The 72,089-nt window shown below is 45.0% G+C and overlaps 3 protein-coding genes across 3 annotated transcripts in view; 1 reads left to right on the top strand and 2 right to left on the bottom strand.

Annotated features, from left to right (window-relative positions):
* Positions 1 to 15,000: 15,000 nt before the first annotated feature.
* Positions 15,001 to 26,931, top strand: LOC131478660 (cancer/testis antigen 55-like). Its single transcript, XM_058659175.1, has 6 exons — positions 15,001 to 15,118; positions 17,060 to 17,119; positions 22,275 to 22,456; positions 23,484 to 23,628; positions 25,961 to 26,073; positions 26,737 to 26,931. Exons 1-6 carry the CDS (start codon positions 15,079 to 15,081, stop codon positions 26,929 to 26,931), a joined length of 735 nt encoding a protein of 244 aa, XP_058515158.1. The 5' UTR covers positions 15,001 to 15,078.
* Positions 26,932 to 34,124: 7,193 nt separating this feature from the next.
* On the bottom strand, positions 34,125 to 47,636 carry LOC101524879 (cancer/testis antigen 55-like). The gene is made up of 6 exons (XM_058659172.1): positions 47,429 to 47,636; positions 45,428 to 45,487; positions 40,091 to 40,272; positions 38,950 to 39,094; positions 34,983 to 35,095; positions 34,125 to 34,319 (listed from the first exon to the last, which is right to left on the bottom strand). Exons 1-6 carry the CDS (start codon positions 47,466 to 47,468, stop codon positions 34,125 to 34,127), a joined length of 735 nt encoding a protein of 244 aa, XP_058515155.1. The 5' UTR covers positions 47,469 to 47,636.
* Positions 47,637 to 69,504: 21,868 nt separating this feature from the next.
* Positions 69,505 to 72,089, bottom strand: part of LOC131478659 (cancer/testis antigen 55-like) — a 3,020-nt gene continuing 435 nt past the window's right edge. The window contains exons 2-4 of the mRNA XM_058659171.1: positions 71,377 to 71,555; positions 70,288 to 70,432; positions 69,505 to 69,620 (exon numbers count right to left, since the gene is read on the bottom strand). Coding sequence (XP_058515154.1) covers positions 69,505 to 69,620; positions 70,288 to 70,432; positions 71,377 to 71,555 — 440 coding nt within the window. The remainder of the gene's footprint in view (positions 69,621 to 70,287; positions 70,433 to 71,376; positions 71,556 to 72,089) is intronic.

Raw genomic sequence — 72,089 nt, 5'->3', positions numbered from 1 at the left:
TTGATATGCAGATGGTGGCCTATTTCTATGGGCTGTGATTAAAAAATTATTTGTTTGTTTTTGAAGATTCATTTCTTTGAAAAGCAGAGTTTAGAAAGACAGGGAGAGACAAAGAGAGATATTCCATCTACTGGTTCACTCCCCAAATGGCTGCAATGACTACAGCTGGGCACTTGAAAGCTAGGAGCTTCTTCTAGTTCTCCCAAATGGGTGCAGGAGCAGAATTAATTGGGTCATCCACCGCTGCATTCCCAGGCACATTTTTGGGAATCTGGACTGGAAGTGGAGCAGCTGTGATTGAATTGCACCCATATGAGCAGTCAGTTTTGCAGGGGCCTGGTAATTTTTAATAGCAGAGATCTTTAATAGCAGTCTAATTTTAGGATATTATGTGGTGGTATATATATATATTTTGCTTCATTTACTGAGTATTTTGCTACTGCTGCTGTTTGAGGAGCTGGAAGATCCTGTCCCAGATTTGGATACATTAAGGTTCTAGGTGGGAGAACAAATGCTGCTTTCTTATGTAGCTATATTTTCAGCGTTTGGAGCTTCTGGCAGCAGGATTTATCAGTAGGGGATAGAACACATACCCGAGGTTTGGCATTGTGCCGATACCTTCCAGTAGCAAGGTATTTTTGTTGGAGGAACCTGGTCTTTTGCCCAGTGGTGAAGAAGATTCTAGAGCAGGTGATTTGCTTTGGGGTTCATGGGGTGTCCCATTAGGAGTGGCATATCTCAAGCAATGTGAAAAAGGAGCACATGTTCCAGGTGAGGTACTTCTGGTGGTGAGATCTTCATCACCAGTGACACAGTCACGAGGTATTCCGTTAAGCCTTAAACCTGGTGGGAAGTGGAGTCCTTTTTTGGCTGAATGACAGAAGTTAGTAGCTCAGTAGCACGCAGGAGAAATCTGCTAGAGTGCCCCATCTTTCCTGATATTTTGATGCCTGAGATACCTTATGTTTTTAGATATTTAATCCTGAAAGCGTAAGACTGCCTTTTGGAGAGCGGATACTGGGTTGTAATATTCCATGGGATATCAGGAATTAAGGATATAATTTTCATTGCTTTGTCAGCCACCTTTAAGTACCATCTACTCCATGACTCCCTTATTGCTCCCACAGGGATTACAGATAAGAAGAGATGCCAAGATCCTTGGATGATATGGTGGAAGCCACTCTTCCTCCACCCCACCCCCATCCTGCCAGTGCTTTGCTGCTCCCTGAGTGGATGTTTCTTCCAGGGGTCCTTTCTTTTTTTAAAAAATTGTTTTCAATTTTTATTTTTCCATTTTATTATGTTTTTGACCATCTTTACATAGTTGATTAGGGTAAAAAGGTTCAAGGGCTATAGGAAAGTGGGTAAGACTATTATGTCCATATTGTTTCCTTCATGTATCTGACGTAAAGTGGGATATTGAGGGAGAAGCCCTACCCAGTGCCCCACCCAGTTTCCCACCCACCCCAGGTCCCGGATGTGGGGCATGCTCTGAGATACTTTCGATAGTTCACCAGTTATGAATCGCTGCCAGGGGCCCTTTCTGTCACTTACTAAGGATGCTTTCTTTCTCACTTATCTCCCCTGTGTTCTTCAACTATCTCTTTACCTCACTTGTGGGCATGCAACCATCTTCCTCTGTAATGCATTGTTGGCATGCATGTTTGCCGTGGTACCCCATGACGTTTTTTGTTGAATTGTTGTTTTACAGTGTGGCAGAAAGAGCAGGGAGACAGAGAGAGAGAGATCAATGTTACATTTGTTGATTCTCTCTCCCCAAGTGGTCACAATGGCTATGTGCAACAGAAATGTGAATGCTAATCACAATTATTACATTAACTGAAACCTTTTTAATAAAAGCAAAGAGGAGCATAATGACCAAAGTGCGAATGCTATCAGTGTAGGTTAGACCATCAGTGGGACTGGACAGGACAGTTTATATTCTTTCCTGACTACTCACACTTAATTCATCTTGTGTGTGCGGTCTGGACTACCTGCCACTGTAATCATTGGTTCTGCAAAGAGATATATCCAGTAGACATATGCATGTACATTCATCAAACCTACACACAAGAAGGATCCTAGCTACACTATTTAAAAATCCCAAAGTGAGTATGTACATTAGAGGAAAGAAATCCACCACACTCTGTACAATGGAATGTTGTACAGCTGTAAAAAATACCTTGCTATAGTGTCAGAGGCTCTCAGAAATCTGATTTGGAGTAAACAAGTCAGACACACACACACAAAGCTCTGTTGAAGTCCATTTAAATCACATTAGAGACTGGTGGCACTAGGCTATAACATGTGGTTGGGATAGCAGTTAGCTACAACTGGGTAGAAGAGAGGGAGGAATGAAAGGGGGGCAGAGAACAGGGAGTTTCTGTTCTTTTTCTTGATGCTGTCAAGGACTGATATGAGCTGAGCTTGCAGCTATCAAAGCAACTGCTAAGAGAAGTCAGATTAAAAGTTATAGTGAAGCCCAGCATCATTCACTGTGACAGTATAAGTGGAAGGCTAACCCAGGTAAAAGTGCCAATTCACCACTGTTTCAAGATTGGTGCCAGACTGGGCACTAGAGAATTTGAGGAGTGAAGTGGAAAATTGCCTGTCTTTGCCTCTCAAGTAAGTAAAATAAAACAGAAATAAGAAATACATTAGACATAAGAAAGTGTTTCTATGGGATAGTGTGAGACACTCCTGAATCAGTGCCTGGTCACTGAGATTCACCTGACCTCTCTGAAGGTTTCCAAGTTCTCTTAGGAAAATCCTAGTGCTCCCCTGTGCCCCCTCCCCTTTAACACTTTTTATTTGTGGTTCTGACTTCAGGAGACAGATCAAACCCACTAAGAGAACACTTCAGATTTTCTTCAGCTCAACAGCGGTAGCGACCTGACTGACAGCATGCTTTCACCCTTTCCACTGGGTCTGAGAGCTCCTGAATGAAGTGTTCAGATGAAAGAATCCCTTGTTTAGTAGACCTCAATAAAGCAGTGAGCAGCTACACATCACACTGAAAGGAGTTCAAATGCAGCTTCTATTTCACTCCCCAACTGGTTGCAACAGCCAGAGCTGAGCCAATCGGAAGCTGGGAACCAACAGCTTTTTCTGGGTCTCCCATAGGGTTCCAAGGCATTGGGCTGTCCTCTGCTTTTTCAGGCCTTAAGCATGGATCTGGATGGGAAGTGGAGCAGTCGACATGTGAACAAGTACCTGATTGAGATGCATTTCGCGTATATATAACCTTGATGGGAAGCTTAACCTACAAGACATGAAAACCCACGTAAGACGCTGTTGCAGTGGCGCAATAGGCTAATCTTCTGCCCTGTGGTGCTGACCTATTGCCCCACTGCAACAGCCTCTTATGTGAGTTTTCATGTCTTGTAGGTTAAGCTTCCCATCAAGGTTATACTCATTATGTGTTCTCTTCCTTTTATGTTTTGAAGACTTATTTATTTATTTGAAAGGCAGAATGGCAGAGAAAAGGGGAGAAACAGAGTTAAAAATGTGTTTGCCATTGTTGATTCATTCCCTAAATGCCTGCAATAGTCAGGCTTGGGCCAAGCCCAAACCAGGAACCTGGAACTCGTTTCAGATCTCCCATATGGGTGGTAGGTACACAATTACTTGTGCACTCATCTTCTGCTTCCTAGGTGCATTAATATGGTGGTTGATTGAATGTGGAGCAGCTGAGATTTTCACCAGGACTTTTCTATGGGATGTGGGTGACCCAAGGAGTAGCTTACCCTGCTGTGCCACAATTCTCACCCCTCTGTTCTTTATAAGTCATTTTGCTTCATAAAAAAAATTCTGAAGTTGATGAGTGAGGATACACTGAATTTATACATTAATTCAGGGGAAAATTGATATAGTAATTTTCCTATTTAGGAAAATGAAATTTTAGTGGGAAACAGGAAGAAGTGCAAATGAGCAGATGGAGACTGGGGAGATGTTTTTGACCCTGCTACTTTAAAAAGACTCTCACTGGGGAGAAGAAAAAAGAAGAGGTAATGACACATTTTTCATCCCAGAACTGCTCCCTTGACTTCATCCAATGCATCAGTATTGCAGTTAAAACAAGAGCACCACCAGCAGTGCCCCGTCCCTCTCCGAGGCTGTCTGTCGAAGTGCCTCTCCGAGGGCTTTACACAGAGTAGCTCATTGAATCTCAGAACAGCTTGAGGAGATGAAGGGTACCACCGTTACTTGTGAGATGCAGGGAAGTTTAGGGCATGATCCAGGGTCACATCACCAGTCTGTGGCAGAAGCAGAAGGGAGGGGAGGGGAGTCAGTTTTGTCCTAGCACTTCGGCCTTTACACTCCTTCAGGATGATTCATTATTGACCCTGGAGAAGGCAAACAAAACATCTTTTAGCAGTTTGTCTCCAACACCCAAGCCAGCAAGCATGCCTATACATGGTTCCATAGGGGGAAACCATGTGACTGAGCCTTCCCTGCCAGGAGGACAGAAACTCTGTGACCCGGGTTCCCATACAGGCAACTCTGCTCAATTTCTTCAGCTGTAACAGGATACTGGGTGAGGACGGTCAGTGTGGGGATTATCACATCAGATGTTAGTCCTTTACTTCCTCAGGGGAACAGTACTAGTACAAACTAAAGCCCTGGACCCAGTACTCCATGTTCCACTTCCACACAATAAACACATGAGGCATGTGTATATGCCCAAGGAGGGTGTCATGCCCAAGGAGGGCAACTTCACCTGAGAAGGGTCACTGTGAGCAACCACTTTCCATAACCGAAACATCCCACTTATACAAACTGAGTGTTATCACAGGGTCACCGTAGAGTCATAGTTAAGGAGGAATTTAGTGCTTGAGGGAGAGTCAGAATCTTACCTGGGATGGAGTTTCCTTTCAGTTATCACTGGGGGATTGGACCTTGCATCCAGAATCCCTGACCATTGTCCGAGACACCTGTATAGAGGTAAGAAACACTGTTAATCCACTTTGGTGACTTCCACAGGTAAAGATTTAGTGGGGAGTTCTACAATCCTAGGAAGAGCTCTTTAAAAAATAAGCTGTAGATCCAGGGAATAGATATGGAGACAGTTTCCAAACCTGAGTGATGTTTGTCCCTTCCTCACTGTATTCAGCCCTGAATTAGGAGTAACCATGAGGCAATGACCAATATAGAAGTCCTGCCATACTGTGTTGCTAAAGTTCTGAAATCTATTGTGATACCACACTTGATTTTAGCCAAAAAGCCGAGAAGTGATCTGAAAGCTAATGTGAATCATCAGGAATCCTCATGCTGTTCAACCAATCAGATCTTGATGCTCAGGAAAAATGTCTAGAAGTAGGAGGAAAGGGAACTTTCCCTTTTCATTCTCATCCTCTTTTCCAAACTGCTGCTTGTTTAAGAACTGTTCTGCTCAGTAATCTAGGAGTGAAACACCAACTGAAGAAAATACAGTATGATTACTTGCCACCAGGAAAGTAGTTGAGTTGATTTTTATAAGATTTTTATTGTATTTGAAAGGCATAGTTACAGGGAAGGAAGGGGGAAGAGAGGAGTGTTTATATGTGTTGGTTCACTTTCCAAATGGCTGGGCAGATCTGAAGACAAGAACCAGGAAATTTTTTCCAGGTCTCCCACATGGATGCAGGTACCGAAGCACTTGTTCCATTTTTTGCTGCTTTTCCAGGACTATCAGCAAGGAGGCAGATCAAAAGTGGTGCAACTGAGACACAAACTGTCATTGCAGTCAGTGGTTTTACTTGTTAGACCACAGAGCTGGCCCAAGCTGAATAGATGAATTGGCGCTGCTATATAATAGCAAGTTGGGGAATACTATTTACCCCAGCAGTAGCATCCTGTATTTTGCTTTATTTTAAATATATACTTGACAAGCACTTTAGCAATTTTCACATTCTCCCAGAGGCTGTTTCAACAGGGAAATATAATCAGGGCTTGGATCCAGGAAACCAACACAGGTGCTCCATTCACTAAAATGTGGGCATTCTACCCAGTGGCTTAACCACTAAGACAAATGTCTATCTAACTATCCTATATTTTAGAGGGTAATTGTATATTACAGATACTAGGTGCAACATTTATCATTAACCTATAGGCATTCAGATATAGTAAGACTATACTCTTGCTTTGCCATTAACCTGTTGTTAGTTCAAATGTTTCTCACTTTACCTGGTCTGTGTTAAGATTAAAATCACTAGCATAGGTAAATGTGTATTCAAATTCAATTGTAATTACTTATAATTTGGATGCACTCCTGCTGTATTGATTTCCCCAATCTTTATTTTTGCATCTCTCAATTGGATCACGATCACCTCTACTGCAGATTTTGCCAAGAAACGACAGGACATGAGGTTGTCTTATTGCTCAACCACGGGCCAGGAACTCAAGCCTTGTTTTTCTTGTGGCTAGTAGGACCGAGACAGAGATGTAAAGGAAACAGTTGAGTTCTGTGGGGGGCAGGGTGGGCAATTCCTATTATCTCAATACCTACAGAGTACATGCTTGATTCTCCTTGTTCTAAAAATAAAGACAACCTCTATCTGAGTCACACCAGTTTAGGGAGCAAAGCTGCTCTATTGCTAATTATTTTTTTTCTTTGAAGATTCAATTTATTTATTTATTTATTTATTTTAAAAAATTTATGAGTGATGATGATACTGCGCCTAGTTGCATAGCTGATCGGGGTGGGAAGGGTCAAGGATCAGGGGGTAGTGGGTGAGACCCTTGTTCATACATTTTCTTCTTCTTCTTCCCATAAATGGTGGAGAGGAGGATACAAGAGGAAAAACCATGCCCAGCTTCCCAACTGCTGCATTACCTGGGGAATGGGGAACTGTCACCTGATGTCAACACAAGTTCCCCATTGTGGATCATTTTCTGAGGGTTTTGTTCATGTGTTTTTGACAGTTCTGAGATGCTGCTGATATCGCTACTGCACAGAGGAGGAAATCTTTCCAAGGTTGATTGGCCATCATAGTCCACCTCTGAGTCTCCATTGGCTCAGATATTCGCTGTCAAGCTTCACTGGGGTAGTTGATCAGCTTGTTCTACCCTCCATCCTCAGCACTCCAATGGCTGGGCTATGATCCAGCCCAGCCCTGCCCAACACATGCTCAACCTTCACATACCACAGTGGGAGCTGTAGCCCAGTCAGAGAGTCCTAAGTATCCTACTGGACTGCCCCCTCCCCGCTCTGGTTCCTCTGTCAGCATGTGCAGTGGGTTGCTTCAATCTGCCCCACACCCCACTGGGTTCTCATATACATCATTGGGCATTGAAGCCTAACTTAACCCAACTGAATCTACCCTCCAGCACACACTCATGCCAGCAGGCACCACCACCTATCCAGCTAGGCTCACCCCCAGTCCTGGTTCTTATGCTCACTAGAGGGAGTTTCTGCCCATCAGAGAGGAACCCACAACCCCTCCACTGGACCTACTCCCCGCCCTGGATCTTGCACTCTCCAGGTGGATTTTTGGTCTAGCTTGACAGGACTTGTCCCTGGTCCCAGCACTTGCCAGCTGATGCTGCGGCAAAGCCCAACCTGCCTGCCCTTATTCTGGCTCATGTCTGTACCGGTAGATACAACTGGCTACCCCAGCTTGGCTCTTCCCCTAACGCGGTTCACATGTAGGCAAATAGGTGTTGTAGTTCTGTCCAGCCAGTACTGCCCCTAGTTCCAGTTCTCACGCTCACCAGCATGAGTGGTGGCCCAGCGTTGGAGTCCCTACTGCTCTCCTACCAGGTTCAACCCCCGTCCCGGTCTTGCGTGTGCTGGTGGGTGCTGCAGCCCAGTCTGGTGTAGCTCGTATCACTTTGGCATTTGCAGGTGGGTGCTACAGCCTGGCCTGGGCAATCTGCTCCCATTCTAGCTCACGCTGGTTGGAGTTGCCTCCCAACCCGGTTCAGTCAGCTCCCAGTTCCAGCCCTAATGTGAACTGGTTGGTGATGTGGGTAGACCCAGCCCATCCCGCATGCACCCCATCCTGGTTCTCAGATCTTCCAGTGGATGTTTTGAACCGGCCCAGCCTTGCCCGCCCTCATACCTGAGTTACACTTTTGCAGGTAGGTGTATACTGTAACCTGACCTGCTCTGGGCTGTTCCTTGCTTTGGTTCTTACACTCACCTGCAGGAACTTTGCCCCAACACAGGAGTTCCCCAAGCTCCTCTATTGGGTCTCCTCTCAGTGGCAGATCTCACACACACTGATGTGTCCTTGGTCCAGACTGACTTAGTCCACCCCCTGTCCTGGCAGGAACAGTAACCTTGCCCAACTGACATATACCTAATCTGGTTCTTACAATGGGGTATTACAGCCCAGCCACACATATTCCTTGCTCTGCTGTGGCTCTCATGTGGCCCAGTGGGAGCAAAAACCTCGCCAAACTTGTCCTACATCCACTCTCCAGTGGATGCTGTAGTCTAGCCCAGTCTGGCATGCCCCAGACCCTGTCCACACCATACCAAGGGAAACTGCAGTCATGTCCAGCCCAGACCACCCCCATTCTGTATTTTACACTCACCAATGGAAACCATAACCTAACCGGGGCTCCCCCTAAGCTTCCCAACCAGGCCTGTTCCTAGTTTCAGATCTTGTGCGCGCCAGTGGTTACTGTGACCCAGCTCTGCATAGCCCATTACTCTCTTGAGCTTTGACATTGAATGCTGCAGGCTGGCCTGTCTCAGCCAGCTCCCAGTCCCAACTTTCAGTGGTGAGTGCTACAGCCTGGCCATGCTCAGTCTGCTCTGTTCCATGCAAACTAGCAGATATGATAACCTATCCAGGCATGCCCCTCTTTCCAGCTTGGCTCCTGCACTTGCCAGTGAGCTACGTTTGGCCTGGCCCTGCCAGGTCTACCCCATTTCAAAACCACCCCACACATGTGCAGACAGTTGGAGCTACCATGCCCGGTCTGACCAATACCCAGTCCTAAGTCATATGCTCATGAGCAGGTGCAGTGGCCCGACAGAGGAGTTGCTCTAGTTCCCCTGCCAGACCCACTTCCAGATCCATAGTTCATCCATGTCAGTGGATGCTAGGCCCTTACCGGTCATAGGCTAACCCCTCCATCCTGCATATGTATGAACGGTGGTTTACTCATATTCTTGGGTGAATCTGTGGGTGCTGCGGGCTGGACCAACCCAGCCTGGACCCAACCTCAGTACCCTTGGATGTTGGTGGTTCCGTGGTCATGCCTAGCTCAGTTTGTTACCATCCACAGCCCCCACCAAACCAGCTGAAATTGCAGATCAAAGGGGTGGACCCACATATCCCTCACGGAATCTGACTCCAGACCCAGTTCTCCTGTGTGCTGGTTATTTCTGGCTCTCATATGGGAAGGATTTAGCCACTGAGCCATTGCACTGGGCCCTCACCTCTTGTTTTCCTCCCCATCATGCCTGACACTATTATTCCAGGTTTTAGTGTCCTGTTGTTGTACTTAGATGCCACACATGACAACATGTCATATTTGACCTTCTGCATCTGGATTATTTCCCGAGGTCATATATGTTGTAAATGTAAAATTGCCTTCTTGCTACAAAGATAGATGATATTTCCTTGCTTAAATAGACCACACTGTGATCCATCTTTTATTTTTATTAACACCTTTATGGTTTTCACATCACATTTATTTCACATCACAAATATTGCTGCTACGACCAACAATTACAGGCATGTTTATAGGTTATGAAATAGTTTCCTTTAATATACGGCCAAAATGGGGATTCCTGTACCATAAACTAGTTTTATTTGACATTTTCTGATAGACAGTGTTGTGACCCAGTGGGTTAAGCTGCCGTCTATGAAACTGGATCCCATATCGTAGTAGTTGTCTAAGTCTTGGCTGCTTGGCTTTCAATACAGTTCCCTGCTAATGTGCCTGGGAAAACAGAAGACTATGGTCCAGGTACTTGTACACATGAAACTATGTGGGAGACATGAATGGAGTTCCTGGATCCTGGCTTCAGCCTGGTTTAGCCTTGAATGTTGCAAACATTTGGGAAGTGGACCACTAGATAGAAGATCTCTTTTTCTCTCTGCCTCTATCACTCTGTATTTAAATCAAACAAATAATTTTTGTAAAATATTAAAGGTTTTGACATTTATTATTTGCTTTGTTATCTATTGAAAAACAGAGGGATAGAGAGAGGGAAGGAGGGAGAGAGGAGAGAGAAACAGAGAGAGATTGTCATATGCTTTCACATGCATGCGACGGGAAGCATCCAGAAGCGTCAGAGTAGAAAACCCTGGTTCATATTATAAACCTATGTGTACTATACTGAGGAATTTAACTTGATTGTAGCTTCAACTGTGCAGATAAAAGTCATGTATATTCTGTAAAGTCACAAAGCATATATTGATAGTATGCTTTCCCTCTGAAGCTGACTTCAGGGCCCAGTCAGGCAGCTCAAGTGCACTTTTGGCCATAGAACAGCAGAAAAAGAAGTTTCTGTCTGGCTGTACTAAGTTTCACAACATTCAAGGTAGGCTAGTTGGAAGATTAGTATTACTTCTGCCCAGGAATCAGAAATATCAAAACAAACTCCGCAATGCCAGTGAACTATAAAGCATGTTAAAGAAACACTGATTTTGCCTGTTGTACTTGACCTTCTTTATTGTCATTTATATCTTGGTGGTGCTTGTTTACCAACATTATAGTATGTGTGCCTTGATATTTACAAACTTAATTCTTTGCCAAAGAGTATGGGGTTGGAGGAGAGTCAGAGAGACAGCGAGATCAAGACAGTTTCTCTATGTTGATTTATTCCCCAAACAGCAAAAAAGGACAGAGCTGGGCTAGACTGAAGCTGGGAGCCAGCAACTTCTTCCAGGTTTCCCACATGGGTCCAGGGGCACTGGGATTTGGACCATCCTTGGTGACTTTCAGGTCACTAGCAGTTAGCTGGATCAGACGTAGGGAAGCTAGTACTTGAATCGATGCCCATATAGGATATCAGTGCCATAGACTGAGAATTGGCCTGCTATGCTACCATGTCAGCCCAAGAAATACAAGGTTTTTGAAAGTATTCACAGAAATGTACACTACCAAATGTACATTATCAAATATATTATTAAATGTGCATATATATATCTGATGTACATTATGAGATATTTTCATGGATTTTAAAATTGTCCTTTGACCTAGTTTTTAAAAAAAGATTTAGTTTATTTTTATGGAAAGTCAGATATACAGAGAGGAGAAGAGACAGAAAGGAAAATCTTCTGTTCACTGATTCACTCCCCAAGTAGTCGCAATGGCTGGTGCTGAGCCAACCCGAAGCCAGGAGCCAGGAGCTTCTTCCAGGTCTCCCATGCGGATGCAGGGTCCCAAGGCTTTGGACTATCCTCGACTGCGACTGCTTTCCCAGGCCACAAGCAGGGAACTGGATGGGAAGCAGGGCTGCCGGGATTAGAACTGGCGCCCATATGGGATCATGGCGCATGAAAGGCGAAGACTTTAGCCGCTAAGCTGTTACACCAGGCCCTGATCTAGTTGGTTTTTTTTTTTTTTTTTGACATTTACTTTTAAACACATCATACAAAATGCAAGGCCTGTTATTCAGCATTTTTCCAATATTTATTGATAAACGTTGAGTAATTAACAATTCAAGAGGTAATTGCAGATGAGTGGAAATGTGCCCTTCCTCCATATTATCTATGTATGACATGGCCCTGTCTCTTTTCTCAGGCAGTTATCTTTCACCCTGGTCTCCGGACCTGTGGATAAAAGGGTTAAGAGTTGTTGATCACAAGCTGTTCCAGAATGTGTTCCTTGGGATGAATGTTTAGCTTCAGCCATTGACAGCCAAGCCTCCAAAATTTGTTGATAACATCTCCGGGCTCTGTTGTGTTGCTGCACTGGGACTCCTGGAATGCTGCTGGGAGAATTCACAGTCATGCTTGTAATCTTGAAGCTCAGGGAACTGGTTCAAGAACCCCTGTATTGCACTGCTCAGAGTCACAACTTTTGCCATAGTTGATTTGGGCCTGAGGTTTCAGAGTCAAATTGCTTTCTCTCTGAAATTGCTGGGGAATCATCTTCAGTTGAGGACTGGAAAGTGATGCACAGGGGACACAGTCTAAAAACAGGGTATCCTGCCCCCTTAACATTTGAAAATTTGTGAAACTGCGGACTCACCTCCCAGAGAGTCCCCTGATCACATATTCACATCCAGTTCTGCCTTATAAGATTTTATATTCCACAGAGGGCAGACTAAGGCCACCTGGCCTTAAGGGAAACCTCCTACAGCTATGCTGGCTTTACACTCAATTTAACAACATGGTCTTCTGGTTCTGACTATAAAGTGGGTACAAAAGTAATAGAGAATGGATCCTTGCAAAATGAGTGACTAATTCTACAAGTCCACGTAGTTGGAGTCATTATCCCACACAGGAGTCACACTAGAGTCAGGTTGGGCTTATCAATCTCCACTTTTCCCAGAGTAGCACTTGTAGCCCCTCCCCATCACCATTTGTTTGCCTGCTGCCCATCCTGCCAAAGTAGGTCATTTGGCTATCCTACAACAAACTACTCTCCAAGAGGCATGCCGTGTTTCATAACTAGCACTCAGGGGCTCTTTTTGTAACCCTATTACAATTATAACAACTTCATACACTATCCGAGTGTTTCCAACTGCATGGAAAGTGAAAAACCAAGAGCAGAGTGTGCAACTAAGTAAACATTGGGACACACTAACAGCCATACTGGCTGGGATCAAATGCATTGGGGGATTATGCACCTGCCCTAAAACAGGATAGGCTGTTATTTCTGTGTTATTGCACTATTCGACAGAATAACAAATATTTGTGTAACATTCACATTAAATCCACCACTATACATGATCTAGTGTTGATATCAAGTGAACAGGAAGATATAAAAAACTGTGAAAACAATAGGTCATTTTGTAGAGGAATGTAAATATCTGTGCATATCAGTCTTGTTAAGACCAACAAGACGACAATTGTTGGTTTGACTCTTTCCTAGGAAGTTCCTACTTGCAAGAGCAGGAGGCAGGGTGGTGTTAAGGACAGAGCCCTGGCTCTGAAGGAAATTCAGGAGCTGTTCATTTTGGTTAATCTCCTCATTCCTAAAACTCGTCAACCCGGCCTTGATAAATTTTCCCTTTCACTACAACAAAATAATCCTATGCTTGCTTCTTTTCTAAGTTCCCTTCACAATTAAAAGTCATCTCATCATATGGCTGATGCATTCTCCCTAAAACCCCCTGAAAGGACACCTCGCAGGGACTAGGAATACAGCTGGAACATCAAGAAAGCACTTGTTGAATGGGGATCAGGAAACCAGGGTGAGGACTCTGTGAATCTGCAAAGCTTTGCTGAGCAGAGTAGAGCTAAATCCAGAGCAACTTCCCATAGCCACTGGAGATGCTTGCTTGTCCCAGAAGCCTCCTGGGAGGGAAGGGATGGCCATGGGGGAGGGGGCTGCAGAGAGAGGCCCGGCCTGACAGGGAGCAGAGCTGCTAGCATCCGTGCCTGCAGGTTAGCAGTGTTAACAGGTTAACAGTGCCTTGCAAGTACAGGAAGTGATTTGCCACTGCGCTGCCCTTTGGCCTCTATCAGGCATCACAGACCTGAGGGGGCCTATCTCTGTAGGATAAAGGAACACACAGGGTCTGCTGTGGATCTCACTACCTCTTTGGCCTCTGCAGGACCCAGGAGCAATGCACGTGAATTGGTGATCTCTGGGCCCTGCACCAAGGTTTCGACGAGAGGGGCCTGTCCCTTGAACCTGGCCTATCAGAGAGCCCTGCACGTCTGTACATGCTATCTTGGGACACCAAGTGCCTTAGGGCCCACTGCCTCCCTTCTTTCCCAGTCCCCATCCTCTCTTTCTCACTCCCCATTTCCACTCCATGGATCTGCAGGAACTGGGGACATGGGTTGTTCCCACCAGTCAAGGAGACAACCTCCACCTACTTATAGCTCCCCGAGTACCACCTGCTTCTTCAGAGGGGAGGTGACCAGTTCCCAGGGTGTCACGCAGCAGGGAAACTGTTTCTCATGACACGCAGGCAGGACTTAGTTGCCTACTTCCCACGGCTCTGACTTGTGCCCTTGGTAAAACCACTGCCGCATGGACAGCTGCCCACCCCTCCAACCCTGTGCATCCCAGGTGTCTCATGGCAACAGACTGGCCTCCATGGTCAGAGGATGGCTATTCATAGCCCCCATGTCCTGTATGTATTAGTTTTATGCTCCTTGTCTCTGGATTCCTCCTACTGTGGAAACTGCATCCCAGCACCAATATTGTTTCAGTTTAGCAATGATTAGCTCCAGCCCATCCAGTGTTCAGGGTCAGCAGTGAAGGCTGAACTGCTGACTGAATAAACGCCCAAGTACAGGAAGTGTAACAGTGTCACTGCCTCAAATCCCATGGTGGTAATGCTTATCAAACAACTTCTGGTTAGATTGCCAAAGGTCTCCCAATGAAGAAGCCCTGGGTAATAGATGGAGACATGAAGACTCTGCAACATTTACATACACACGGGATGTCACACTCCACCCCGCACACACGCATGGACTCAATCTCAGTCTCTGAGGGGAGCTCTGATTTGGCCAATGGGAGGGCTGGGCCGTTTGCACCTCACAGGGTGCATGTCCCAGGTACACGTTGAGGTAGGACCAGGAAAGGCAGCACAAGAATCTGTTACCTTCAGGTCCAGACCAGTACTTGCCACTCCCAAGGAATATTCCTGAGGGTTTTGAAAAGCCACAAATGCTGTGGAAGTGAGGGGCTGAGATGTTTGCTTCTGACTGGATCCTACTGGCTGTGCAGCTCGAGGTGTGCCCAGGCCCATTGGCTACAAAGTGTCAGGGGCAGATCAGACAGTGCTGAGATGAGGGAGAGCAGCATGTGAGCTGCTTTCGGGAGCTGCTGGGCGTGGCCGCGGGGGCTTCTTGGCCATTGGAGCTCCTCATCAAAGGCCATTGTCTGCAGCTTGGTACTTGACCAGTAGACACCGAAGAAGAGGAGCAGGAAGCTGTTCCCTTAGAGCCGGTGTGGTCTGCAGGAGAGAGGAGGCCTTGGACTTCACATCGTCTTGTGGTGCCAGGACGCATGATGTGGGCGCAGAAGGCTCAGGCTGGTGAGAAGCAAGGTAACCTTCTTTCACTGTAAATGCTGTGAGGCTGCCCATGGCAGCCAGTGTCCCCCAAGGTACTCTCAGTACCTTTCCTCCCCCAGGACACGAGGAACCTGGCTGTGTGATTGTGCCATCCCTGAAACAGGGGCCCGGAGGCTGTTCTGGGAGAGTCCCCGCACGGGTCCATGGAGTCTAGGCTCTGCAGGACTGTGTGAGTTTGCCTGTGAAATCCCATGTGTGGGGGTTGTCCTGTGTGGCCTGGCCTTAGCTCAAGCCTCCAGGTCCTGCCTCCCCCAGAGTGGGGTGGGGAAGACACAGAAAGCCCAGGTTGGGAAGGTGGGTGGGGAGAGCTACACGGCTGCCATTTTTGGTGAGTCTCCCACTCCAGGAGCTTTCCTACTTTGCCAAAAGAACGCAGGAACTGTTCAATTTACTTTGCATTTGCTGTTCACTTGACATAAATGTACATTAGCGGCCATGTGTGTTGAGTCGGGCATCCCTCAACAGAGCAGCCCTTTGCCAGGTATCCATCCATCCCTCAGCAGACCAGACTTGCCCTTTGGCCAGGAGCCTGCTAGAACCAAATCTCCCATGGGGGACATGTGCCCTGTGCTTGTGCACAACAGCAAAATAAGTGGGCACTTGCAGCCACTTGTAAATAAATCTCCAGGTGTCTTTCAGAGGTGCGAGGGGGACCTGGAGATGTAATTCCTGACTATGTTACTGTGATCGTTTTGTTTCTTAGAGTAAGAGTATGAGCATACAGTAGCTTCATGTGCGTCTGATATGATTGCTGCTTCGATCTGCGAGGCAATCAGAGATCGTGGAGGTTACGTGTGTGTGGCTTTACAGTCCTATTAGGCTGGTGTCGTTAGATTCCTAATACGGTGTATGAAGGGTCAAGAAAACACAAGGCAGATGACCAGGGTGGGGCTTTTGTGTACTGGATTTTCACATCTGAGCCTAAGGGGTGTGACCTTGTCGACCTATCTCATAAATGACAGATATTTTGGAAGTGAGCAACAAGCGGTGTCAAGTTCCCCTGCTGATTATGTCATGGTTGATGGGTCCCTCCACGTAAGTACTGAGGAGAGTGCCATTGAGAGGTGGGAAGAAAGGTGCTGCCAGTGTGGAAGTTAGGGGAACCGTCCCAAGAGTAGAAATCCTTTCCAGTAAGACTGAGTGTGCAGTGTGGGGACAGTTGCTTATTCCCGCTGGCTTTCACCCTTGCTGTTTCTGATCATTCTACACACTTGACTGTCACCAACACAGAGGTAGAGTGTTAAGTTTGAAGCCTCACTTCCAAGAAGCTACGAGACTTCTGCATCAGTATTTGTTGGGAATGGTTTGTTAATGCGGATTTTCATTGTCAGTTTTTCTTGTATTTAACTTTTACCGTGAGTAGTGGTAAATAGACAAGAATCTTTATGCACAAACACATTAACAGCAGGGTAAATATGCAAGTGGAGACAATATCTGTGTTTACCCTCAGGGAATCATGAGCAATTGGTTTGAGTTTTAGCTCTCTGTATACAAATATTGTGCTTCCTATAAGCAAAACTCTTGTACATCTCTCTGACAGAGATTGAATAACCCTTAGTCTGTTTGGGTTTTTTCATCTCTGTCTCCGATTACAACTGACTTTTCCTACATTCATTTAATGGTTCTATCTCCTGCTTATGGATCTTGAATGGCAGGAATTATCTGTCCTTCCCCTGGGTGGTGTGCACTTCCCTCTGTCTTCTTGTTCCTCCCCTGCTGTCACTGAACGTGAACGCCCTTTCTCTAATTCCACAACACAGCACAAAGCACATTTCTTCTGATTGATGTCTCAGTTTTCTCCTTATCTGGAAGTTCTGCTCAGAATTCGCAAGGCCACTTTCACCATTTATGAGTTTTTATCACAACACACTGGAAGCAGACACTGTTCTGTCTCCTCCCTTGTTTGTTTGCTAGATCAGAAGAACAGCGTATCTTTTATCACGAAAGCTGACGGAACAAGTGCCCGGAAATCAGGTATACATTCAACATTGTAACCAGTGTTTAAGAATAAGTGAAGCAGCAGCAGCATTTTAATGCTCATCTCACATCTGTGATAATTTTGCTGTGGAATGCAAGACCAGAAAGGAACAGTCCTCTGTGGGTGTCTAAAGGGGTGGCCATGAGGCAGTTGAATTAGGGCAGAGATCTAAAGATTTCATTGTGATGAATTCTCCTGAGTGTGGCCACGAGAGGCCAGTGGCAATGTGAATGCATAACAGGTTTCTGGGAGGGACCTAGGTCACCTTGGACATATTGCAAACCTTTAGGGAACTGAAGCAAATTGCATGTGATCACGGGATTGTCCGGAGAGTGAGTCCACAGCTTTCATCATCTACTTGAGCACAGAGAGGCAGGGTGCCCTCCTGCTAACAACACAATGTCCCCTGTGTCCCCTCCAGTCATCAGCTGCAGATGGTTCCCCAACAATTTCAGAGGGCAAGTACCTGGACTCTGAGACCTCAGGCCTAGATCAGCTGTAAGCTGCTGGAGCCAAGACAAGTCTGTGACCGAGAAAGTGCAAGTCCAGAGTGCTTGAATCATGGTTTGGGCTTCAGCGTACGACTCTGGCTGTGAAGTGTACAATTGGCATTTCAGGGAATTTCAGGAAAGCACAGCAGAGGAGCCCGTGTGAGCTTTGCTGTCAATGGCTGAAACCAGTCATTCTGGGAATCATCGAGGAGCAGGTTGTGTTTAGCACCTACTGCCTATTGCATTGCACCCATGGGGATAGATGCAGGGTTGAGGGAACACTGGCCCAAAAGAGAGACGGGGCCATGTCAGAGGTGCAAGACTTAAGACAGACTTGGAGACACAACACCAGGGCGCCACATGAGGAGATTGGAGGATCTTTGTTGTTCAGCAATGGCAGTGGCCAACGTCACTAGACTAGACCTGGCCTTTTTTGTCTGTGCCCTCATCAGTCCCAAGATCTCTCTGCATTCCTTTTTGTTTTTCTCATCTGCTGGATACAGCACATGACTCAGTGCTTCCCTCTGCATCATGTCTGTCCACTCCTATGACACCTGCTGTGGAATGTCCTCTTTACTAGACTGCTTTTTCCATTAGCTTTGGAGTCATTGATTTGCAGTCTGTGGAAAGGCCTCCTATATCCTTTAGCCATTCGTCTCTCTTTGGTGAGATTTTGGTTAGCTTTGCCACGTTTATATTCGGATGTGTGCATGCATGTGTATGTATAAATGTATTTAGATTCCCAGGAACAGTGTTTGAGAATACCCCTTACTTCACATTTGATTTTGAAGACATCTGTGGACAGCACAAGCACTCATGTTCACTGGCCTGCTGCTTTGGTGTATTACTCTATGGCTGGCAGGGTACAACCTGACAAAACCATTCAGGCTGTGGTGCACCCTGAGAGACCCACATGATGTATACATCGTGAAAGGATGGGGTGGCAAAATGTGCTGGCTGAGGACTGTGGCACTGTGCTGAAGATCCATCTTGGGGCCTGGGACGTTGTTTTGGAAGGCCTTGGTGGAAGGGTCTGTTCCAGTAAAGACACATCTTCCTGCTAATGTGCTCTCTAGGACCCACAATGTCTGGTTTAAATATCTGCTTCCATATTGGGCAGAAGGGAGAATCAGGTGGATTTCTAGGTTCTTGGCTTAACACAGCACAACTCGAGCATTTTTCAGTATTTGTGGAGTGAAACAGTAGATGCAAAATCTCTCCGTTTCTCTTTGTCTTTCAATCTCCATCACTTATTCCATGTACATAACAGCTTAACACTAAATTTTTAAAATAGAGGAGAGAAAGTAGGAGGAAAGTGAACAAGGCTTTCTATAAGGCAATCCACAAAGACAGTACAACAACAACAAAAATTGATGGCATTCTTCAAACTCCTGGATTCTACATGCATGGAAGAACCAGTGCCCTCTGACCCTTGATGAGTTGGCATGGATGGTCATCGTGTGACTGCTGACCATGTAGCAGGCATCTGGCTGGGCTTCCCCTGGCCAGAATAACATATTTTAACAAAGGTACTATTTATATTTGCAAATGGTCTTCAGAACAGATCTGCAACTTCTCAGTCATGACCATCTCAAGCATCTGGACATACCTAATTACTGTATGAGAGAAACATCAAAACTGACCCCTCCCATGAGGCCCATGAGAATGTGCTTGTATCTCCTAACTCTGGTATAGTATATCAGGGCTTCAAGTATATGCTTAGTGAAGCCAAGTGAATTCTTAAAGGGATCTAGTTGGACAGATATAATGTTCAGTCATATGTGCAATTCTTTGACGAGTGCTGGGTGAGCCTGGGATGTCCACAGGTGCTGTCGTTGGAAGATAGGCAGCCCTATCTTTCAGAAGAACTAAAGCTAGGTAGGTAGGCTGACAGACATGTACCATAGCTGGTTTCGTAGGCTAGCCAGCCCCATTTGCCCATCACATGCGTGTGAGGTGTCGACACTTATGGTAAATGGATTAAATTCCAGCAGGCAGCCTCTTTGTATGTGTGTGTTAAAAAATATATTTGCATGAACTATATTCTTGGGTTTTTAAAAATAAATTTTTAGTGCCAAATGTGAGCTTTCTTTTTTTTTTATTGATTACATTGCATGATGTGACATAGTTTTATAGGCACTGGGATTACCCCCCACCCCTCTCCAAACCCCACCATGGTGGATTCCTCCACCTTGTTGCATTACCACAGTTCAAATTCAGTTGAGAGTCTTTCATTGCAAGCATCTACCAAGCATAAAGTCCAGCATCTTATTGTCCAGATAAGTTCAACGGTTTCTTGGGGAGACCATCTCTGGTCTGAAGGTAGAGCCGGCAGAGTATCATCTCGATCAATTAAAAGCCCCGACATTACATCAGTAACAATTTATAACATTATGGAATTAGTTGACATGGTATTGAGTAACCAATATGTTAAAAGAGAAAAAAAAAAGAATGCAAGTTCTGAACCACATCCTGTGACTTCTGCATTGACATTTCAATTATTGGTTTATATACAACCAGGTTCTATACACCTTAAAATGGCTATAGATTACTATTCAGCTGTCTCATGTCTATTTTAATTTTAGTATTTGGCAGTTTATAGCGTTGAAGCATGATTTTGCTGAACCTGGCTGTTTTTCAGGTGGTCTAACTCTATAACTCTAACAAGACATATGTCAACAGTTTAGGTGAACAGTTATAGGAGGGGTGTGCAGAGAAATCTTCAATACCCCAGGGAGGAGTAACTAATCTTTGTGTCCCACCCAGTGAGTTATAAGTGCGTCCCCGCCGACTGTTTCCTGTCTGTTTCTAAGCTTTCCTTGTTCTCTGTCTATCTATTCTGGTTTGTTTGTTTGTTTCTTTGTTTTGAGGGGTTTCTGGAGCGATCCTGATGGTCATTACGAGAGAGGGTGGAGACCCAAAGTTGGAACCAGGCAAAGACCAGAGAAAGCTCCTCTCCCTAGTCCCGAAGGAAGTTTACTGTTCTTCTGTTTCTGCGGAGCACTCAGTGCTCCTGGTTGTCGTTCCAATGACCTTGGAACCTGCAAGGCAGGATTTGGGCTTCTTCCATCCCATGTGGTAGATCCAAATGGGGTGGGTACCCTCAGAGTTCTTGGCCTCCAAAGGCACTCCATTTCCCCGTGGTCTCCTTGGCAGTTGGGATGTAGTCCTCGGTGCTCCTACTGATAGTCCTTGGTGAGGATCTGGAGTCTTCAGGGTTGGGAAACAAGCCTCCTCCTGTCCACCCGGCAGGCAGCCTTAAGCCACCATCACGTTCTTCCACTCTGGGAATGGACTGTCACTCAAGGCCCCCTGATGGACAGACTGAGTCCCTGCTTGTCTGCGTGCCTCCTCTACTGGTAGTTTCTCACTTGTTAGGCAGTAGAACTCCCCCAGCTGTGCGAGAATCTCATTTGCCATCTCCAGTAGATGACCTGTGCAGCTAAGGGGATGAGACCTATATGTGTTCCCTAGTGGACCGGTTGGCCCTTTTGCCCAACTAACTGCTGGAATCAAACGCAGAAATGTTGTTCTCTGATGGGCTCCCCCAGGAAAAGAAACGAGTAATGGCGTGTAGAGTGGGGCCAGGAGAGCATGTCAGTGTGTCCTGGGTACTTTGAAGAGGCAGGCAGGAGGGGCAACTACAGTTCCTCAGGAGGTTGTGATGCTCATAAGATAAAAGAGCAGGGCCTGGCGGCGTGGCCTAGTGGCTAAAGTCCTCGCCTTGAACGCCCCGGGATCCCATATGGGCGCCGGTTCTAATCCCGGCAGCTCCACTTCCCATCCAGCTCCCTGCTTGTGGCCTGGGAAAGCAGTTGAGGACGGCCCAAAGCCTTGGGACCCTGTACCCGTGTGCGAGACCTCGAGGAGATTCCTGGCTCCTGGCTTCGGATTGGTGCGCACCGGCCCGTTGCGGCTCACTTGGGGAGTGAATCATCGGACGGAAGATCTTCCTCTCTGTCTCTCTTCCTCTCTGTATATCTGACTTTGTAATAAAAAATAAATAAATCTTTAAAAAAAAAAGATAAAAGAGCAGCAGAGAGTCACAGACTTCATAGGCAATTGTGGTGCAGGTGACTACCTTCTAGAAGGCATTTGTAGATCTCAAAACTGACGTACCATGGTGAATATACTTTTGTAAGCAGGTATTGTCATGTACATCGTTTGCTAGGTCGAGGGACTGATCTGTGATAACTAATACACAGAGTACACAAATGTATTTTATAGGAGTGAAATTGACTGCTTGGGGTTTGATTATTGCTGCAACCTTTGTCTCTGCTTGGGATGAACGGAGGCGGTTTGTTGTTTCTTTGTTTTGTTTCTGTTTTTGCTTTCCCCACTTGTTGATCTCTTTATCTCTTGGGTTACTAAGACTGTGATTTCCAAGGGAAATGAAAATATGCCATTTGGAAAAACGGGGGACAAATAAGGAAGGAAGCAGTGGTTGGTGTAATGTGAGCCCAAGGAAGGCAGGGTGGGAATTATTGTCATGCTGCTAAATCTGTATCACAAAATACATGCAATGTGGTTATTTATAAACAATTTTAACAAGAAACACGGAGGGTTAAGGGCATGTAATGTAGATGGTCAGGGTAAGCCTTCTTTGTTCTGGATCTTTGCTTCTGAATAAGTAATGTGACCCTGTTTACCTGTCTCATAGATGAGAGCAATCTGGAAAACCAACAGGGAGTTCTGGCCAGATCTTCTGGTCCTTGTGCTGTGACTGATGAGTCCCTCGGCCCCCGTAGTTTTGAGACAAGCACCACCCCGCTGAGAGGTGCACAGAGTGGTATTATTGATTTGGAAGAAATTGAAGTGTCTGAAGTGTCGGGATCCTTCCCGGTAAGACAGAATTTGGGTAGAGTCTCTTATTCCAGTGTTGTGCTTAATTAATCCTCCTACCTAATGTGACCTGCATGGGGGATACAATATTACATTGAAGCCTTATCCCTGATGTATAGTTTCTGCTTTCATAATATTTGTAGCAACGCACTTTTTTGAAATTTAGTATTTCTTATCTGGTTTTGTAGTAGTATTTATGTGATGCCTTAATGAGGATAATTATGTCAGTTTTGTGCACAAAAAAAGCTGAAACAGAAATTAGTTGCTTTTAGCTAATGAAAGTATGACTTACGAAAGGAATAGTTTTATTTTTGTAATCCTTTCATAATTTTTTTGTGTTTCAGAAGTTTTTAATACAAACTATTGTGGTCGCGATAAGCAAAATTGTTCAAAACCTCTGTCGTGGATTCAAATACCATGGTTTGACATCTCTTTGTCACCTTGCTTTTGTTTTCAAAGCCTTTTTAGCATCTTTATCTTCTGGTCCTTTTCCGTGCTTAAGTGTCCTAATTCTCATAGTTTACCTGTCTATTGTGTCTATTGTTTATTTCTTCTCTCTGTCTCATGTTCCTGCACCTACACTGTCATTCAACAGAGCATTCATTCTCTTATTTGACAGTCCAGCTTAAAACTCAGTCTTTCCTATTTGATGGTGCTATTTTCTTCCAATTTTAAAATTCCTCACTTGGGAGCATGGACACAACCATTTTTTACCATCTTTTCAAATTTTTTTTTCAGCTTTCTTGATCTTGATTTTCTAGAACACAATGACATTCTATCAATGAACCTCAAGTAACAAGTGCTTAACATTGAATAAACATTAGCCTTGTCACAAGTAATTAAACCATACAGAAAGCACAATTACTGGTTTTGACTCATCATTGAACCTGTGACCTATTTACTGTATGACAAACTAGTGTGGAAGATAATTGTTCAAAATCTTTCTTGAACATGAATCTTGTAATTATATCAGATTCCCTTCTCAATTTTTTGTTGTGGCAGAAGGAAATGTCTACTTTTCTTGCAGGTGATTGATCTCTCTGATGATACCCCTAACACAAGAGCATCAGACCTGAATAGTGTCATTTTAATTGATACTGTTATTGCTGTATGGAACGATGTTGTCTATATGAATGAAAGAGTTCACTTCTCCCTAGATGTTATTTCTGAAGGTATGATTTCAATTTTTTAGAAAAGTGACCTTTTTTTTCATTTTATTATTCAAAGCTATTTTCATCACTTTATTTATATGTCTATATGCTCAGTTTTATTTATTGTATCATTTTTTTAAGATTTGTTTTTATTGGAAAGTCAGATACACAGAGGAGGAAAGACAGCGAGGAAGATCTAACGTCTGATGATTCACTTGCCAAGAGGCCACAACGGCCAGAACTAAGCCTATCCAAAGCCAGGAGCCAGGAGCTTCTTTCGGGTCTCCCATGTGGGTGCAGGGTTCCAAGGCTTTGGGCCATCCTCGACTGTTTTCCAGGCTACAAGCAGGGCGCTGGATGGGAAGCAGGGCTGCCGGGATTAGAACTGGTGCCCGTATGGGTTCCCGGCACATGCAAGGAGAGCAGTTTAGAAGCTATGCAAATGCACTGGACCCTATTTTATTATTTTATGATACAGTTGCATAGGCTTAGGGATTTGCAGTCCCCAAACCCCACCCCCCACCGATAACCTCTATATTATTACATATATAGACCTTCTCTGCCATTGGCCGTACCTACAAATATCGGGATACAATTAAATAGCAGCATGGTGGACTTATGCCTGCTTATGAAGGACTCCAATCTTTTGGTTTTTTTTCTTAATTAATTTTTAATCATCTTACTTAGTTGATTAGGGTACCAAGGGTCAAGGGCTACAGGGTGAAAGTAGGTAATACCATTGTTTCCACACTAATATACTCTTTTGAGTGTTTATTTACTGACAGGATCCTAGCACTAGAACAATGTGTATAGCATACAAAGTTCCAGAAAGTGACTCCTAAAGGGTTGAACAGCACACATGGAATTGAAAATAATATATGATCCTAGGTATCTAGGTATTTTCTACTAGCATTTTTAGGCATGAAAGTAGTTAGTAGACATCAAATTTGTCTTTCAGTGATTAAATAATTTAATTGATCTTTAAAAAAGATTTATTTATTATGTTTGAAAGGTAGCATTACAGAGACAGAGACAGAGAGAGAGGGAGACACAGACCTTTCATCTGCTTGCCCACTTCCAAAATGGCCACAGCACCAGAGCTGAACCAATCAGAAGACAAGTCTTAAACCGGGAGTTCCACAGAGGAAAAGAGATCAATGGACATGACCCATCCACTAAGTCTTCCCAAGGCCATAAGCAGGGAGCTGTGTGGGATGAGGAACAAGCAAGATATGAACTGATGTCCATAAGGAATGCCAGCTCCAAAGGCAGAGGCTTAGTCAACTATGCCACTGAGTCAGCAACTTACTTGCTAGTCTAAAACAATAATCATGTAGGTATAGAAGGAAGGTATGTAATTTAACAGAGATTCTATAATAGAGATGTTTCAGGAACGGGTTGAGACGGGGTGTCTCTGAGGTCCACATTTGACTTGAAATCCAGTTATTTCTAAGGGTTGAACTCTGCCCGGCACTATCTTCTTGATGATTGGTGAACCTGATGCAGCTGTCATGAGCCTGAAATACAAAGGTTTCATGAGCTCATCCCAAACACCAGCCTTGCATTTACCTTCTCTCAGATTTCTAACCAGGAGTCAGGCTTGGGTTTTGTTGTACAAACTTCACAGTGTCTCTTTGGTTGAGAAGACAATACGTCCCACAAGGATGGGGTCAAGAAAGTAGTTAGGACAACATTGTAAAATGCTGTCCAGGGGGAGTTAGAATTGGGAGAGGATTCCTGATAGAAGTTTAGGTTCGAGCTGAAAGTGATGGCTGATGAATAGGCTTGTTTGAAAGAATTGAGAGGGACAAGTAATTGTCATGTATTTGGGTTGAGCCTTGGGAAGGATGGAGCTATGAAATGTGGAAGAAGCAGGAGAGCCAAGTGCAGTGAATGAGAAACTGAGAGCCCAAGAGAATTAGCACTTTGACCGAGATTCCAAATGGAGAGGGTTACAGCTGCACAGTCTTTAACACAGAACGCCAATTTCAAGCACATGCTCACACCTTTGTAGTTAACTGCCTCTTTGAAATGGTTGGCAACGTAGTCATTCATTTGTTTAATAGACTCCGGATGGTACCCAAATGTGGCTGTGAACTGAACTGTAGTGCTGTCTTCTCACTGTTTTCCCAAATTGATTTTATTAAATCAGGGCAGCACAAAGGGGATGCAAGGCATGGTAATGGTGCTTGTAAGTGAAAGGTTGCAAAGGTGTCCATCTAAAGTCTGCAATGTAATCTGGGCAGGACATTTACAAGCTTCTTTGCAATGTTAGGGCACTGATAAAGCAGGTGAGTCCATCCTGATTTCAGTAAGAGATAACGTATCTGATGTATCTCCATAACTCTTGTAGGTTTTGTGCCTTATAAGGGAGACTGGTTGGAGGTTGAGTATTCAATTCAACCTGGCACCTCGAAAATGAAGATACACTCAGTGAAGCCTATTATGCGCAATCATGTCAAAGAGGTAAATTGTTTGCATTCTGCACTTGACGATCCTTACTGTCCATGTTTCCTCTGGTGATAATTTCATTCTCTGCTTTCTACTTTGTGTGCTGTGATATCTGAACATTCTACTGTTGTAAAAGTATAGTCTCCTTCTGAGAATAACAACTTCAAGAATTAAATGCAAAATTCATGGAATCACATATACCTTCTATGCGATTAGCAAACTTTGCTGTGTAGTTAGCATACTGTTAAGATGCTAGTAAAATGTTTCAAGAAAACACTGTGAAGTGCAATTTGTGTGTGAGAATTTTGTTGTGAAAAGTTGAATGTAGTAGTCTGTCTCTTCCATCCACACAAAGTGCTCTATGTGATCTGAGGAGTGCAGCTGCAAAGTAGTAGAAAGTTCCTTAAATCATGATTAATGTACACAGTGAGAAACAGTGAGAGCAGAGTCTCTCAGGGCAGATCTGGGTGCTTTACCCAGGGGTCCTGAATTACCTGTGAAGAAGTGAGGTTGGTCCCAGTTGTGTTTCCAGAGCATCCCTGGCATTCATAGGGTGCCAGCCAGACTGGGAATTCTGATGGGGATGGAGAGACTTCCTGGAAAGAGCCAGAGTGAGCAAGTGCAAGCAAGGTTACAATATGGTGTGGTTGTGATAGTTTCTTTCCTTTGTCTCTGCAGGCCCGGGTCACCAGTGTGGATGGAAGAAATGGGGTGATAGATGATAGCTTCTTTTTCACCCTAGATACACTGATATGCCCTAAGGGATACGTGCCTCAAGTCCACGATGTTGTCAGTGTGGACATTGTGGAGAGTGATCAGAAGCAGTATCTGTGGAGAGCATTTGCAATCAACCCAATTGAAACATCATTGTAATAACAATACTTAAGTATTTCCTGTCCGCTCCTATTCCTGAGGGCTGTAAAGGGCATGGTTCCATTGAAAACTTCAATTTAGCCTTCAATAAAACAAATTGAGTACAGCTTTTTTCGTGTAAACAATGAGATACTCACTGCCTCAGAGGGACCCTGAATCCACTGTAGCAGAGGCCATTGATTTATTAGCAAACCTGAGCTGGAGAGTTGCAGAAGGAAGGAACTTGTCGGAAACCCTTTGAAACTGTAATTTCATTTCTTGATCTATGTACTCCGAATTGGATTGATTTATACTGAGCCTGCTGACTTTCCTGAAGTCAGGAATTTAGATAATGAATTGGCCTCCAGAAGTAGCAGCATGGCAATGTACATTTGACTGCTTTGATAATTGCAGTTTGCCTTCTCTATGAACCCATGATTTGCTTTATGCCCAATTGCTTTTCTCCATAGCATTTTAATCTCTCAATAATAGCAAAATTTGGTGGTATCTATGATGATCTATCGCCTATCCTAGGGCAGCAGGTAAACTCTGTAACTCTTTGAGTGTATCACATTTTAGAATCTAGCTTTTGTTGTTGTTCATGATGCTGATGATGTTGATGATTAACCCATCATGGACCACATAGCATTTTGCCTGAGATAGTAGGAAACTGAAATTTACTGCAATGAAATTAAATTCAGTACGCATGAGACCGCAACAGCATTCTCTTGTTAGCTGTAATTAACCATTTATTTGCTTGAAATAACATCTTTGAAGAATCTCTACTGAATGTACATTGCTTCTGTAATAAAATACTAATACCTAGTTGTGGGTGTTTCCTTCTCCCAGCTTCAGCATAGACAGTGCTTGAGAGAGTGGCAACACACAACTGAGAAAATAAGAAGTGTGATAGACATGAGAAAAAGATAATAGAAGAGCAGGGCTGCCAGAGCGAAGCCCCCACTTTCAAGGTTGGGGGCAAACCTGGCAAGTATCTATTTCCATGTTTTCTTAAACTTCTTGTGGAATCAAATTGCAGACATCTTGAGGCACAATGTTTGATAGTTGTGTGGTATATTGATGATAAGCAGCCAACGTGTGATGATCAGGAAGCAACAGTGTGAATGAAGTGCAGATGTCAGCACATAACTATCTCAAGGATTCCCTAAACCCACAGTTCTGTGGCCTTGGACCATTGTCCAACTGCAGCTTCTTGCCCACAGGCCTTAACCTTGGTTTGGCCTGTGTGCAATTGCAGATTATTGCCTGCAGAGTTTGATCTTGGTCTCTGGCACTAGCAGTCTGTGAACTCAACATTCCAGACACATTTTCCCTGCTCTTTCTCATCAAGTTGCATTGTTATATTTTATAAGCCACCTGCAGCAATGTTTTCCTTAGCACTCAGGTGGTTGTTGAAGCTGTGTGACTGGGTAATGGCAGCCACCAGTGTGTGTGTAGACTGATGCAGGTGATGGGCTATGCTGGATCCCGCACTTACTGGCAATTGGAGACATCGGGTCTGGGGTCATCTCTGACACTGGCAAAGTTCCTTTTTAAAAATTTTTCTTAAATATTTTATTACTTAATTTTTATATTAGTTATTTTTATTTTTATGATTTTTACATAGCTGACTAGGGTGATAAGGGTCAAGGGCTACAGGAGGGTTAGTGAGATCATCATTTCCACACTGTCTTTTTTTCCTGCCTGTCTCTGGGGGAAGGGTGAGACAAGAAGAGAAGTCACATCAAGTCTCCCAAACGCCTCTGCACCCTGGGATGGAGGACAGACACCGACATCACCCCAGGGCATGCTCTGAGTGTCCTGCTTAATAGGTTTTGACAGTTCAAAAGTTCTGAATTACTGTCAAACTCGCCATTCCAACCACTATGAATTCTCTCCATAATCCACTGGTTGACATAGTCCACCTTAGAGTCTCTGTTTGCCCAGATATTCATTGCCAACATTTGGTGCCCACTCTTTTCTAACTGGGTCCACTCCCACTCCCCGATCCTGCCCTCTCCAAGTGGTTCTGCAGTTTAACTTGACAGAATTTTCCCCTGCCGCTTGCCAGCATCTGCCCACTGATACTTCGGCAAAGCCCAACCAATCCACGCCCACTCTGACTAATGCATGCACCAGTAGGAACATTCAACCCAGCCTGACTTTCCCTTGATCCAGTTCACATGAAGCCAGCAGGTGTTGTAGCCCTGCCTGTCCTGGTCTGACCCCATCCCAACTCACCCTCTCCAGCAGGAGTGGTGGTCCAGCAGGGGAGCCCCCCGCACACCCTCTACTGCCTTCGCCCCCTGCATCCCAGGTCTCATGTGTGCTGGTTGGGTGCTCCAACCCACTCTGGCATGACCGGCCTCACCTCGGCATTTGCCAGTGGGTGCTGTTGCCTGACTGGGTCCAGCTCACTCCCAATTCCAGCTCACACTGGTGGGGACTACAACCGAGCCCAGCCGTCTGGCCCCCAGTTCTGGTCCTCAGGTGAACTGGCTTGTTTTGCAACCCAAACCAGCTCGACCCACACTCTATTCTGGTGTTCAGATTCACCAGCAGGCGATATGAACACGGCCAGCGTGGATCGCCCTGGATCTGCGCCAAATGTATATCAGTCAGTACCATTCCCTGGCCTTGTCAGGGCTACTTCCTATCGTAGTACTTGTGCTTACCTGCAGGGACTGTGTCACAACAGAGGAGTTCCCCAGGCTCCTCCATCAGAACCTCTCCCAGTGCCAGATCTTGTGCACACCAGTGGGTTCATGAGCCAACCCTATTTAGTCCACCTCCTGTCCTAACAGGAACAATGGTCTTTCCTAACTGGCCTTCACCCATTTCAACTTTTACTGTTGGGTGTTACAGGCCAGCCAAGCCTGGTCCATACCAAAACACAGCTCACATATGGCTCAGCAGAGGCAGAGACCTAGTTCAGCAGAGGCAGAGACCTAGTCCAGCCCATCTTACATCTACCCTAGTTCTCACAAGCACTAGTGGGTGCTGGAGTCCAGCGCAGTCTGGCTCATCCAAGACCCGGTTCACAGTTGTACAGAGGGGACACTGCAGCCATGTCCAGATAAGACAGCAGCCCCCCACTCTGGCGTTCAGACTCACCAGTGGGAACCACAATCCAGCCAGGGCTTTCCCTTAGCTCCACAAACAGGACTGTTTCCCGCCACAGATCTTGTGTGACTGGTGACGTTTCTTTGGGGAGCGCGTGCACACACACACACACACACACACACACACACATTGAATTCAAAACTACAAGCTGGGGAAAATCAGGTGCATGTTCATTAATTGTAAAACTCCCATTTAGTACCAAGCGTGAGTGATCTTGCTGGGACACAGGATATTCATATGGTGCAAGATGGTGAGTTTCTTCAATTCACTAAGAAGAATTTTAGGTGGTACAGGATGCTGTGTATCAGCTTTCCTTGTCGCATAGGGCTGTTTCTGGATGAGCGAGATCTGGGGATGGTGCCCGCAGGGAGTGGAGGCAACCTATTCCAGTAGTCCAGGCATGGAAATCATGAATTAGTTCCTCACAGCTCACAGGATTGAAAGAAACTGAGAGGAGCGACCCTAAACATTGCATACATCCATGTCCTCACAACCCGCCCCCCATATGCAGCAGATTTGGAACTGAACTCTGTGGGAGCTGTCATGGACCAACCAAACAGGAACTCCAGTCTTCAGAAATCAGTGTGTAGTTCAAAGCATCAGCTGACTGCAGTGAAAGTTAAGCCCCATGAACACTTGCCATGAAAGTCTGAAAGCTTCACACACAAATTCAAGTAGAACACTAGATCCTTCATAAGTACCCCTTTGTCCTTTCTCCCCTATTCCTTCACTCACCTCCTTGTACTTTGCTCCTCACAGGCAATTTACTGTAAACTTCACAGCTGGGCTATTAGGGTGTAGCTTAGGTTTCACGTTTGCATCACTCACTCTTGCATGTGGACACCCCGGACACAGCAATATGCATGCATGCACACCCTGAGGATTGAGTCATCCCCATTCCTGACTGTGTCGGTGTCTGCAATCATGTGCTAGGGCTAGGACAACCAATATGTGCTGGGCCATGGGACACACTGAGTGGTGCCTTGTGGGAACTCTGGCTTCCCTTCAAATTGTCCATGGATGTTGCCAGGGAAGATGGTTACTATGCAGCCACAAAGCTGAGCATAATCCTGTCCTCAACACAGACCTAGGTACCAACCACACTAGGCTGATGGAGCACCAGGCCTCCTCTCCCCTTCCTGTTGCAGTGGTCCTCAGGAAACCACCACGTGCCCATCTCCTTCAGCCTATGAGGGCTTGGTCACAACCTCCCGGGATGAACTTTCTGGAGTGCCAGCATGACACTGCACACGCACCAGGAAATGGGAAGGCTTGCATACATCATGTCTTATTAATCTGCAGACAATACGGATACGACAGAAATGCAACTCAACTCCCACAGGCAATAGGACTTGTCAGTGATGACATCATGGCTTCCCCCGCCCATAGTGACTGCACCATTGGGAAGGCCTTAGGAGTATGGGTTGGGTGCTGTGCTGGTGCATGTGCTCAGAAGGTATTGGGAGTCTGGTGGGTTTCATTTGTCCTCTGCAGTGATGCCTTATAAGTGTGCCTTGGGGTGGAACAAACCAGCACCCCAGCTATCCCCTGCCAACTGTGGGCATCACATTGCCCATCCTGTGTGTGGTCCTGACAGCTCTACCCAGAACTAACTCTAAGCCTGTGTGCAGGGCGGCTTTGTGGTCCCATGAGTATGCAATATATTATAGATTCCAACCTCATATCTCCATATCATTCCACCGCTCATATGGGGGATTGAATGCATCATCTCTATGTCTCTGGACTGCTTGAATTTCTTCCTTTCATATAGTTAATGGTTAATTTCATTCAGATGTTTCATGTGCCGTTTTTATGTTCTTTCATTTGTCAGATTGATGTTCTCGCTGAGTGCGTTGAGTTGTTCTCAAGTTTGAGTTTTGAATATTTGCAGCAGTTTATGAAAACTGTCTTATTGCTTCTTCAGTTTGGAAATTTGCTCTTTTTTTTTAAAGATTTATTCATTTTATTACAGCCAGATATACACAGAGGAGGAGAGACAGAGAGGAAGATCTTCCGTCCGATGATTCTCTCCCCAAGTGAGCCGCAACGGGCCGGTGCGCGCCGATCCGATGCCGGGAACCTGGAACCTCTTCCGGGTCTCCCACGCTGGTGCAGTGTCCCAAAGCATTGGGCCGTCCTCAACTGCTTTCCCAGGCCACAAGCAGGGAGCTGGATGGGAAGTGGAGCTGCCGGGATTAGAACCGGCGCCCATATGGGATCCCGGGGCGTTCAAGGCGAGGACTTAAGCCGCTAGACCACGCCGCCGGGGCCGGAAATTTGCTCTTAAGCAGGACACTCAGAGCATGCCCTGGGGTGATGTCGGTGTCTGTCCTCCATCCCAGGGTGCAGAGGCGTTTGGGAGACTTGATGTGACTTCTCTTCTTGTCTCACCCTTCCCCCAGAGACAGGCAGGAAAAAAAGACAGTGTGGAAATGATGATCTCACTAACCCTCCTGTAGCCCTTGACCCTTATCACCCTAGTCAGCTATGTAAAAATCATAAAAATAAAAATAACTAATATAAAAATTAAGTAATAAAATATTTAAGAAAAATTTTTAAAAAGGAACTTTGCCAGTGTCAGAGATGACCCCAGACCCGATGTCTCCAATTGCCAGTAAGTGCGGGATCCAGCATAGCCCATCACCTGCATCAGTCTACACACACACTGGTGGCTGCCATTACCCAGTCACACAGCTTCAACAACCACCTGAGTGCTAAGGAAAACATTGCTGCAGGTGGCTTATAAAATATAACAATGCAACTTGATGAGAAAGAGCAGGGAAAATGTGTCTGGAATGTTGAGTTCACAGACTGCTAGTGCCAGAGACCAAGATCAAACTCTGCAGGCAATAATCTGCAATTGCACACAGGCCAAACCAAGGTTAAGGCCTGTGGGCAAGAAGCTGCAGTTGGACAATGGTCCAAGGCCACAGAACTGTGGGTTTAGGGAATCCTTGAGATAGTTATGTGCTGACATCTGCACTTCATTCACACTGTTGCTTCCTGATCATCACACGTTGGCTGCTTATCATCAATATACCACACAACTATCAAACATTGTGCCTCAAGATGTCTGCAATTTGATTCCACAAGAAGTTTAAGAAAACATGGAAATAGATACTTGCCAGGTTTGCCCCCAACCTTGAAAGTGGGGGCTTCGCTCTGGCAGCCCTGCTCTTCTATTATCTTTTTCTCATGTCTATCACACTTCTTATTTTCTCAGTTGTGTGTTGCCACTCTCTCAAGCACTGTCTATGCTGAAGCTGGGAGAAGGAAACACCCACAACTAGGTATTAGTATTTTATTACAGAAGCAATGTACATTCAGTAGAGATTCTTCAAAGATGTTATTTCAAGCAAATAAATGGTTAATTACAGCTAACAAGAGAATGCTGTTGCGGTCTCATGCGTACTGAATTTAATTTCATTGCAGTAAATTTCAGTTTCCTACTATCTCAGGCAAAATGCTATGTGGTCCATGATGGGTTAATCATCAACATCATCAGCATCATGAACAACAACAAAAGCTAGATTCTAAAATGTGATACACTCAAAGAGTTACAGAGTTTACCTGCTGCCCTAGGATAGGCGATAGATCATCATAGATACCACCAAATTTTGCTATTATTGAGAGATTAAAATGCTATGGAGAAAAGCAATTGGGCATAAAGCAAATCATGGGTTCATAGAGAAGGCAAACTGCAATTATCAAAGCAGTCAAATGTACATTGCCATGCTGCTACTTCTGGAGGCCAATTCATTATCTAAATTCCTGACTTCAGGAAAGTCAGCAGGCTCAGTATAAATCAATCCAATTCGGAGTACATAGATCAAGAAATGAAATTACAGTTTCAAAGGGTTTCCGACAAGTTCCTTCCTTCTGCAACTCTCCAGCTCAGGTTTGCTAATAAATCAATGGCCTCTGCTACAGTGGATTCAGGGTCCCTCTGAGGCAGTGAGTATCTCATTGTTTACACGAAAAAAGCTGTACTCAATTTGTTTTATTGAAGGCTAAATTGAAGTTTTCAATGGAACCATGCCCTTTACAGCCCTCAGGAATAGGAGCGGACAGGAAATACTTAAGTATTGTTATTACAATGATGTTTCAATTGGGTTGATTGCAAATGCTCTCCACAGATACTGCTTCTGATCACTCTCCACAATGTCCACACTGACAACATCGTGGACTTGAGGCACGTATCCCTTAGGGCATATCAGTGTATCTAGGGTGAAAAAGAAGCTATCATCTATCACCCCATTTCTTCCATCCACACTGGTGACCCGGGCCTGCAGAGACAAAGGAAAGAAACTATCACAACCACACCATATTGTAACCTTGCTTGCACTTGCTCACTCTGGCTCTTTCCAGGAAGTCTCTCCATCCCCATCAGAATTCCCAGTCTGGCTGGCACCCTATGAATGCCAGGGATGCTCTGGAAACACAACTGGGACCAACCTCACTTCTTCACAGGTAATTCAGGACCCCTGGGTAAAGCACCCAGATCTGCCCTGAGAGACTCTGCTCTCACTGTTTCTCACTGTGTACATTAATCATGATTTAAGGAACTTTCTACTACTTTGCAGCTGCACTCCTCAGATCACATAGAGCACTTTGTGTGGATGGAAGAGACAGACTACTACATTCAACTTTTCACAACAAAATTCTCACACACAAATTGCACTTCACAGTGTTTTCTTGAAACATTTTACTAGCATCTTAACAGTATGCTAACTACACAGCAAAGTTTGCTAATCGCATAGAAGGTATATGTGATTCCATGAATTTTGCATTTAATTCTTGAAGTTGTTATTCTCAGAAGGAGACTATACTTTTACAACAGTAGAATGTTCAGATATCACAGCACACAAAGTAGAAAGCAGAGAATGAAATTATCACCAGAGGAAACATGGACAGTAAGGATCGTCAAGTGCAGAATGCAAACAATTTACCTCTTTGACATGATTGCGCATAATAGGCTTCACTGAGTGTATCTTCATTTTCGAGGTGCCAGGTTGAATTGAATACTCAACCTCCAACCAGTCTCCCTTATAAGGCACAAAACCTACAAGAGTTATGGAGATACATCAGATACGTTATCTCTTACTGAAATCAGGATGGACTCACCTGCTTTATCAGTGCCCTAACATTGCAAAGAAGCTTGTAAATGTCCTGCCCAGATTACATTGCAGACTTTAGATGGACACCTTTGCAACCTTTCACTTACAAGCACCATTACCATGCCTTGCATCCCCTTTGTGCTGCCCTGATTTAATAAAATCAATTTGGGAAAACAGTGAGAAGACAGCACTACAGTTCAGTTCACAGCCACATTTGGGTACCATCCGGAGTCTATTAAACAAATGAATGACTACGTTGCCAACCATTTCAAAGAGGCAGTTAACTACAAAGGTGTGAGCATGTGCTTGAAATTGGCGTTCTGTGTTAAAGACTGTGCAGCTGTAACCCTCTCCATTTGGAATCTCGGTCAAAGTGCTAATTCTCTTGGGCTCTCAGTTTCTCATTCACTGCACTTGGCTCTCCTGCTTCTTCCACATTTCATAGCTCCATCCTTCCCAAGGCTCAACCCAAATACATGACAATTACTTGTCCCTCTCAATTCTTTCAAACAAGCCTATTCATCAGCCATCACTTTCAGCTCGAACCTAAACTTCTATCAGGAATCCTCTCCCAATTCTAACTCCCCCTGGACAGCATTTTACAATGTTGTCCTAACTACTTTCTTGACCCCATCCTTGTGGGACGTATTGTCTTCTCAACCAAAGAGACACTGTGAAGTTTGTACAACAAAACCCAAGCCTGACTCCTGGTTAGAAATCTGAGAGAAGGTAAATGCAAGGCTGGTGTTTGGGATGAGCTCATGAAACCTTTGTATTTCAGGCTCATGACAGCTGCATCAGGTTCACCAATCATCAAGAAGATAGTGCCGGGCAGAGTTCAACCCTTAGAAATAACTGGATTTCAAGTCAAATGTGGACCTCAGAGACACCCCGTCTCAACCCGTTCCTGAAACATCTCTATTATAGAATCTCTGTTAAATTACATACCTTCCTTCTATACCTACATGATTATTGTTTTAGACTAGCAAGTAAGTTGCTGACTCAGTGGCATAGTTGACTAAGCCTCTGCCTTTGGAGCTGGCATTCCTTATGGACATCAGTTCATATCTTGCTTGTTCCTCATCCCACACAGCTCCCTGCTTATGGCCTTGGAAAGAAGTAGAGGATGACTCAAGTCTTTTGGCTTCTCTACGCATCTGGGAAACCTGGTAGAAACTCTTGTCTTCTGATTGGTTCAGCTCCAACCACTATTGTCATTTGGGAGCTGAACCAACAAATGGAAAATCTTTCTCTCCCCATAACTTTGCCTTTCAGTTTAAAAAAAATAAGGGAAGCTTGCTTTCTAGGATCCAGGAAACTCATTTCAGAAACCAGAGCCAGTGGAGTGAGCTTGGGAGTTTGAGCATGTGCTTGGATTTACAAAATCCTGGGGAGCAGGCAAATGGGGATGTGGGAAACATAGGGTCCCTGCTTGGCACCCTGGCATGGTTTGCTTCTGGTCCAGGTTTGGGGAATCTTGAACATGCTTGGGTCTTGGGCTCTGGCAAGGTCCTTATGTTGGCACACTTAAGTGGGCATATGCACCCATACATACCTTGATTCTTGAGTGGTAGGAGGATTAGGGTCCCAAGCTAGCATTCATGCTGATAAATAGGTCTTGAGATCTGCGCATGTGCTTGGGTCCCAGGCTGACAGGCAGGGTTCCCGGCCAACACACACCTTCCCCCAACCACCAAATGACTGGGCTGGGGAACCCATACCCTTGCAGGCATGAGGCTGTGAATTGCTCAGTGAAAAGGATGTGGGGTGTGTGGGAGGGGAGACTGCAGATGACAAATGACTTCTGGGGAACTTCCTCTGACAAGACTACTGTACCTACAGGTAAGCAAGAGGGCTGAGACTGAAAAGTTTAGAAAAGGTAAACTGAAGGAACTTTATGGTTCACATCAATACACCCACCCACATGGGAGACCTGAGCTTGGCTGATTAGCATTGACCACCACTGACAACCATCCACTACTAAAACTAAGTACACTAAAACTAAGGCTGGGGGCATCCCTGGCAGGGCTAGAAAACTGTAACTGCCAGGTAATGTCAGAAGAGGGGATGTGTCATGTTAGACTGGGACATGATACTAATCAGCACATGAGAGAACCAAATATCATGGCAGAATCTGTGTGACATAGGTGGGTTCACCCCTGTGGGACTGCAATATTTCTTGGTTTACTCAAAAGCTGGAAGTGCAGGAGTTGGTAGGCCAAATGAGCATGAACATGGAACACACTGACTCTCATTGGTACTGACTGGGAACAGCCTGGGCTGATCCAGGCTGCAACACCCAGAGGGGCACACAAGAATTGGCTGTAGGGCTGGCCAAGCCACAACATTCACCAGCATACAAAAAGATTGGGGCAGACTATGCCAGATAAAGGCCAAGCACCCGCAGGCATGCATGAGATCCTGGTCTGGAGTGAGCCTGGTGGGGGAACTTGGGGAACTCCTCTAATGGACATTATCTCTCACTGGTAAGCCCGTGACTCAGGGCTGGGTGTTGGTAATGCCAGGCAGGGTTGCTCCACTTGTCAGCAGGTGTGTGAGTTGGCTCTATGGGGACCCACCAGGTAAATATGGCCAAACCAGAGCACACTTATATGAACAGCAGCCAGAATGAGATGCAGGCCATGCAAGGCTAGGGTATCACAACTACTTATTTGCATGATAGCCAGGGATGGGGGCAGGTGGGCAGGGCTTGACTAAGCACCCACCAGTGAGAATTGGGACTAGAGGTGAGCTTGGCCAGGCCAGGCTGAAGCGTCTGAAGACAAAGGCCTAGACTGGGTATGAGCTGTGCCAAGCTCAATCACAGCAACCACTGGCACATGCAAAATCTGTGTCTTGGAACACAGGCCTGGTCGAGGAGCTAATGGGATGCCCTGGATGGGCTCAGGTTCCTACTAATGAGTGCAGCTTCGCTCAGCATGGATGTGGACTGGGTCTTCAGAGTGCCAAACTGGGCTAGGTTGTAGACACGTTGGTGTTCAAAGAAGCCAAAGTAGGTATAGGACAGGTTGGGCTAAGTCTCAGCACCAGTCAACCACACAGAAGCAGGGTCAGTGTTGGGCCAAGTGGGGCTTGGCTGTAGCACCCAACAGTAAGAAGTGGAATAGCTGTGGGTTAGTCAGACAAGGCTGTAATATCTACCAGGACAGGAGGTGAGCCAAGTCAGGCTGGTGGGTACAAGATTTGTAACACGGAGATAACCTGAAAGAGGAGCTTTGGGAACTCCTCTGTCAGAGTACAGTCCCTGCAAGTGGGCGCAGAAACTGCGGCAGGGAACAGCCCAGACCAGGCCAGGTGACAGTAGTAGCTGGCATCTGTGTGGCTCAGGTCTGGAGGTATGCTGAGCTGGATCAGTTCATTGGAAGCAATTGTCTCATCCAATTTCCCCCCCATTCGCCAACCCTCCTGACCCTAATCACTGGTCAGTGGTACATATGGGTGCACATCCTCAACTATGTAAACAGCATCAAAAACACAATCAATAAATTTGTTATAATAAAAATTTTGTAAGATATTTTGAAAAAACAAATTAAATGGCTTGAATGATGAAGAGGCATATTTAGATATTTCCCAACTGCATCCACACTTAAGAAATCATAATAGGAAACACCTAGATCCTACATAAGTGTCCTCAGGTCACATATCATTTAGAATTCCACGTGTGCTGGTAAATTCTTCAGGAGCCACATTCTGGAAACTGTATGCTGTACATGTTGTTCTAGTGGTAGGATCATATCAGAAAATAAAGACTCACTTTCCCAAAAAGTGGAAATCATACCTTCAGAAATAACATCCAGGGGGAAGTTAATTCTTTCACTCATATAGACAGAACCTCTCCATATAGCAATAACAATATCAGCTAAAATGACAGTATCCCTGTCGGATGCTCTAGCAGCAGGAGTATCACCAGAGAAGTCAGCCACCTGTAAGATAAGTAGACATTTTCTTCTACCATAACAAAAAGTTCAGAAGGGAATCTGATATAATCACAAGATTCATGTTCAAGAATTTAGAATTTGTCATAAGTCACAGATGTGCAATGATGAGTCAAAAACAGTAATTGAGCTTTCATATAGTTTAATTACTTGTGAAATGGTAATTGTTTATCCAATGTTAAGCACTTGTTACTTGAGGTTCATTGATAAAATGTTATTCTGCTATAGAAATTCGATATCATATACAAAGAAAAAGAAAAATTTAAAGATTGTGGAAATGATTTTGCCAAATCTCCCAAGTGACAACTCATTTAATTGGGAGAAAATTGCAGCATCAAATAGGAAAGACTGAGTTTGGGATTGGACTGTCAAATAAAAGAATGAGTGCTCTGTTGAATGACAGTGTAGGTGCAGGAACATGAGACAGAGAGAAGAAATAAACAATAGACACAATAGACAGGTAAACTATGAGAATTAGGACACTTAAGCACGGAAAAGGACCAGAAGATAAAGATGCTAAAAAGGCTTTGAAAACAAAAGCAAGGTGACAAAGAGATGTCAAACCATGGTATTTGAATCCACGACAGAGGTTTTGAACAATTTTGCTTATCGCGACCACAATAGTTTGTATTAAAAACTTCTGAAACACAAAAAAATTATGAAAGGATTACAAAAATAAAACTATTCCTTTCGTAAGTCATACTTTCATTAGCTAAAAGCAACTAATTTCTGTTTCAGCTTTTTTTGTGCACAAAACTGACATAATTATCCTCATTAAGGCATCACATAAATACTACTACAAAACCAGATAAGAAATACTAAATTTCAAAAAAGTGCGTTGCTACAAATATTATGAAAGCAGAAACTATACATCAGGGATAAGGCTTCAATGTAATATTGTATCCCCCATGCAGGTCACATTAGGTAGGAGGATTAATTAAGCACAACACTGGAATAAGAGACTCTACCCAAATTCTGTCTTACCGGGAAGGATCCCGACACTTCAGACACTTCAATTTCTTCCAAATCAATAATACCACTCTGTGCACCTCTCAGCGGGGTGGTGCTTGTCTCAAAACTACGGGGGCCGAGGGACTCATCAGTCACAGCACAAGGACCAGAAGATCTGGCCAGAACTCCCTGTTGGTTTTCCAGATTGCTCTCATCTATGAGACAGGTAAACAGGGTCACATTACTTATTCAGAAGCAAAGATCCAGAACAAAGAAGGCTTACCCTGACCATCTACATTACATGCCCTTAACCCTCCGTGTTTCTTGTTAAAATTGTTTATAAATAACCACATTGCATGTATTTTGTGATACAGATTTAGCAGCATGACAATAATTCCCACCCTGCCTTCCTTGGGCTCACATTACACCAACCACTGCTTCCTTCCTTATTTGTCCCCCGTTTTTCCAAATGGCATATTTTCATTTCCCTTGGAAATCACAGTCTTAGTAACCCAAGAGATAAAGAGATCAACAAGTGGGGAAAGCAAAAACAGAAACAAAACAAAGAAACAACAAACCGCCTCCGTTCATCCCAAGCAGAGACAAAGGTTGCAGCAATAATCAAACCCCAAGCAGTCAATTTCACTCCTATAAAATACATTTGTGTACTCTGTGTATTAGTTATCACAGATCAGTCCCTCGACCTAGCAAACGATGTACATGACAATACCTGCTTACAAAAGTATATTCACCATGGTACGTCAGTTTTGAGATCTACAAATGCCTTCTAGAAGGTAGTCACCTGCACCACAATTGCCTATGAAGTCTGTGACTCTCTGCTGCTCTTTTATCTTTTTTTTTTAAAGATTTATTTATTTTTTATTACAAAGTCAGATATACAGAGAGGAAGAGAGACAGAGAGGAAGATCTTCCGTCCGATGATTCACTCCCCAAGTGAGCCGCAACGGGCCGGTGCGCACCAATCCGAAGCCAGGAGCCAGGAATCTCCTCGAGGTCTCGCACACGGGTACAGGGTCCCAAGGCTTTGGGCCGTCCTCAACTGCTTTCCCAGGCCACAAGCAGGGAGCTGGATGGGAAGTGGAGCTGCCGGGATTAGAACCGGCGCCCATATGGGATCCCGGGGCGTTCAAGGCGAGGACTTTAGCCACTAGGCCACGCCGCCAGGCCCTGCTCTTTTATCTTATGAGCATCACAACCTCCTGAGGAACTGTAGTTGCCCCTCCTGCCTGCCTCTTCAAAGTACCCAGGACACACTGACATGCTCTCCTGGCCCCACTCTACACGCCATTACTCGTTTCTTTTCCTGGGGGAGCCCATCAGAGAACAACATTTCTGCGTTTGATTCCAGCAGTTAGTTGGGCAAAAGGGCCAACCGGTCCACTAGGGAACACATATAGGTCTCATCCCCTTAGCTGCACAGGTCATCTACTGGAGATGGCAAATGAGATTCTCGCACAGCTGGGGGAGTTCTACTGCCTAACAAGTGAGAAACTACCAGTAGAGGAGGCACGCAGACAAGCAGGGACTCAGTCTGTCCATCAGGGGGCCTTGAGTGACAGTCCATTCCCAGAGTGGAAGAACGTGATGGTGGCTTAAGGCTGCCTGCCGGGTGGACAGGAGGAGGCTTGTTTCCCAACCCTGAAGACTCCAGATCCTCACCAAGGACTATCAGTAGGAGCACCGAGGACTACATCCCAACTGCCAAGGAGACCACGGGGAAATGGAGTGCCTTTGGAGGCCAAGAACTCTGAGGGTACCCACCCCATTTGGATCTACCACATGGGATGGAAGAAGCCCAAATCCTGCCTTGCAGGTTCCAAGGTCATTGGAACGACAACCAGGAGCACTGAGTGCTCCGCAGAAACAGAAGAACAGTAAACTTCCTTCGGGACTAGGGAGAGGAGCTTTCTCTGGTCTTTGCCTGGTTCCAACTTTGGGTCTCCACCCTCTCTCGTAATGACCATCAGGATCGCTCCAGAAACCCCTCAAAACAAAGAAACAAACAAACAAACCAGAATAGATAGACAGAGAACAAGGAAAGCTTAGAAACAGACAGGAAACAGTCGGCGGGGACGCACTTATAACTCACTGGGTGGGACACAAAGATTAGTTACTCCTCCCTGGGGTATTGAAGATTTCTCTGCACACCCCTCCTATAACTGTTCACCTAAACTGTTGACATATGTCTTGTTAGAGTTATAGAGTTAGACCACCTGAAAAACAGCCAGGTTCAGCAAAATCATGCTTCAACGCTATAAACTGCCAAATACTAAAATTAAAATAGACATGAGACAGCTGAATAGTAATCTATAGCCATTTTAAGGTGTATAGAACCTGGTTGTATATAAACCAATAATTGAAATGTCAATGCAGAAGTCACAGGATGTGGTTCAGAACTTGCATTCTTTTTTTTTTCTCTTTTAACATATTGGTTACTCAATACCATGTCAACTAATTCCATAATGTTATAAATTGTTACTGATGTAATGTCGGGGCTTTTAATTGATCGAGATGATACTCTGCCGGCTCTACCTTCAGACCAGAGATGGTCTCCCCAAGAAACCGTTGAACTTATCTGGACAATAAGATGCTGGACTTTATGCTTGGTAGATGCTTGCAATGAAAGACTCTCAACTGAATTTGAACTGTGGTAATGCAACAAGGTGGAGGAATCCACCATGGTGGGGTTTGGAGAGGGGTGGGGGGTAATCCCAGTGCCTATAAAACTATGTCACATCATGCAATGTAATCAATAAAAAAAAAAGAAAGCTCACATTTGGCACTAAAAATTTATTTTTAAAAACCCAAGAATATAGTTCATGCAAATATATTTTTTAACACACACATACAAAGAGGCTGCCTGCTGGAATTTAATCCATTTACCATAAGTGTCGACACCTCACACGCATGTGATGGGCAAATGGGGCTGGCTAGCCTACGAAACCAGCTATGGTACATGTCTGTCAGCCTACCTACCTAGCTTTAGTTCTTCTGAAAGATAGGGCTGCCTATCTTCCAACGACAGCACCTGTGGACATCCCAGGCTCACCCAGCACTCGTCAAAGAATTGCACATATGACTGAACATTATATCTGTCCAACTAGATCCCTTTAAGAATTCACTTGGCTTCACTAAGCATATACTTGAAGCCCTGATATACTATACCAGAGTTAGGAGATACAAGCACATTCTCATGGGCCTCATGGGAGGGGTCAGTTTTGATGTTTCTCTCATACAGTAATTAGGTATGTCCAGATGCTTGAGATGGTCATGACTGAGAAGTTGCAGATCTGTTCTGAAGACCATTTGCAAATATAAATAGTACCTTTGTTAAAATATGTTATTCTGGCCAGGGGAAGCCCAGCCAGATGCCTGCTACATGGTCAGCAGTCACACGATGACCATCCATGCCAACTCATCAAGGGTCAGAGGGCACTGGTTCTTCCATGCATGTAGAATCCAGGAGTTTGAAGAATGCCATCAATTTTTGTTGTTGTTGTACTGTCTTTGTGGATTGCCTTATAGAAAGCCTTGTTCACTTTCCTCCTACTTTCTCTCCTCTATTTTAAAAATTTAGTGTTAAGCTGTTATGTACATGGAATAAGTGATGGAGATTGAAAGACAAAGAGAAACGGAGAGATTTTGCATCTACTGTTTCACTCCACAAATACTGAAAAATGCTCGAGTTGTGCTGTGTTAAGCCAAGAACCTAGAAATCCACCTGATTCTCCCTTCTGCCCAATATGGAAGCAGATATTTAAACCAGACATTGTGGGTCCTAGAGAGCACATTAGCAGGAAGATGTGTCTTTACTGGAACAGACCCTTCCACCAAGGCCTTCCAAAACAACGTCCCAGGCCCCAAGATGGATCTTCAGCACAGTGCCACAGTCCTCAGCCAGCACATTTTGCCACCCCATCCTTTCACGATGTATACATCATGTGGGTCTCTCAGGGTGCACCACAGCCTGAATGGTTTTGTCAGGTTGTACCCTGCCAGCCATAGAGTAATACACCAAAGCAGCAGGCCAGTGAACATGAGTGCTTGTGCTGTCCACAGATGTCTTCAAAATCAAATGTGAAGTAAGGGGTATTCTCAAACACTGTTCCTGGGAATCTAAATACATTTATACATACACATGCATGCACACATCCGAATATAAACGTGGCAAAGCTAACCAAAATCTCACCAAAGAGAGACGAATGGCTAAAGGATATAGGAGGCCTTTCCACAGACTGCAAATCAATGACTCCAAAGCTAATGGAAAAAGCAGTCTAGTAAAGAGGACATTCCACAGCAGGTGTCATAGGAGTGGACAGACATGATGCAGAGGGAAGCACTGAGTCATGTGCTGTATCCAGCAGATGAGAAAAACAAAAAGGAATGCAGAGAGATCTTGGGACTGATGAGGGCACAGACAAAAAAGGCCAGGTCTAGTCTAGTGACGTTGGCCACTGCCATTGCTGAACAACAAAGATCCTCCAATCTCCTCATGTGGCGCCCTGGTGTTGTGTCTCCAAGTCTGTCTTAAGTCTTGCACCTCTGACATGGCCCCGTCTCTCTTTTGGGCCAGTGTTCCCTCAACCCTGCATCTATCCCCATGGGTGCAATGCAATAGGCAGTAGGTGCTAAACACAACCTGCTCCTCGATGATTCCCAGAATGACTGGTTTCAGCCATTGACAGCAAAGCTCACACGGGCTCCTCTGCTGTGCTTTCCTGAAATTCCCTGAAATGCCAATTGTACACTTCACAGCCAGAGTCGTACGCTGAAGCCCAAACCATGATTCAAGCACTCTGGACTTGCACTTTCTCGGTCACAGACTTGTCTTGGCTCCAGCAGCTTACAGCTGATCTAGGCCTGAGGTCTCAGAGTCCAGGTACTTGCCCTCTGAAATTGTTGGGGAACCATCTGCAGCTGATGACTGGAGGGGACACAGGGGACATTGTGTTGTTAGCAGGAGGGCACCCTGCCTCTCTGTGCTCAAGTAGATGATGAAAGCTGTGGACTCACTCTCCGGACAATCCCGTGATCACATGCAATTTGCTTCAGTTCCCTAAAGGTTTGCAATATGTCCAAGGTGACCTAGGTCCCTCCCAGAAACCTGTTATGCATTCACATTGCCACTGGCCTCTCGTGGCCACACTCAGGAGAATTCATCACAATGAAATCTTTAGATCTCTGCCCTAATTCAACTGCCTCATGGCCACCCCTTTAGACACCCACAGAGGACTGTTCCTTTCTGGTCTTGCATTCCACAGCAAAATTATCACAGATGTGAGATGAGCATTAAAATGCTGCTGCTGCTTCACTTATTCTTAAACACTGGTTACAATGTTGAATGTATACCTGATTTCCGGGCACTTGTTCCGTCAGCTTTCGTGATAAAAGATACGCTGTTCTTCTGATCTAGCAAACAAACAAGGGAGGAGACAGAACAGTGTCTGCTTCCAGTGTGTTGTGATAAAAACTCATAAATGGTGAAAGTGGCCTTGCGAATTCTGAGCAGAACTTCCAGATAAGGAGAAAACTGAGACATCAATCAGAAGAAATGTGCTTTGTGCTGTGTTGTGGAATTAGAGAAAGGGCGTTCACGTTCAGTGACAGCAGGGGAGGAACAAGAAGACAGAGGGAAGTGCACACCACCCAGGGGAAGGACAGATAATTCCTGCCATTCAAGATCCATAAGCAGGAGATAGAACCATTAAATGAATGTAGGAAAAGTCAGTTGTAATCGGAGACAGAGATGAAAAAACCCAAACAGACTAAGGGTTATTCAATCTCTGTCAGAGAGATGTACAAGAGTTTTGCTTATAGGAAGCACAATATTTGTATACAGAGAGCTAAAACTCAAACCAATTGCTCATGATTCCCTGAGGGTAAACACAGATATTGTCTCCACTTGCATATTTACCCTGCTGTTAATGTGTTTGTGCATAAAGATTCTTGTCTATTTACCACTACTCACGGTAAAAGTTAAATACAAGAAAAACTGACAATGAAAATCCGCATTAACAAACCATTCCCAACAAATACTGATGCAGAAGTCTCGTAGCTTCTTGGAAGTGAGGCTTTAAACTTAACACTCTACCTCTGTGTTGGTGACAGTCAAGTGTGTAGAATGATCAGAAACAGCAAGGGTGAAAGCCAGCGGGAATAAGCAACTGTCCCCACACTGCACACTCAGTCTTACTGGAAAGGATTTCTACTCTTGGGACGGTTCCCCTAACTTCCACACTGGCAGCACCTTTCTTCCCACCTCTCAATGGCACTCTCCTCAGTACTTACGTGGAGGGACCCATCAACCATGACATAATCAGCAGGGGAACTTGACACCGCTTGTTGCTCACTTCCAAAATATCTGTCATTTATGAGATAGGTCGACAAGGTCACACCCCTTAGGCTCAGATGTGAAAATCCAGTACACAAAAGCCCCACCCTGGTCATCTGCCTTGTGTTTTCTTGACCCTTCATACACCGTATTAGGAATCTAACGACACCAGCCTAATAGGACTGTAAAGCCACACACACGCAACCTCCACGATCTCTGATTGCCTCGCAGATCGAAGCAGCAATCATATCAGACGCACATGAAGCTACTGTATGCTCATACTCTTACTCTAAGAAACAAAACGATCACAGTAACATAGTCAGGAATTACATCTCCAGGTCCCCCTCGCACCTCTGAAAGACACCTGGAGATTTATTTACAAGTGGCTGCAAGTGCCCACTTATTTTGCTGTTGTGCACAAGCACAGGGCACATGTCCCCCATGGGAGATTTGGTTCTAGCAGGCTCCTGGCCAAAGGGCAAGTCTGGTCTGCTGAGGGATGGATGGATACCTGGCAAAGGGCTGCTCTGTTGAGGGATGCCCGACTCAACACACATGGCCTCTAATGTACATTTATGTCAAGTGAACAGCAAATGCAAAGTAAATTGAACAGTTCCTGCGTTCTTTTGGCAAAGTAGGAAAGCTCCTGGAGTGGGAGACTCACCAAAAATGGCGGCCGTGTAGCTCTCCCCACCCACCTTCCCAACCTGGGCTTTCTGTGTCTTCCCCACCCCACTCTGGGGGAGGCAGGACCTGGAGGCTTGAGCTAAGGCCAGGCCACACAGGACAACCCCCACACATGGGATTTCACAGGCAAACTCACACAGTCCTGCAGAGCCTAGACTCCATGGACCCGTGCGGGGACTCTCCCAGAACAGCCTCCGGGCCCCTGTTTCAGGGATGGCACAATCACACAGCCAGGTTCCTCGTGTCCTGGGGGAGGAAAGGTACTGAGAGTACCTTGGGGGACACTGGCTGCCATGGGCAGCCTCACAGCATTTACAGTGAAAGAAGGTTACCTTGCTTCTCACCAGCCTGAGCCTTCTGCGCCCACATCATGCGTCCTGGCACCACAAGACGATGTGAAGTCCAAGGCCTCCTCTCTCCTGCAGACCACACTGGCTCTAAGGGAACAGCTTCCTGCTCCTCTTCTTCGGTGTCTACTGGTCAAGTACCAAGCTGCAGACAATGGCCTTTGATGAGGAGCTCCAATGGCCAAGAAGCCCCCGCGGCCACGCCCAGCAGCTCCCGAAAGCAGCTCACATGCTGCTCTCCCTCATCTCAGCACTGTCTGATCTGCCCCTGACACTTTGTAGCCAATGGGCCTGGGCACACCTCGAGCTGCACAGCCAGTAGGATCCAGTCAGAAGCAAACATCTCAGCCCCTCACCTCCACAGCATTTGTGGCTTTTCAAAACCCTCAGGAATATTCCTTGGGAGTGGCAAGTACTGGTCTGGACCTGAAGGTAACAGATTCTTGTGCTGCCTTTCCTGGTCCTACCTCAACGTGTACCTGGGACATGCACCCTGTGAGGTGCAAACGGCCCAGCCCTCCCATTGGCCAAATCAGAGCTCCCCTCAGAGACTGAGATTGAGTCCATGCGTGTGTGCGGGGTGGAGTGTGACATCCCGTGTGTATGTAAATGTTGCAGAGTCTTCATGTCTCCATCTATTACCCAGGGCTTCTTCATTGGGAGACCTTTGGCAATCTAACCAGAAGTTGTTTGATAAGCATTACCACCATGGGATTTGAGGCAGTGACACTGTTACACTTCCTGTACTTGGGCGTTTATTCAGTCAGCAGTTCAGCCTTCACTGCTGACCCTGAACACTGGATGGGCTGGAGCTAATCATTGCTAAACTGAAACAATATTGGTGCTGGGATGCAGTTTCCACAGTAGGAGGAATCCAGAGACAAGGAGCATAAAACTAATACATACAGGACATGGGGGCTATGAATAGCCATCCTCTGACCATGGAGGCCAGTCTGTTGCCATGAGACACCTGGGATGCACAGGGTTGGAGGGGTGGGCAGCTGTCCATGCGGCAGTGGTTTTACCAAGGGCACAAGTCAGAGCCGTGGGAAGTAGGCAACTAAGTCCTGCCTGCGTGTCATGAGAAACAGTTTCCCTGCTGCGTGACACCCTGGGAACTGGTCACCTCCCCTCTGAAGAAGCAGGTGGTACTCGGGGAGCTATAAGTAGGTGGAGGTTGTCTCCTTGACTGGTGGGAACAACCCATGTCCCCAGTTCCTGCAGATCCATGGAGTGGAAATGGGGAGTGAGAAAGAGAGGATGGGGACTGGGAAAGAAGGGAGGCAGTGGGCCCTAAGGCACTTGGTGTCCCAAGATAGCATGTACAGACGTGCAGGGCTCTCTGATAGGCCAGGTTCAAGGGACAGGCCCCTCTCGTCGAAACCTTGGTGCAGGGCCCAGAGATCACCAATTTACGTGCATTGCTCCTGGGTCCTGCAGAGGCCAAAGAGGTAGTGAGATCCACAGCAGACCCTGTGTGTTCCTTTATCCTACAGAGATAGGCCCCCTCAGGTCTGTGATGCCTGATAGAGGCCAAAGGGCAGCGCAGTGGCAAATCACTTCCTGTACTTGCATGGCACTGTTAACCTGTTAACACTGCTAACCTGCAGGCACGGATGCTAGCAGCTCTGCTCCCTGTCAGGCCGGGCCTCTCTCTGCAGCCCCCTCCCCCATGGCCATCCCTTCCCTCCCAGGAGGCTTCTGGGACAAGCAAGCATCTCCAGTGGCTATGGGAAGTTGCTCTGGATTTAGCTCTACTCTGCTCAGCAAAACTTTGCAGATTCACAGAGTCCTCACCCTGGTTTCCTGATCCCCATTCAGCAAGTGCTTTCTTGATGTTCCAGCTGTATTCCCAGTGTCACAAAAAAAAAAAGACGCACAACATAGAGGGATGGGATAGAAATTCACACTCCAAATGTAATTTGTTGGAAGTAAACCTGAAATTGGTGGTCAACTGCCAGAATGCAGACTGGGTAATAAGTGGCTGTGGCTGTCTTTGAGCAGGCTGGATATTTTACTGGGGTGTTCTGTGCGAGAAGAGATTCTGTAGAACTTGGGAGGTTTTTCCCAGATATTTTGAACTTTGTAGTTACTGCTCCCTGGGGTCAAGTTCTCGGGCAGGAAAGTAGTGGGAGGGTTTGTGGACAATAGTCCATGGCTACACCCATCTTCATAAATTCAGTGCAAGTTTAAGAGTTGTTATGACTAAGGATTCAGAATGGCAAGGCTTGTACTCCTGCACTCTGGAGGAAATAGCCTGTTCCCCAGGGTTTGTCAGTACTGGGCTATTTTTAACCTGAAATCAATAATTGTTGATATAATTATTGAAATAATTGTTGAAATGATGATATAAATATCCAAATAGCAGGGATAGATTAAACACCTGTCTAGTGCTATAGAGGAACAAATTAACATATGCAGCAGTTCACGTGGTTTCCCATTTGCTTCTTTCTAGTAGTGAAAGCAGTCCTATTGTACCGAATTTGAAATAAATACTGAACACAATGTGCTATTAGTAGTTGTAGAGCTCCAGTGCACATCACGAGTTTCCTCTTGCTTATTTATGTGTAGTATTCGTGAATAGTATGTTTGATATTCATCTGCAAATTTCTTTTGCACTCCACAAAACCCCTCTAAACATAGTCAAAGTCTTCAATTCTACTGACTTGTTTCTAAGATTTCAAATATAAGCTAGGTCATGTGATTTTTCCCCTTTTATGTGTTCTAATGGTTTAACTTGACACTAGGTTTTGCCAGCTTAGACATGTTGTTGCAAATGATGGGATTTCCTTCATAAAACTTAAATTATTTGTCACTGTGTATACATGCCTCATATTCCATGTCAATTCGGCTTTGACAGACACCTAGGTGTGTCCGATCCTTATCTATTGTGAATAGTACAGCAGTGAATGTTGGACTACAGGTATGTTTATAAGGTGGTGATTGCTTCCCTATTGAAGTGTATCCAAACCAGGCATTGCTGACTCATATGCTTCAGTTTTTTCTTTTTTTTGAAATTACTTTATTTTGACAATCTTTACTTAGTTGATTAGGGCACAAATGGTCAACGGCTACAAGAAAGTGGGTAAGACTATTGCTTCCACATTATTAATTTTTTTCTGTATCTGGGGTAAAGAGGGAGATAAAGGGAGAAGCCCCACCCAGCCTCCCACCCATCCCAGGTCCCCAATGTGGGGCATGCTCCGAGGGTCCTGCTCAAGTGTTTTTGATAATCCAACAGTTCTGAATTATTACCAATCTCACCACTCCAACCACGATGAAATCACCGCAGAATCCACTGGTTGACACAGCCTACCTTAGAGTCTCTGCCCAGATTTTCACTGCCGACACATGGCTGGGGGTAGTTCATTGATTTGTTCCGTCCTCCATCCTCTGCTGTGGTACCAGGTGTCCTCTGCAGGTTCCAATGGACTGCCATATCCTCCATGTGCACCTGGGTATGCTGTCCACTGCTCTGTCTGAGCCTCTGAGGAGGCTCGGCTCTGACACTTGCACTCCATGGTCAGACCATGGAAACTGCACTTCTCTTCATGGTTGGGGTTCTGAGTCCAGCAGTTCAATTGGGGAAATCCCCAAAGAAATTTTGTGTGAGGTGATCCCAGACCAGATTCTTGTGTGTGCTTGCCAGTACAGGATCTGGCACAGTCCATCACCCCAATCAGCTGATGGTTGGAATTGCTGGGTCAGTTCTGTTTCCAGTCCTGTCTTTCACTGGAACTAAGGGGTGTTGCAGTCCAGCCTGATTCTGTCCACCTTACACTAGGTGCTCACACAAACCAGCGGGGGGCTGCACCGTAGTCACAGTGACCTGCAATAACCCCCACCAGGCCCGCACCATGTACAGCAGACTTGTCCAGTTTGTCCCACAGCTCATTCAGCTCTCCTACATGTCAATGGGCATTAAAGTTTAGTTCAACCCAACCAGGCCCACTATCCAGCCTACTTACCTGCTGGTGGGTGCCGTTCTGTTCAGCCATGTCTGCCCCAGTCCTGGTTTTCATGCTCTCCAGTGGGAGTGATAACCCAAGAGAGAGGAGCCCACTATTTCCCTCCTGGACTCACTCACAAATCATGCACTTTCCAAGTGGTTCTGCAGTTTAAATTGACAGAATTAACCCCCCATGCCAGCATCTGCCAGCTGATGCTGCGACAAAGACCAACCAACCAACCCTCACCCATTCTGATTTATGCTTGCAGTGGTAGGGACAGTCAACCAAGCCTGGCTTTTCCCTGATATAGCTCACATGAGGCCGGCAGGTGTTGTAGCCTTGCCTGGTCTGGTCTGCCCCATCTCAACTCACACTCTCCAGTGGGAGTGGTATTATAGCAGGGGAGCCCTCCACATTCCCCCTATCAGCTTTACCCCTCCCTCCCTGGTTCCTACCTGTGCTGGTTGGGTGCTCTCTCCTCCTCTCTGTATATCTGACTTTCTAATAAAAATAAATCTTAAAAAAAAGAAACATGGCACACAGCAACATGGAGAAATTAGGTATTGAATATGACAAGCAAACATTTCTTTATCCTTGAATCCTTTCAGATTGCACTAGGAGCACTCTTACGTGTTTACACATTTGAATGGCAAGAGACTGCCTGATCTCACCTAATCATCACTTCCCTATGACATGGACCATGTAACCTTGCATCAATGCTCATTAATCTCAAACCTCAGTTCCCTCTAATGTATTCAGGGGATGATGCCAGTACAAAACTGATTAGCTTGGGTGGAAACTACCTGAAAAGACATGTGCATGGTGCTTTCAGAGTGCCTAGTTATTGCAGGAATTTCAAATGTGTCTTTCATTATGAATACACACAAATTTCTTGGTAGCCTGTCCTGTGGGGGTGAACTGTGTCATAGGAGAGCCATATGACTTGCTGTGCAAGAAGATGAGGCCAGCCAATTGCCAGGGATGGGAGTGGGACTGTGCATCCCGTCAGGGACAAGAATGGGGGACTAATGATATGCAATAAATGACCACAGCTGAGACATCTGTGCTGGAATGATGATTCAAAGCTAGGTGGGTTTTCAGGGTTACACACTGCTATTGCATGAATTCTTTCTCTCTTTTGTGCCCTCGTAATACTCAGAATCATAAGACCATGCTCAGTATACTTAGAAGACAGATTATAGGCCAGCACAATTGTAGGAGGCTTTCCTTAATCCCAGGTGTTCTTAGTCTGACTTTTGCAAAATGTAGGATCAGAGGGGATGCGTGTTTCACAGATACCTAAAGGAATGGCTGTGGGGGCAGTTGAAATATGGCATGGGGTTGAATAATTTTACTGAATTTCCATGTGCATGCCCACAAAAGCCTAGTGGCAGCTTGGATGTGCAGCATAGTTCCAGAAGGCATTTGGGTCAGCAAGGATGCCTTGCAGATCTTCAGGAGACAAAATTGGACTAAAATTTTGTATTTTTTCCAGAATGAGTGCACAGTTTTTATTAGATTCCGAAACATAAGGGGGAACAGGATGCCATCTTGTTAGCAACACAGTGTCCCCTCTAACGTTTTCTCATACATGTCCTTCTTCAGGGTACACTAGGACAAAAGACAAGAGATGACTTGTGGTTTTCTCTCTCTCTCTCTCTCTTTCTCTCTCCCCCCCCACACACAATTTCTTGACTAGGGAATACTAGGAGAAGAGAAAAGCCATGTCTTCCTTGTAGTATCAATCACACACAACACATGTATGCATATACAGGTCCTCTGGACAGGCAGATATTGGAGAAAAACTAGATGGGACATCCTGTGACCACAGCCACACCCACACACACAGTTTCTTGAACTGGAAGCACTTGGTTAATATTGGATAATAAAATGATTTGACATCCCTATGAGACATGCATTTCACAATTGCATTTGTACACACAAGTGTAGTCCCCAAACACATGGAAAAACACAGAGGTACATAAACACACACCAGCACACACACACACACACAGGTCCTAGAATAGGCCGCAGTTGTATAAATGTGTGATTTGACATCCCAATGGGATTTGCGTGCCCCAAATGTGCATGTTCACTCACACAGAGATGCCCACACAAACACACACAAATACACACAGAGGTTTTCAAACAGGGACCACTTGATAAAAGACATCCTATGACATCCTTATGACCTCACACACACTGACACGATTGCTCATAAAAGGAGCAATAGGATAAAGAGAATATTTGACTGCTTTAATGTTCATATTGGCTATAGAAACTGATACAAAATAGCACATGCCTACATAGCTAATGGTAAAGCTTATTAGCTTTCCCTTAACACACCTAATATCCCTTGCCCACAGATACTCAGAAAGATTCTGTTCAGTATTGGACTACACACCATTGCTCTATGCTGACAAGCAAAAAATGAAACAACAAGGGAATATAATGACTGTATTTTATTTCTGATTTGAGGCTGTGGGCAATCGCCTCTGAGCCCCTGCTTGCTACCTGGTGGGTGTGGGTTAGAGCTTACCTGCCTATGACCTGAGGCACATCTTTCAGGCCTACACGTGGAGCGTGACCTCTGACATGAATAGAAGGTCAAGTGGAATACACATGGAACATGACATCTGGCATGATCAGAAGGTCAAGGGAAATGGATGTGTCCTACAGCCAATTACAGTGGCTTTGGTGGGAGGGGGCCTGCCAGAAGACGCCCTCCTGGCCTCTCCTTCCTTAACCTTTAAAACTCTGGAATTTGTGCTGAATATAGAGACATTCCTCACCAGCCTGTCTTTAGTGGTTGTTCAGCTAAAGAACATCAATCACCTCACCGTCGGTGTCCTCGGGGCCTGCTGGCAGCTTTAAACTTGAGATTAGGCTTTCTTTTTCAATCTTGGACAGAGTTCTATCATAATATCACCTGCAATAGTTTCTCTACATGAAAATAGTTTAAATTATACACCTTCAACATTCTGCAATGTTTTAAGACTACCTGGCTCACATTACCTTCAATCCTCAGGGCCTTGGAAGAATAAGCGCATGATCTTCCCATCTCTGGAATGCTGAACTTTCTTATCTCCATACCCTTCACCATATGCTGTCCTCTGCCTGCCAGAAATAGCACAAAGGAGATGATCTGTTAATAACCTGAAATGCCTAAAATTCTTCATGGAGTAAAGTAAGCCCTAGGGCACTATCTTATGTCATGTGATTATCCTGTGTCCTATGTCCTGTGTCCTGCTAGGTTGATTCAGGACATGACAGAATATAGGGTTCTCAAATTAATGATCAAATATTTTGTATTGTATTACTTGCGATTTTGGTACTAAAAAGCACCAACATATTATTAATTTGTATAGTTATTTTAGAGATTCCACATTTTCAGTTATTCTTTGTGGGGTTTTTTTGTGTATATTTAATGCCTGTAAGTTTAAACTGTAAGACACATGTATTTAAAATAGCTACAAAGGGGGTCATATTTACATGTCTGCCAGCTGATGCAGTTACCTATTTGTCAATCCGCTTTAGCAAGACTAACTGCTATTTACCATCTGGAAAAAATCCTGGATGCAACATGCTTTTGAAGCTATAGAGTTCCAGTTGTGCATTCGATTTTTCCTGTTAGGACATTGATTTGCTAAATTGTATCTTTTGACCTTCACTGTCCAATTTGCTGTCCATCCCACCTGACCCTAATAACCACTTTGAGTCACTTTGCCTATTGGATCCTATATACATTTTCATGTATAATTGAGATCATGCCATTGTTGCCATTCTGAGTACAGATTATTTGACTAAACACTGGGTTCTCCAAGTTCATCCATGGTGTCTTAAATGACAGGGTCTCCTTTTTAAAAGATTCCTTTCTTCCCACTTAATAACAGAGTTGTACAGAGAGACTCAGAGGCAGAGAGAGGCATCTTTCATCTGCTACTTCATTCCGCATTGGTCACAGTGGTCAGAGCTGAGTTGATCAAAAGCCAGGATCCAGGAGCTTCTTCTAGATCTCCCAAATGGGTACAGGTGCCAAAGCCTTGGGTTCTGCTGCTTTTCAAGACTGCTAGCAGAGAACTGGATCAGAAATGGAGCAGCCAGAACATGAACTGCTACCCATCCTTACTGGCACCACAAGTAGAGGCTTACCCTACTACCCCACACTGTCAGCCCCAGAAGTTCCTTCTTTTTAAAATATTTACTATTATTGGAAAAGTAGATCAGACTTACAGAGAGAAGTGGAGACAGAGACAGATCTTCCTTCTGCTGGTCCACGCCCTAAATGGCCACAACAGCCAGAACTAACCTGTCCCAAAGCCAGGAGCCAGGAACTTCTTCTGGGTCTCCCACATGGGTGTAGGGTCCCAAGACTTTGGGCCATCCTCTACTACTTTCCCAGACAACAAGCAGGGTCAGGATGGAAGGTGGATCAGATAGGACACAAACAGGTGCCCATATTGGATCCCGGTACCTGAAACATGAAGATTTAACCATTGAGCCATCATGGCTGGCTAAATAATGGAGCCACCATTGTGGTGTACAATAAATTCACTGCCTGAAACAATGCAGGTGCTGGTTGATGTCTCAGTTACTCTACTTCCTAATGACTTCCTGTTTATGGCCTAGGGAAAGAAGCAGAACATGGATCAAGTGTTTGCACCCTTTCAACCCACATGGGAAACCTGGAAGAAGCTCCTTGCACCTGGCTTCAGCCTAACCCAGACCTGGTTATTGTGGTCATATGGAGAATGAACTAGTAGGTGGAAGATTTCTGTCTCTTTGCCTTTCTCCTTCTTTGTCTCCCTCTGTAACTCTTTCAAATACCTAAGTAAATCTTTATAAGCTAAGTGATCATCCATAGTTTACATATACCATTGATTCTGTCCACTCATTGATAGACACCTGGGTTGTTATTCTGTCATATATACTGTGAGCATCCTGCAGTGAGAATGAGAGTACGTGGTGATTTTCTTTCTCTAGATATGCATCCAGAGGGATTGTTGTTTCATGTTTAAAGTTTCTAAGATCTATTTTATATATTTATTTCAGAGCCAGAGACAGAAAGAGAGGCAGGCAGACAAAGTTGCAGAGAGCTCCCATGTGCTTCCACCAATGTGGAATAGGAGCATGATAGAGGAGGGCATCCAGCAACTAGGAATGCTCAATGGTAGTGTGACTAGATGGGTCTAATGATAGAGTTTGATTGAGAACGTTGCTACCTAATGTATATCCAAAGAGTAGCAGTATTGGCACTGAGTATAGGCTGCTAGCATTGCAGAACCTGGGGCTCACTAAAACAGATAAAAATCTGCATTTTGAAAACAATACCAGGCTATATGCATGTATACCAAGCTTTTGGAAGCGCTGCAGAATGCCAGGAACATTCAAGCCTTACAGCACAGTGCAGACTGTGAGAGCATACACTGCTTGTGTAAAGCAGAACTGTCAATGATAAACTCTACCAAGCTGTATGCTGTAGGGTACTTTGACACTTTTCTCCATTACTTGCAGAATTAAGCACATATATTTCCCACTTTTGTTCCAACTCCACTACCCACATCATTCTGAGCTCTTATGAGTAAGATCAGAAATAGAGCACACTATAATCACTCTTTGCCAGCAATATTCTTGCACCCAATTTGCATTTCAGACTGTTTTTCATAGAGTACTTCAATAGTATTCCAACACTCTGCAAATTGTAAGATTAACATTTTTGGTTTTGCAAGTTCTTCATTTTTTTAAAAGATTTATTTTATTTTTATTACAAAGTCAGATATACAGAGAGGAGAGATAGAGAGGAAGATCTTCCGTCCGATGATTCACTCCCCAAGTGAGCGCAATGGTCAGTGCTGCGCCTATCCAAAGCCAGGAGCCAGGAACTTTCTCCAGGTCTCCCATGCGGGTGCAGGGTCCCAAAGCTTTGGGCCTTCCTCAACTGCTTTCCCAGGCCACAAGCAGGGAGCTGGATGGGAAGTGGAGCTGCCAGGATTAGAACCGGTGCCCATATGGGATCCCGGCGTGTTCAAGGCGAGGACCTTATTATCCACTAGGTCATGCTGCCAGGCCCACAAGTTCTTCATTTTAGGAAAGAATATTAACTTCTCTTTGACAAAGACTAAAGTTTGTAGATATTCTAGAACATGCAATAGAAAAGCGGAAGCCAAATTATCCCCCAAAGAAAGACTAACAGGATAGTTAAGTGCAATACATAAACAAATTTCCCATTTGGCATGCTTAGAGTTCATAACTTTACTGACTGTACACTGATGTTCCAGGTGCTATATTTGACTGATCGATTCAACTTCTATTCAGTATCCCTTCTAAGACACAAATCTACCGGAGTGGTAAAGAAACTACATTACAATATATCTTCTTCGAGGTCATTTAAAATTTCCAAGTATGGTTAAGGCTATGATATTGGTAAGTAGCTTGTGTTCCATGAAAACATCACTTAGCAAATGCTGTAATAGATACTTTGTAAACCTTTCATTGAAAAATACAGTGATTATGCTTTAGATGATGCTTTTCCTGAACTGATTTAGTAAAGCCAGAAGGAGAAAAGCATCAAGAACTGAGCATTGCACAGCCTGTTTTTGCAAGAGCAGATTGAGGTTTATCAAATAAATGTTATCATTCACAACTCTTTCAGGAGAGGTAGTTCACCTAACTCCAGTGAGGTTGGCCTACATGCAGAACTCTACTAACAACACCTGCTAGCATGGATGTGGGGAGTAAGGTAATCTCCTTCACTGCTGGTGGGAGTGTAGACTAGTACGATCACTATGGATATCAGCATGGAGAGTGCTTAGAGAACTCCAAATAAGTCGGCTGTGTGACCCAGCTATCCTGCTTCTAGGAATATATCCAAAGGAAATGAAAACTGAATATTCGAAAGGAATCTGTAATCCTATATTTACAGTAGCACAATCTACAATAGCAAACATATGGAAACAACCCAGGTGTCCATCCAAAGAGGAGCGGTTAAAGAAACTATGGCGTATCTACTCTATGGAATACTACTATTCAGCCATCAAAAATGTGAAATTATTCAATTTATAACTGAATGGTTCAAACTAGAGAGCAATATGCTCAGTGAAATAAGTCAATCAAAAAGGGTAAGTACCACCATATGTTCTTCCTAAGGCAACCTTAATGCAAATTATAAGATCAATAATGATTTCAATACTGTTCTTGCTGCAACCCATGTGTTTTAGTTTTTTTTCATTTTTTCAAAATAGTGTCCTTTCTTTTTATTAAATTCTTCACTGACACATAGATCACACTGTAGCATCATTTTCCCTAAGAAGCTTTTGTGTTTTCTGTGTCATTTCCTCATTGACACATTGGTTATTCAGTAGCATGTTTTACAGCATCATGAGGGTAAAACTTCTGTTTTATCTTTATTCCTGTTGTTGATTTTGTTTCATGGCTTCTCATTTAAGGGAAGTTATAGTAACTGCATAACAGATGCTGTCATATCCAGCTGTTAAGATACAATGCAGTTGGGGCCCGGCGGCGTGGCCTAGCGGCTAAAGTCCTCGCCTTGAACGCACCGGGATCCCATATGGGCGCCGGTTCTAATCCCCGCAGCTCCACTTCCCATCCAGCTCTCTGCTTGTGGCCTGGGAAAGCAGTTGAGGACGGCCCAAAGCTTTGGGACACTGCACCCGCATGGGAGACCCGGAAGAGGTTCCTGGTTCCCGGCATCGGAATGGCGCGCATCGGCCCGTTGCGGCTCACTTGGGGAGTGAAACATTGGATGGAAGATCTTCCTCTCTGTCTCTCCTCCTCTCTGTATATCTGGCTGTAATAAAATGAATAAATCTTTAAAAAAAAGATACAATGCAGTTGTATGAGAACTGGGTCTGGGAGGGGATCATGGGGAGAAACTTGGGAAGCTCCCCTGGCGAGTTATAGCTCCCACTGGTGAACAGGTGGTCTGGACCTGGGGGTCGGACAGGCTGGGCAAAGTAGCACCAATGGCTCGTCAATGTACAAAAAGGCGATGGAATGGGTGCACTGGGCAGGACTGAGCAAACCTTAGCCCACAAGTAAGATTGGAAACCAGGATGGAGCACAGGACATGCCCAGGTAGGTTCTTGCACCAACTGGTCTGCGTGAGCCATGGATGCTGAGCCACAGTGTCTAGGGCAAGGGTTGTGACAGGTGATGGGCTGTGCCAGGCTGAGTCAGAGCAACCACTGGCATGCACGTGATCTACGGCTGGGAACAGGCCCAGTTGGAGAGCTAAGGGGACACCCTGGCTGGGTGGAGGTTCCCACCAAAGGGCACACGGGCTGGAATGGGGTTGCTTTCTGGTCAGGATACAGTTGTGGTCTCCCTTGGCACAAGTGTGGACTGGGACTGGACGCGCCAGGCCGGGTCAGACCCCAACACCTTCTGGTGTTCTGGAGGACCAGGGTAGATGTGGGAAGGACTAGGCTAGGTCTCAACCCCAACTGAGCCATATATAAGCTATATGTGGGTATGGACGAGCCGTGGCTGGGCTGAAACATCCAACAGCAAGAACCAGAATGGGTTGAAGGCCAGTTAGGAAGAGCCACTGTTCCTGCTAGGACAGGAGGTGAACTGAGTGGTGCTGGCTCATGGACCCACTGGTATGCGCATAATCTGGCACTCGGAGGGGTTCTGATGGAGGAGCCTGGGTGGCTCCTCTGGCAGGACACAGACCCTGCAGGTAAGCACAAGAAGCATGGAAGGAAACAGCCAAGAGGTCATGGAAAGTGTCCCACTGGCATGCATTTGGCATGGGTCGGGGACAGACCAGGCTGGATCAGTTCGCGTCACCCACTGGCAAATCCGAACGCCAGAACAGAGTGTGGGTTGAGCCAGGTTCAGTTGTGACAAAAGCAGTACACAACACGGAGTGCCAGGGTGAGGTTGCCTGTGCCAGATGTGACCGTAGCATCCAACCAGCACACGTGGGAGCCGGGAAGGGAGGGGGCAGAACCGGCAGGGGAATAAGGGGTGGTTCCCTTGCTGGACAGCCACCCACACTGGAGAGCGTGAGCTGGGATGGGGACAGACCAGACTAGGCAGGGCTACAACACCTGTGCGCCTCATGTGGACCAGATCAGGGAAAAACCAGGCTGGGCTGATTATTCCTACTGGTGCAATCTACAATTAGAGTGGGTGAGGGTTGTTGGGGCTTAGCCACAGCATCAGCTGGCAGAAGCTGGCACTGGGGGTTAGTTCTGTCAAGTTAAACCACAGAACCACCTGGAAAGTGCATAATCCGGGAGTGGGAGTAGCCTGGGAGGGAAATAGTGGGCTCCTCCCTCTTAGGTTACCACCCCCCACTGGAGGGCACGAAAACTAGGACAGGGGCTGGGGTGGCTAGACAGAGTGACACCCAACAACATCTGCAAAGGCTGGATAGTTGAGCTGGTCAGATGGAACAAGGTTTTAATACCCATTGACATGTATGAGAGCAGAAGGGGATGTGGGACAGACTGGACTAGTCTGCCACACATACTGGCAAACCAGGGTCAGGGGCGCGCCTGGTGGGGGTTATTGTGGGTCGTCCGACTAGGCTGCAGCTCCCACTGGTTTATGTGAGGGCCAAGTATGTGCTGGGCAGAACTAGGCTGGACTGCAAACACCCATTGGTGCCAGTGGAAGACAGGGATGGAAACAGAACCAACCCAGCAACTGCAACCACCAGCTGATCCGGGCAATGGACTGTGCCAGGCCCTGTGCTTGCTAGTACATACAAAAATCTGGTCTGGGAACACCTCAGACAAAGTTTCTTTGGGGATCCCCCCAATCGAGCTTTCAGACTCAGAATGCTAACAACCATCAAAAGACAGAGGACAAAACAAGTCAATCAACCACCTCAGCATGTATGCATCTCTACTTCCAAATCAAAGATGAGACTGTTGGATATATCTTAACAATAAAATGCTTGACTGCCATGGTCTGTACCAGCAATGTCAGGACAAACTTACATAACAAAATGATGGACTTATGACTGTCTATGAAGTATGCAAACCAACGGATGCTGCAGCCCAGCCTAACCTTGTTCACCACACATTTGGCACTCAAGCACACCATTAGCAACTGCAGCCTAGTCAGAGCAAGCCCCATTAACCTCCACCAGGTCCACCCCTAGCCCCAGTTCCTGCACTTGTCGGTATGTGCAGCAGACTGGTCTAGTCTGTACTGCATCCCATTTGGCTCTCGTACACATCAATGAGTGCTGCAGCCTAGCTCAGTTCAACCAACCCCACTATCCAGCCCATAATTATGCCAGTGAGTGTGACTGCCTGTCCAACCAGGCCTGCCCTCCAGCCCTGGTTTTCATGCTTGCTATTAGGAGCTGTAGCTCATCAGAGGGGTGCCCATAGCTTCCCAATAGGCCCAATCCCAGTCCAGATCTTGTACCTTCCAGGTAGTATTGTGGTCTAGCTTGACAGGGCTTACCCCTATACCTTGCACTTAGGAGCTGATGCTGTGACAAAGCTTTACCAACTGGCACTTACTCTGGCTCATGTATGCACCACTGGATATAATCACTTAGCCCAGGCTAGCTCTCTCTCTAAGCTGGCTTGCATGTAAGCCAACAGATTTTACAGTCATCCCAGCCAGGTCTGCTCCAATCCTGACTCTAATGCTCACCAGTGGGAGAAATGACCCTAAATTGGAGTCCCGACAGACCCCTGCTGATTTATCCCACCACAGGATATTATGTGTACTGATGATTGGTCCAGCCTATTTTAGCATTGGATGCCATACTTTGGCATTCACTGGCAGGTGTTGCAGCCTGGCTTGGCCCAGTATGCCCCTAGTTTTGGCTCATGCTGGCAGGTGCTGCATCCTAGCCCAGCCTGGACTCTCCCCAGTCCTAATGTGAACTGACTGGTGTTGCAGCCCAACCCAGACTATCTTGCACCCCATCTTGGCACTCAGATCTTCCAGTGGCAGCTATAAACTAGCAGGGTCTGCCCCTGCCCACACCTCAGACCTGAGTCACATGAATGTCAGTGCATACTATAACCTGGCCTGGTCTGAACTGCTCCCAGGCTCAGTTCTTGTTTTAACCAGCAAGGGACTGCATCCTGACAGAGGAGGTCCCCAAACTACTCTATCAGGTCACTTCCAAGTCACAGATCTTGTGCACACAGCTGAGTTCTTGGTGTATAATGAACTTGGCCCACTTCCTGTCCTGGCAGATACAGTGGCCTTGCTTGTCCAACCCACACCCATTCCCACTCTTACTGTGGATGCTACAGCTCAGCCACTCCTGACTCATACCCAGACACAGCTCTTATGTGGTTCAACTGGTGTCAAGACCTAGGTAAATTGTCTTATATCCATTCTGGCTCTAGTGAGCACCAGTGTGTACTTGAGTCTAGCCCAGTCTGGTACACCACAGACGCAGTCCACACCAACACCAAGGCATGTTCATCCCATGGTCATCCAAGTGATGTTCATCCCATGATCAACCAAACCATGTTCAGCCCAGTTTACCAGTCCCATTCTGGCTTTCATGCTCACTAGCGGGAAAACAGTCCATTAGGGTTGTCCCTTTAGTTCCCTGACCAGGCCTGTTCCCAGCCATAGATTTTGCACATGCCAGTGGTTGCTCTGATCCAGACCAACATAACCTATCCCCTGGCCTGGCCTTTGCCTGGCCCCAGTCCCAACTCTTTTTTGTGTGTGCTGCAACCTAGTCCTGCCCATCCTTCCCTATCCCTGGCTTTCATGCAGACCATTGGGTGTGATAGCTCAGCCTAGCCCTGCTCGGTCTGCACTCCATCTTAACTCCCATGAGTGCCAGTGTGACACAATTTGGCCTAGTCCTGCTTGGTCAGTCCCCCTGAGCCAACACACACACCAGCTGAGACGAATAGCAGCCTTGTTGGTTGGTCTGACAAACACCAACCTCTTACTCACGTGCTTAACAGTGGGAGCTATAGCCCACCAGGGTGGTTACCTAAATTACTCCACAGAGCAATCCCAGACCCAGATCTCACACATGCCACTGGTACTAGATCCTTACCCAGCATGGTCTGTCTGCAGTTTCAGCCTTTGTGTGTGCTGGTGAATGTCATGGAACAGCCTGTTCCACATCCAGTTCTTGGATGCACCTACAGGTGCTGAGGCCTGGACCAGTTCAAGCTGTTCCCAAACCCAGTACTCATAAATGTTGGTGAGTTCCATGGTCATATCTAGTTTGGCCTGTCACTACCCCCAGCTCTTGAACTAATCAGCAGAAGTTGCAGTCCCATAGGGGTAAACCCACACATCCCCTACAGAATCTGACCCCAGATCAATTTCTTTTGCATACCAGTTAGTGTTACAGTCCAGCCTAATGTGGCTCATTCCCTATTCCAGCACTCACTGATGGGTAGTGTGGTCTAGCCCTGCCAGGAAGCCGCTCCCCCCCAGCCCTAGTTTTTGTGTGCTCCAGTGGGCAGTTGTCAGTGGTGGTTGATGCTAACTAGCCCAGCTCAGGTCTCCCACATTGACAGGTACATTAATCTAACCCAGAGTGGTCCACAAGATTCCCTCTTTAAAGTCACTGGGTCTCAGCCCCCTTGCTTATCTGCAAGTACACTAGCTTTGTCAGTAGAAGCCTCCCAGAAGTCATTCCTTACCTACAATATGCTCCCTCAGTGATCTCCTCTCCCTCACTTTCTTTTTTTTTTTTTTTTAAAGGTTTATTATTATTGGAAAGCCGGATATACAGAGAGGAGGAGAGACAGAGAGGAAGATCTTCCATCCAATGTTTCACTCCCCAAGTGAGCCGCAACGGGCCGATGCGCGCCATTCCGATGCCGGGAACCAGGAACCTCTTCCGGGTCTCCCACGCGGGTGCAGGGTCCTAAAGGTTTGGGCCGTCCTCAACTGCTTTCCCAGGCCACAAGCAGGGAGCTGGATGGGAAGTGGAGCTGCGGGGATTAGAACCGGCGCCCATATGGGATCCCGGTGCGTTCAAGGCGAGGACTTTAGCCGCTAGGCCACACCGCCGGGCCCCTCCCTCACATTCTATACACCCTTCCCTGGTCCATCCACAGCCTCCCAGGCCCATAAGCACATGGGTTCCCCAGCAAGGTCTTGTGGAGAATGGCATTTTGGCCTGGAGTCCTTTCAGCCCACCCAGGACCCAACTGCATGTGTGGGTCCCCAGACTCAATCCTCCTGCATGCATGTCAGCCTGAGGCCTTACAACCCATCTGCCCAAGACCCAAGCATTTGCCAGTCCCCACACTCAGTCCACCAGCATAACCTATCAGCATCCCAGCCTAGGGTCCTACTCCCCCTCACCTGCTTGCCCGGGATACAGGCACCTGAACAAGTTACCAGGCACTCCCTAAAAGCCCTCAGTGCAATTCCCCAGGCCCTAGAGGCCACTGGCGATAGTGTGGAAAGAATTAATACGTGAAAACTTAGGCAAAAAAAAAGTCAGACTCATAGAGAAAACATGCTAAAAGTGGAAATACCAGGTTCGGTGAACTGAAGAGGAAAAAATAAGATTTTACATAAAGGAAATAACAGGGCCAATATTGTGACATGAAGTATAAAGCCGCCACTTGTGATGCCAGCATCCTATGTGGATGCTAGTTTGTGTCCCAGGGGCTCCAATTTAGATTCAGCTTCTTGCTATCACCCTTAGAAAAGCAGTATAAGATAGATCAAGTACTTAGGCCTCTGGAACAAAAATGAAAGACCTGGAAGAAACTCCTGGATTATGACCTCGGCTCAACGCAGCACTGCTTATTGCAGCAGATGAATACAAGATCTCGCTCTTTCTCTCTCCTTTACTTTGTGTAACACTGGCTTTCAAATAAAAATTATAATGTAGCAAATACACAGGATAACAAATGGCAAGATCTAATATAAGACAGGAGCTCTACAATCGATGTTCGATTTTGCATGAGCCCAGCGTGGCTGTTCTTACAACAGAGGGATGGGCAAAATGTATAATCATGAGCTGATGCATATGGGAATTTATTTCTGTATCATAACTATTAAATTCTATTTTTCTTTTAATATTAGGTTAGATGTGTTACATGCATACAAATATATTGAATGCAGACACAAGGATAAGTCAAAGCTAAAAATATGTGGAAAATTATTCAAATCTAGATTTTTGAGAGTGAATTTCTGTTTCAGTGGTTTAGAAAACAAAATACATATTAAGCAAAGTTTCCTTTTAATTATTTTAGAACCATTTTTCCACCTACAGCTGAAAAGATGGTACCAAGATACAATATAGGCACATGCTAGAAGATTCTAAGTTGGTGCTCTCATTAGCCTGCTAACAATTCTAGGCAGTGCACGGTGATGAGAGGTTTCATTTCACTCATGGCTACCTCAAACCTTGGAGAGAGGAGGAGGAAGCTGAACTGTATGGAAGGAAGAAATACCAGCAGCGCAAAGACAGGGAGTTGATGTATTCACTGACCCCAAAGATCAAGGGAATGAGATGGGAGGTGTGAGGGTGGAATCAGCAATATATTGCATACTCATGGGACCACAAAGCCGCCCTGCACACAGGCTTAGATTTAGTTCTGGGTAGAGCTGTCAGGACCACACACAGGAAGGGCAATGTGATGCCCACAGTTGGCAGGGGATAGCTGGGCTGCTGGTTTGTTCCACCCCAAGGCACACTTATAAGGCATCACTGCAGAGGACAAATGAAACCCACCAGACTCCCACTACCTTCTGAGCACATGCACCAGCACAGCACCCAACCCATACTCCTAAGGCCTTCCCAATGGTGCAGTCACTATGGGCGGGGGAAGCCATGATGTCATCACTGACAAGCTCCTATTGCCTGTGGGAGTTGAGTTGCATTTCTGTCGTATCCGTATTGTCTGCAGATTAATAAGACATGATGTATGCAAGCCTTCCCATTTCCTGGTGCGTGTGCAGTGTCATGCTGGCACTCCAGAAAGTTCATCCTGGGAGGATGTGACCAAGCCCTCATAGGCTGAAGGAGATGGGCACGTGGTGGTTTCCTGAGGACCACTGCAATAGGAAGAGGAGAGGAGGCCTGGTGCTCCATCAGCCTAGTGTGGTTGGTACCTAGGTCTGTGTTAACCTTTTTATGGACTCCCAGTATGCCTAATATCATCATTCATTCTCTCCAGATATGGCAAGAGTGTTCTTGACAACAAATGGAATACTCAAAATACAGCTCATGCTGACTGAAGTTCTTGCCAAGCTGCCAACCAAAACTTCTATTTTTCACTGCAGAGGCCACCAAAAAGTCAAACAATGTTTACCAGAAGCTAACAGCCAGGTTGACTTAACAGCTAACACAGCTGCCTGCAATGAAGTAATCCTCTTATTTCCCTTAATCTTGCTCGTGTCTGTTGAGCTTTACAGATCACTCTGTTTCAACAAGGGATCTCTAAGTTGGGCTTACATCGGTTTCTAGATAATAAACCAATACTCCTCACATCCCTCCAATTTACCTTTATAAATCATTCACACTCTTGTATCACTCAAACTCACTCTCTACTTCACTTTCTAACACATATAACCTAACCCTCACTATACAGAAAGCCATATGTAACCTACACCTGGTTATATAGCAACTGTCTGCTAGCAACTGACAGATTGTTAACCTCAATTCCATTATCAGATCACTCCAATTCCATACTTATCAGGCACACAAATATTTGTGTCTTAGAGAAGACTTGCAAATTGACTTCAACCACCCTCTACCAGTTTAGTGGATACTTTACCTTCTGGTTTTGATGAACTCTTTCTCACGTTGAGTAGAGATCTTCTTACCACTAATGAAAGAGTCTTCACCATTGCTATGATACTATTAATACAGAGTATTCTCTTATTTGCAATCCCCACATTCATGCAATCAAGTGGAATTTAGTGCCCAAATTACTCAGATACTATCAACTACTCTCCACCTCCACGGCATTTCCACATAACCTACTGACACTCTACCTGCTCCCCAATCCCCACAGTTCAGGAAAAGTAGAATGGAGGAGTGGAATTTTAGTGCGAGTTCTGATAAAACTCTCATCTCAGGTACACCTACATTGGATACATTTTCTTCATTTGACCCTAGTAAGAACTACAGATCTCTTTCCTAGATATCCATCAAAAGAGGAATGGATAAAGGAACTGTGGTATAGTTACTCCATTGAATACTACACAGTCCTTACCAAGAATGAAATTCTACCATTTCCAACAAAGCTGTCCAAACTAGAGACCATTTTGCTTAGTGAAAAAAGCCACTGCAAAAAGGACAAATATCTATATGTTCTCAATAAGACAAACTTCATGTAAAGCACAGAAACAGAGACAGGCAATCAAGTCTATACTTATAGTCTTATAGATGAACTGTATAATGGAGATTAACATACTGGGAAGTAAACTTATCTTGTAGCACATGTCTCTACTTCTGAATAAAAGGAGGAATTCCAATGAGTCACTTCAATATACCTTTACAGCATGGTACCAGATTTTCTACCTTTGCCCCTGTTATTTCCTTCAAGTGTTTTCATTAGCAGGAAGCTATAATCAGATACTGCATCCAGGAGCACATCCCGTTCCTTAATTGTGAAACAGACCCCTTAATACAGTGATGTACATGACAGTGTAGACACCTGCCTTGAGAGATTATGTTCTTACAGAAGCAATGGAGTAATTCTTGATTCACCAAATATTTTATTCTAGCCAACACGATCAATCAACCACACATAAGCATCATTTCTTGTGAAATAACTCGGTTACTGAATTTAATATCAGTGCATTATATCATAGTTTCATGCTATGTTAAGCTAAACTCTACATGGCCTATGATGGGATAATGCAATAAAAAAAAAAAAACAGAAAAAAAATACCATGAACCATCCTGAAATTATGGGGTTTATATACTTGTATAGGAAAGAGAGACAAAGTTCAACATTAGAAATAAGAATTTGTGCTGGTGATACAAAGTGAAAAGCACTATGGGAAAAATCAAAGTGTACATAAAGCTAAAAGGGAACTCAAACTGATGACAAACTGCGACCATATTCAGCCTGATGCCTCGAGACAAATTCTTCGCCTAATGAGATGATTTCAGGGTAATGACAGGCTTCTACTGCCATCCAATTCTCTCCTGGCCATAGCAAGCAAGAAATTAGAATTAACTGCAGTTTTCCAACCCGTTTTCCTAGTATAATGCCCCAATTTTGGTTTGCTGCACAACTGATGCCCTGCCTTACATCTGATTGGTGGTATCCCGTGAATCTGCCAGTATTTCAGATGGTTGTAGCACAGAAGCTATACTTAAAATACTTTTTCTGATAACCACACTGAAAGTTGCAACTGAATCAGGCCCTTAATTGACCTTAGAAATAAAGAAGGACAGGGAAAAATATGTTAAAATGCCACAATTTGCACTGGGGTGATAGAAACTGCTCTCCAAAGATAGCACCCCTGATGACTCCTTAAGATGTCCACATTGACCACATCATGGATTTCAGGCACATATCCCTCAGGACATAGCAGGGAATTCAAAGTGAAAAATATACTATTAGCTATCACTCCATGGCTTCCATGCATACTGGTAATACAGAGCTATAGAAAAAAAAGAATGGCAACAATTAAAACCCACTGAAACCTTGTCTTCACCTCCTCACTCTGGCTCTACTTTGTAAAACTTTCCATTAACACGAGGCTTCCCAATAAGCACTGATTCACAGTTTTCCCACTTGTCATCCGACTTCACTGCCCACAACACACTTGGCTCTTGAGTGAGATCAGCTACTACAATGTGCAATGCATTCACTCTTTCTCAAAATTACTCTTGGAAAAAATCATATTCCATGGTGTTTTTCCCTCCCCCTCCAGGGGGTGCACCATTCCTGGAGGTTCACGGACGGACTGGGCAAAGAAAGCTCCAATTCAAGCTGTTTCTTTTTTTTTTTAATTTACATTGCAAAAGCATCCCAATGTCCTTTGAAATATACAACGAACATTAAAAATGTCATAAAGATGTACATGACTATCTCACTTTGTTCATTTCCCAAAAGGAACACAGCCTTCTGTTTGGCAAAGAACAGATGTGATAGATATCCCAGCAATGCAGTGGGAAAATGAGAGCCAAATTATTGTGCAAACCCTTTACTCTTTGATATGATTACAGTTCATCGGCTTTGCTGAGTGAGCTCTGATGTTTGAGGTGCATGGTTCCATGGAATACTCAACTTCTAACCAGTCTCCCTTATAAGGCACAAAACCTACAAAGGCCGTGGAGAAACTTTAGTTACATTATTTGAAGTCATCCTCAATTCACGAGTTTTGTCACTACCGTATTATCGCTTACAACTGTGGGTCTGGCACCGTGGCATAGCGGGTTAGTGGCATAGCGGGTTAGTGGCATAGCGGATTATATGACTGACAGCAGTGCCAACATCCCATTTGTGTGCCAGTTAAAGAATCCTGAGGTCTCTGCTTCTAATCCAACTCACTGCTCATATAAATTAAAATAGTTTTCAAAATTAAAGTGTTTCTAAAAAACGTGTTTTCTTATGCAGAAATGATTTTAAAAAACAGAAACCTTTTACATCTTGGAGAAAATTTTATAAATCTGTATTCCATAGTGAAATACTCAAATTCCCAAAAGATAAATATTACATTTTCTCTGATATGTGGTAACTAATACAGAGTACAAAAATGCAATCTATAGGAGCAAGACTGACAGCTGAAACTGGCTTATTGTTTATAGCCTACGTCTACACCCTGGAGGAACAGCGTTTTCTTCTCACTTGCTACGTTTACTTCTAAAGGTTCTGCTCAACTCTTCGGGAGCAGTTGACCAGACTCAAACATGTTCTACAATTTGTTCTGGTGCTATCAACCTGTCACATTAGGCACGGCATTTTTCTAAGAAAATGGAAATCCTACCTTCAGAAATGATGTCTAGGGAGAAGTAGATTGTTTCACTTATATAGACAAAACCATCCCATGTATTACTAACACAACCAATTAGGATTTCGGTTTCCAGAACTGATTGTTCAGTGCTAAGAATATCATCAGAGATGCTCACCACCTGTAACAAAAGCAGACATTTACTTCCAACATAACAAAAGGTTGGCAAAAGAACCTGATAAAAATAAGGGATCAGTGGTAAACATTAGTTTATACTTATCCTCCACACTAAAGAACACGTTACATAGCAAATTAATCACTGATGTGAGGGGATGAGTTAAAACTGATGGTTGTATGTCATGTTTTGTTCAAATACTCTAGGTTGCTGTTAATTTCGTACTCAAGTGTAAGGAACTAATTTTATTAATTTCAGCAGCAAAAGGTGTACTGTTCTTTCCTTCCATAAATTCAATGTTAAGTAGCAGAAGAAACTGAAAAAAAAAAAAGCTTCCGGTTCTAGTATGCTGTAATATAATGGCAAGCATGGGCAAAATCATTGGGTAAGTGTTCTGGAAAGAGGAGATTTAATTAGGAAAACATCGGAGAACCGATTGGAAAAAAAGTTAATTTGGGGTTAACTTGCGGTATTAAAGAAAGTTTTGCTATTTGTTGAGAATAAGACCAAGAGAAATGCAGGGATCAGATAAACACATGTAAGGTAAAGAAACAGATAAATCATACCATTCAAGATGCAGAATCAGGAGATAAATTTTGGAAAAGTCCTTTGATGTTGGACAGAGAAATTAAAAACAGTAATCCCATTAGAGTTTTAGAAATTGTTCTGCTTATTGGAAGCAAAATATTATGTATGTCTTTAAAATTGTTTTACAAAGAAAATATGACAACTATGGAGAACGCAGAAAGACAAAGTAATTCCTCACAATCCACACTTGCATGACGTAGAGATAACTTTTTTCAGTCTTTCAATAGACAGTTCTGTGAGTGAAGATTCAAGTGTGACATTATCTCCGCTGTGCAGGTCACCTTTAATTGGGTGTGATTAATCAAGAAGAGCAAGAGCAAAAAAGCACTTCAATAAGATTCTGTCCCCAAGCCTAGCCTTACTTGCAAGGTTGTCAACTCCTGAGACAGTCCACTTCCTTCCTCATGGGCAGTACGTTCAGGCCTATCTCTCAGAGACCTGCACCTTTCAACAACACTGAAGCAGAAGGACTCAACCATTTCGGCACAATCAGCAGAGGAGCTTGACACCACTTCCTGTCGACTTTGCAAACTGCTGTCAACTACAAGACAGTTTAATGAGGTCACATCACTTAGACTCAGATGCAAGATGCAGTACAAACAAGTCCGACCCTCATCATGTTCCCTTCTAGTAACACTTGATAGCACAAACAAGGGATATGATATCTGCTTGAGGTGGCTGTCTAGCAATTCACACAGGTATGCAAAGCTGAAGCTCTGACAGCGCCTTGTAAAAGCTGCCTGTTATCACCGTAGCCGCACATGATGTCTCAAACAGTCCACTCTTACTACACGCTATCGCCATCACAGCCCTGAGGAACTACGTTCCTAGCTCCTTTTCATCTTCTCAGACAAAGCACTCTGATCACCTGGAAATTTGCTGTTGAATCCCGACCACACTCAATTATCTTTCTGCATGTGCAATTACAGCTAAGAAGTAACATGTTGTGCTTTGAATATAGTCGTTAGCATGCCAAGTAAGTCTGCTGGTCTGCTCAGGGAGCAGTTGTATAATATTTACACCTGACTGCGAAAACTCATCAGTCAGCGACGCAAAGTGAATTTCACGGACACCT

This window comes from Ochotona princeps, chromosome X (assembly GCF_030435755.1).
Source record: "Ochotona princeps isolate mOchPri1 chromosome X, mOchPri1.hap1, whole genome shotgun sequence".
Lineage (NCBI taxonomy): Eukaryota > Metazoa > Chordata > Mammalia > Lagomorpha > Ochotonidae > Ochotona > Ochotona princeps.
The sequence above is the reverse complement of the archived record's forward strand: the minus strand, read 5'-3'. Positions and strand labels throughout refer to the sequence as shown.

Bases quoted from the DNA above. Each gene is read 5' to 3' on its own strand.
- LOC131478660 (XM_058659175.1), top strand. From the start codon at position 15,079: ATGATGTGGGCGCAGAAGGCTCAGGCTGGTGAGAAGCAAG. The intron at 23,629-25,960 runs GTATGATTTCAA...TAACTCTTGTAG, and splicing joins CCTAGATGTTATTTCTGAAG to GTTTTGTGCCTTATAAGGGA. The intron at 26,074-26,736 runs GTAAATTGTTTG...TTGTCTCTGCAG, and splicing joins TGCGCAATCATGTCAAAGAG to GCCCGGGTCACCAGTGTGGA.
- LOC101524879 (XM_058659172.1), bottom strand. From the start codon at position 47,468: ATGATGTGGGCGCAGAAGGCTCAGGCTGGTGAGAAGCAAG. The intron at 45,488-47,428 runs GTAACCTTCTTT...TTTGTTTGCTAG, and splicing joins TCAGGCTGGTGAGAAGCAAG to ATCAGAAGAACAGCGTATCT. The intron at 39,095-40,090 runs GTAAGACAGAAT...CTTATCTTACAG, and splicing joins AAGTGTCGGGATCCTTCCCG to GTGGCTGACTTCTCTGGTGA.